Source organism: Pseudophryne corroboree, chromosome 1, assembly GCF_028390025.1.
Source record: "Pseudophryne corroboree isolate aPseCor3 chromosome 1, aPseCor3.hap2, whole genome shotgun sequence".
Classification (NCBI taxonomy): domain Eukaryota; kingdom Metazoa; phylum Chordata; class Amphibia; order Anura; family Myobatrachidae; genus Pseudophryne; species Pseudophryne corroboree.
Genome location: NC_086444.1, coordinates 681191260 through 681263348, shown reverse-complemented (window position 1 = coordinate 681263348; position 72089 = coordinate 681191260). Strand labels below are relative to the sequence as shown.

Here is a 72089-nt window from a genome sequence, read left to right as displayed (position 1 = left end):
ATTGTGCATGCGTAAAAGCGGTCTGTCTCCACACAGTGTTAGCCGAGCTGCCAGTTAAAATAAAGAAACATATATATTGTTGTATATTTTATGCTGTATCACAGTACGACTTTGTTCACTTTGTTCAAAGACAATTCCATCTTGCATCACTTTTAATTTCTGCCACTGTTGTATGTTAATGTTTCTTGGATGTGCTATAAACTGTTGTGTGTTTGTGCCGCTGCTCTGTTGCTTAGTGGCCAGCCAGCTTGCTGCGACCTTTGACCTAATGCGGATGAAAACAATATTGTGAGTTGTGAGGTGGTTTCAAATTGACCGGATTGTAGTGGAAATTAATGTACTGAAGTATATAATACTGTACTATAAAAAAAAAAAAGCACAAATACTATATGTAATTTTTAGCTTTTTTGACAAGTTTTGGTAAAAAAAATACAAAACCAAAACCAGTCATGGCCAATATCCAAAACTGAATCCAGACCTAAAACTGTACGATGAATTAGAACCAAAACCAGCAAAAGTGGTTCAGTGCGCATCTGTAATATTTATAAATCTATAGTCATTTGAGCCCGCACATTACACACGCTGACTGTGAAATATTTGGTTTTTCCTCTATTGCTCCTCTCCCTGACGTCACATACCTCACTTTCTTTCTTGGTCATTAGCATCTATGGCCCTCCTTCCGAGTTGTTCGCTCGCTAGCTGCTTTTAGCAGCTTTGCACACGCTAAGCCGCCGCCCTCTGGGAGTGAATCTTAGCTTTGCAGAATTGCAAACGAAAGATTTGCAGAATTGCGAAAATAAATTTCTTTGCAGTTTCTGAGTAGCTCGAGACTTACTCTGCCACTGCGATCAGTTCAGTCAGTTTCGTTCCTGGTTTGACGTCACAAACACACCCAGCGTTCGCCCAGACACTCCCCCGTTTCTCCAGCCACTCCCGCGTTTTTCCCAGAAACTGCAGCGTTTTTTCACACACACCCATAAAACAGCCAGTTTCCGCCCAGAAACACCCACTTCCTGTCAATCACACTACGATCCCCAGAACGAAGAAATTTCTTCGTTAAGCCGTGAGTAAAATACCAAACTTTTTTGCAAATTTACTTGGCGCAGGCACACTGCGAACATTGCGCATGCGCAGTTTGCGACAAATCGCTCCGTTACGAAAAACACTAACGAGCGAACAACTCGGAATGAGGGCCAATAATAAATGCAGTGTGTGCTGTGCACGTGGGTCTCTGGGTACATGTTTAATAACTGACCTTCTGTGTTGCAGCTGCGGAAAAAATCGCTGGCAAAGTGGCTGTTGCTCGAGCACAGTAGTGATTAGTCACCAGAATATGACGGGCAGTGCTGTAACTAGACATTTTAGCACTGTGTGCAAGAAACAGCAACGGCACCCCCCCTACCCATTCAAAATAGGGCCAGTGTGTGCCATAGGTGTGTGGCAAAAATATAGAGGCTTGACCAAAAATATAGAGGCTTGACTTTACGGGAAAGGGGTGTGGCCACAAAATAATACCAATTCATATTATGCTGCACAGTAGTCTCCATTATTCAAATTACGACAGACAGTAGCGCCACTTACATAGATTACACCAGGTAGAGCCCATCACACATTACGCCAGGTAGAGCCTCTGTTACACATTATGCCAGGTAGAGTCCCATTTTACACATTACAACAGGCAGAGCTCCCTTTTACACATTACGGCAATTAAAGTCCCCATTTTACACATTACTGCAGGTAGAGTCCCCATTTTACACATTACGGCAGGTAGAGTCCCATTTTACATATTATGGCAGGGAAAGTCCACTTTTACACATTTTGGCGGGTAGAGTCCCCTTTTACACATTACGGCAGGCAGAGCCCCATTTTACACAGTACAGCAGGTAGAGTCTCCTTTTACACAGTATGGCAGGTAGGGTCCCCTTTTACACATTACAACAAGCAGAGCTCCCATTTACACATTATGGCAGGTAGAGTACCCATTTTTCTCATTACTGCAAATAGAGTCCCCTTTTACATATTATGACAGGTAAAGTCCCCTTTAACACATTACGGCAGATAGAGTCCCCTTTTACACAGTATGGAAGGTAGAGTCCCATTTTACACAGTACGGCAGGTAGAGTCCCCTTTTACACAGTACGGCAGGCACAGCCCCCTTTTACACAGTACGGCAGGTAGAGTCCGCTTTTACACAGTAGAGCAGATCAGAGATGGCACAACCGGCTCAGCAGATCCTGCACAGCAGGGAGGTTCCAGGCTGAAGAGGTGCTCTTGCTGCTCTGTAGCATTCTCTGATGTTGCTCCCTCCCTCCTCTCTCCTAAGTCTTCTTCTCCTCCCTTGCACTTTTACCAGTGGCGCCGGCAGCTTGAAGTGCGCTGCCTCCATAGAGGAAATCTCATCTGCCACTGCGCTGATCGGATCTGCCTCCCCTGGACGTACTATTGCTGCGCCCACACACCATGGCCCTCATTCCGAGTTGTTCGCTCGCTAGCTGCTTTTAGCAGCCATGCAAACGCTAAGCCGCCGCCCTCTGGGAGTGTATCTTAGCTTAGCAGAAGTGCGAACGAAAGGATCGCACAGCGGCTACAAAACCTACTCCTAGCTTGCGATCACTGCAGACTATTTAGTTCCTGTTTTGACGTCATAAACACGCCCTGCGTTCGCCCAGCCACGCCTACGTTTCCCCAGCCAGTCCTGTGTTTTTATCTGACACGCCCACGTTTTTACACACACTCCCCGAAAACGGTCAGTTACCTCCCAGAAACACCCACTTCCTGTCAATCACTCTGCAGCCAGCAGTGCGATTGAAAAGCGTCGCTAGACCTTGTGTGAAACTGAAACGGCTGTTGTGAAAGTACGTCGCGTGTGCGTTTTGCACAGCATATGCATGCGCAGAAATGCCGTTTTTTTTGCCTGATTGCTGCACAGCGACCAAAAACAGCTACCGAACAACTCGTAAATGACCACCCATGTGCATACAAGCAGCAGTGGGAAGTGGAAGAATCGGTCTGCAGTGACCTTCAGTCCTGGTGCACTGCGGGCCAGGTAGAGTCCCCATTTACACAGTATGGCAGGTAGAGTCCCATTGTACACAGTACGCAGGTAGCGTCCCCTTTTACACATTATGGCAGGTAGAGTCCCCTTTTACACATTATAGCAGGCAGAGCCCCATTTTACACAGTATGGCAGGTAGAGTCCCCTTTTACACAGTACGGCAGGTAGGGTCCCCTTTTACACATTACGACAGACAGAGCTCCCTTTTACACATTACGGCAGGTAGAGTCCCCTTTTACACATTACAGCAGGCAGAGCCCCATTTTACACAGTATGGCAGGTAGAGTCCCCTTTTACACAGTACGCAAGGTAGGGTCCCCTTTTACACATTATGACAGAGCTCCCTTTTAAACACATTACGGCAGGTAGAGTCCCCTTTTACATATTATGACAGGTAAAGTCCTCTTTTACACATTACGGCGGGTAGAGTCCCCTTTTACACAGTATGGAAGGTAGAATCCCCTTTTATACAGTACGGCAGGTAGAGTCCCCTATTACAAATTACGGCAGGCACAGCCCCCTTTTACACAGTACGGCAGGTAGCGTCCCCTTTTACACATTATGGCAGATCAGAGCCGGCGCAACCTGCACAGCAGATCCTGCACAGCAGGGAGGTGCCGGGCTGAAGAGGCACTCTTCCTGCTCTGTAGCATTCTCTGCTGATGCTGGTGGCAGCGAGAAGAGTGGCTCCTGTGTGTTCAGATATCCCCCTCCCTCCTCTATCCTAAGTCTACCAGCGGCACCGGCAGCTTGAAGTGCGCTGCCTCCATAGAGGAAATCTCATCCGCCGCTGCGCTAATAGGATCTGCCTCCCCTGTACGTCCTATTGCTGTGCCCACAAACCATGTGCATACAAGCAGCAGTGGAAAGTGGAAGGATCGGTCTGCAGTGACCTTTAGTCCTGATGCACTGTGGGCCAGGCACACACATAGGGGAGCTCAGTTTCATTGAAAGGTCTGTACTTCTATAGTTAGTCTATTGCCCGTACTGTACTCCACTACTGTAGATAGACCATCTATTGCTGCATACTGTGTTGTACTGCTAAAGAGAGACCCTCTGTTACCTATACTGTTCTCTACCACTCCATACTCTGTGCTGGTTCCCACCTCAGGATCATACCAGCTGTTCCCAGACACATTCTCCCTCCATTCTGCTCCCAGCCATACACTGCCTTCTGCAGACACCTATACTACTCTCACACCATCCCTTACAGACCTGTGTAGTAGTCCTTTCACCTAATGTAGTCCCTTACTCAGCCTCCCGCAGCCTACCCCCATATAGTACCCTTCCATGCTGCAGCAGCCTCTCTCACCCCCCTTTTCCCTGAACATCCACTTGGCAGAGCTGTGCTGCTATTACCAGCTCCTTGACTCTGCCCCCTCTCCTGCTGCACCGCCCTGGGCTGGCCTAGCTGCAGGGACCCTCATGATTGCTAAGTACAGCTGACATGGAGTGCATTCTGGCTACCACCCTGTGCTCAACTGCAGCGTACTCATTGCTCCACAGCTAGGAGTCTGAGGATTAAAATGAGAGAGAGCTGAATAGGCATGAAAGCATATAATAAGATTTTACTTACCGGTAAATCTATTTCTCGTAGTCCGTAGTGGATGCTGGGGACTCCGTAAGGACCATGGGGAATAGACGGGCTCCGCAGGAGACAGGCACTTTAAGAAAGAATTTGGATACTGGTGTGCTCTGGCTCCTCCCTCTATGTCCCTCCTCCAGACCTCAGTTAGAGAAACTGTGCCCGGAAGAGCTGACAGTACAAGGAAAGGATTTTGGAATCCAGGGCAAGATACATACCAGCCACACCAATCACACCGTATAACTTGTGATAAACTTACCCAGGCAACAGTATGAACAACAACGGAGCACCAGATCAACCCTGATGCAACCAAACATAACCCTTATTTAAGCAATAACTATATACAAGTATTGCAGAAGAAGTCCGCACTTGGGACGGGCGCCCAGCATCCACTACGGACTACGAGAAATAGATTTACCGGTAAGTAAAATCTTATTTTCTCTAACGTCCTAGTGGATGCTGGGGACTCCGTAAGGACCATGGGGATTATACCAAAGCTCTGCAGCACCGAATGAGCAAACACAAGGTCCTCCTCAACCAGGGTATCAAACTTGTAGAACTTTGCAAAGGTGTTTGAACCCGACCAAGTAGCCGCTCGGCAAAGCTGTAATGCCGAGACCCCTCGGGCAGCCGCCCAAGAAGAGCCCACCTTCCTTGTGGAATGGGCCTTAACTGATTTTGGCAGCGGCAATCCAGCCGCAGAATGAGCCTGCTGAATCGTGTTACAAATCCAGCGAGCAATAGTGTTTGCTTTGAAGCAGGAGCACCCAGCTTGTTGGGTGCATACAGGATAAACAGCGACTCAGTTTTCCTGACTCTAGCCGTTCTGGCTACATAAACCTTCAAAGCCCTGACCACATCTAGTAACTCGGAATCCTCCAAGTCACGAGTAGCCACAGGCACCACAATAGGTTGGTTCATATGAAAGGATGACACCACTTTTGGCAGAAATTGTGGACGGGTCCGCAATTCTGCCCTGTCCATATGGAAAACCAGATAGGGGCTTTTATGTGAAAAAGCCGCTAATTCTGACACACGCCTAGCTGAAGCCAAGGCTAATAGCATGACCACCTTCCACGTGAGAAATCTTAACTCCACGGTTTTGAGTGGCTCAAACCAGTGTGACTTCAGGAAACTCAACACCACGTTAAGATCCCAAGGTGCCACTGGAGGCACAAAAGGAGGCCGAATATGCAGCACTCCCTTTACAAACGTCTGGACTTCAGGAAGAGAAGCCAGTTCTTTTTGAAAGAAAATGGATAGGGCCGAAATCTGGACCTTAATGGAATCCAATTTCAGGCCCAACGTCACTCCCGACTGTAGGAAGTGAAGGAAACGGCCCAGCTGGAATTCCTCCGTAGGGGCATTCCTGGCCTCACACCAAGCAACATATTTTCGCCATATACGGTGATAATGTTTAGCCGTCATGTCTTTCCTAGCCTTTATCAGCGTAGGAATAACCTCATCCGGAATGCCTTTTTCTGCTAGGATCCGGCGTTCAACCGCCATGTTTCAAACGCAGCCGCGGTAAGTCTTGGAACCGACAGGGCCCCTGTTGCAACAGGTCTTGTCTTAGAGGCAGAGGCCATGGGTCCTCTGTGAGCATTTCTTGCAGCTCCGGATACCAAGTCCTTCTTGGCCAATCCGGAACAATGAGTATTGTTCTCACTCCTCTTTTTCTTATGATTCTCAGCACCTTGGGTATGAGACGAAGAGGAGGAAATACATAAACCGACTGGAACACCCACGGTGTCACTAGTGCGTCTACAGCTATCGCCTGAGGGTCTCTTGACCTGGCGCAATACCTCTGTAGCTTTTTGTTGAGGCGGGATGCCATCATGTCCACCTGTGGCAGTTCCCACCGACTTGCAATCTGCGCGAAGACTTCTTGATGAAGTCCCCACTCTCCCGGGTGGAGGTCGTGCCTGCTGAGGAAGTCTGCTTCCCAGTTGTCCACTCCCGGAATGAACACTGCTGACAGTGCTCTTACGTGATTCTCCGCCCAGCCAAGAATTCTGGTGGCTTCCGCCATCGCCACCCTGCTCCTTGTGCCGCCTTGGCGGTTTACATGAGCCACTGCGGTGATGTTGTCTGACTGAATCAACACCGATTGGTCGCGAGGCAGGGTCTCCGCTTGACTTAGGGCATTGTATATGGCCCTTAGTCCCAGGATATTGATGTGAAGGCAAGTCTCCTGACTTGACCACAGACCTTGGAAATTTCTTCCCTGTGTGACTGCCCCCCACCCTCGGAGGCTTGCATCCGTGGTCACCAGGACCCAGTCCTGAATGCCGAATCTGCGGCCCTCGAGAAGGTGAGCACTCTGCAGCCACCACAGGAGAGACACCCTGGCCCTGGGGGATAGGGTGATCAGCCGATGCATCTGTAGATGTGATCCGGACCACTTGTCCAACAGATCCCATTGAAAGGTCCTCGCATGGAACCTGCCGAAGGGAATGGCCTCGTATGATGCCACCATCTTTCCCAGGACTCGCGTGCAGTGATGCACTGACACCTTTTTTGGTCTTAATAGGTCTCTGACCAGTGTCATGAGCTCCTGAGCCTTCTCCATCGGGAGATAAACCCTCTTCTGGTCTGTGTCCAGAATCATGCCCAGGAAGGGCAGACGAGTCGTAGGAATCAACTGCGACTTTGGAATATTTAGAATCCAGCCGTGCTGTTGTAACACTTCCTGAGAGCATGCTACGCTGATCAGCAACTGCTCTCTGGACCTCGCCTTTATGAGGAGATCGTCCAAGTATGGGATAATTGTGAACCCTTGCTTTCGCAGGAGCACCATAATTTCCGCCATTACCTTGGTAAAAATTCTCGGTGCCGTGGAGAGACCAAATGGCAATGTCTGGAATTGGTAATGACAATACTGTACCACAAATCTGAGGTACGCCTGATGAGGTGGATAAATGGGGACATGAAGGTATGCATCCTTTATGTCCAGAGACACCATAAAATCCCCCCCTTCCAGGCTTGCGATGACCGCTCTGAGCGATTCCATCTTGAACTTGAACCTTTTCAGGTATATGTTCAAGGATTTTAAATTCAATATGGGTCTGACCGAACCGTCCGGTTTCGGAACCACACACATGGTCGAATAATAACCCTTTCCTTGTTGAAGGAGGGGAACCTTGACCACCACCTGCTGAAGATACAATTTGTGAATTGCAGCTAACACAATTTCCCTCTCTAAGGGGGAAGCTGGCAGGGCCGATTTGAGGTATCGGTGAGGGGGCATCTCTTCGAATTCCAGCTTGTATCCCTGAGACACAATCTCTATTACCCAGGGATCCACCTGGGAGTGAACCCACTTGTGGCTGAAATTTCGGAGACACGCCCCCACCGGGCCTTGCTCCACCTGTGGAGCCCCAGCGTCATGCAGTGGATTTAGTAGAAGCCGGGGAGGACTTCTGTTCCTGGGAACTAGCTGTGTTGTGCAGCTTCTTTCCTCTACCCTTGCCTTTGGCAAGAAAGGACGCACCTCGGACTTTCTTGCCTATTTGTGAACGAAAGGACTGCATTTGGTAATACGGTGCTTTCTTAGGTTGTTAGGGAACATATGGCAAAACATTTTACTTTCCAGCAGTAGCTGTGGAGACCAGGTCCGAGAGACCCTCCCCAAACAATTCCTCACCCTTGAAAGGTAAAACCTCCATGTGCCTTTTTGAGTCGGCATCGCCGGTCTATTGCCGAGTCCACAGGACCCTTCTGGCAGAAATCGACATTGCATTTATTCTAGAGATCAGTAGGCTAATGTCTCTTTGAGCATCTCTTATATACAGGACAGCGTCTTTTATATGCCCCAGGGTCATTAATATAGTATCCTTGTCTAAGGTATCCAGATTCTCAGATAAGGAATCCGTCCATGCTGCTACAGCACTACACACCCAGGCCGACGCAATTGCCGGCCTTAGTAAGGTACCTGAATGTGTGTAAATGGACTTCAGGGTACCCTCTTGCTTTCTATCCACAGCATCTTTTAGGGTGGCCGTATCCTGTGACAGCAGGGCTACCCTCTTGGATAAGCGTGTTAGAGCTTTGTCCACCCTAGGGGAGGATTCCCAGCGTAACCTGTCCGTTGGCGGGAAAGGATACGCCATAAGCATCCGATTGGAAATCTGCAGTTTTTTATCTGGAGATTCCCAAGCCTTTTCACATAACTCATTTAGCTCATGTGAAGGGGGAAAGGTCACCTCCTGCCTTTTTTCCCCATACATATGAACCCTCTTGTCAGGGACTGGGGTTTCCTCTGTGATGTGCAACACCTCCTTCATTGCTATAATCATATAACGTATAGCTTTAGCCAATTTAGGCTGTAACTTTGCATCATCATAGCCGACACTGGAGTCAGACTCCGTGTCGGTGTCTGTGTCAACAATTTGGGATAGTTAGCGCTTCTTAGACCCTTGACGGCCTCTGCGACATAGGATCAGGCATGGGCTGAGACCCTGACTGTCCTAAGGTTTCAACTTTATCCAACCTTTTATGCAAGGAATTCCACACACATACAGGGGATGCTCTTTTTGAAGACAGTTCCCCACAAGGCCCTTTGGAGAGACAGAGAGAGAGTATGCCAGCACACACCCCAGCGCTATATGTCCCAGGAATCACACAGTAACTTAGTGTTAACCCAGTAGCTGCTGTATAAAAAGCTTTTTGCGCCTAATTTATGTGCCCCCCCTCTCTTTTTACCCTCTTCTACCGTGTTTCTGCAGGGGAGAGCCTGGGGAGCTTCCTCTCAGCGGAGCTGTGGAGAGAAAATGGAGCTGGTGAGTGCTGAGGAAGAAGCCCCGCCCCCTCAGCGGCGGGCTTCTGTCCCACGTTTGTGTGTAAAATAATGGCGGGGGCTCATGCATATATACAGTGCCCAACTGTCTATATGCTACTTTTTGCCAAGAGGTTCCTAATTGCTGCCCAGGGTGCCCCCCCCCCCCTGCGCCCTGCACCCTACAGTGACCGGAGTGTGTGGGTTTAATGTGGGAGCAATGGCGCACAGCTGCAGTGCTGTGCGCTACCTCAGTTTGAAGACTGGAGTCTTCTGCTGCCGATTTTGAAGTCTTCTTGCTTCTGTCACCGGCTTCTGTCTTCCGGCTCTGCAAGGGGGACGGCGGTGCGGCTCCGGGATCGGACGACAAAGGGTGAGATCCTGTGTACGATCCCTCTGGAGCTAATGGTGTCCAGTAGCCTAAGAAGCAGGACCTATCTTCAGTGAGTAGGGCTGCTTCTCTCCCCTCAGTCCCACGCTTCAGAGAGTCTGTTGCCAGCAGATCTCTCTGAAAATAAAAAAAACCTAACAAAAGACTTTCTTATAGCAAGCTCAGGAGAGCTCACTAAGTAGCACCCAGCACCCAGGGACATAGAGGGAGGAGCCAGAGCACACCAGTATCCAAATTCTTTCTTAAAGTGCCCTGTCTCCTGCGGAGCACGTCTATTCCCCATGGTCCTTACGGAGTCCCCAGCATCCACTAGGACGTTAGAGAAAAGGGTCTTTGATTTTTGTGATTGGTTAGTTTAGGCTATGTTGCCAGGCAGATCAAGGGTATAAGCCGGTTAGTATTGGTTTAGGCTTGGCCTATCAGTAAGTGATGGTAGGAGGGCTTTGGCAGCCTTTATAGTGAGGATTTTAAGTGAAAATCATCCTCTTGTCGGTTTGGAAGCCCACCCGCCCTCCCCAGTTTTTTATTTTATTCACGTTCTACATTCCAATGACTCATTCTTTCTGAAATGTTCAATTTCAGCCGGCGGAAAGATGCTACGGCCAGCGGTCATATGTAGCATAATGTGGGGCACTTACCCTTTGATGGACGGCTGGTGTTTTCCTACCCCTGAAGGGGGACAATGGGCGTTCCCAGTAGGAGGTCCGTACCGTGCCAGTAAGGGGTGGTGAGTCCTTCACAGCGCAGGTTATGATTATATATAATGGGGCGTGTTCAGTCGCCGCCATTACAGTTGGGGCATGTTCAGTCGCCGCTAAGTTATATGATATATATTTGATTGGAGCTGGCCATTGTAGCGTCTTCCTTGCTATCCCTACACTTAGGGTCATCCAATTAATAAATACAATGACCTTTTAAATCTAATGCAGTTGGTGTCCGTGTCGTTATTTTAGTTGATAAGCTAGCTTCAGTATATTGTTAAGTTAAGGGCGATCACAATAAATGATAGTGTTAGGGTCTCCTGCTCTGTGCTGCCACGTCGTCATGGCAACCGGGAGACAAGTGCTAGTGGAGTAACCTGAGCGTAGCTGATACTCCGGTTCGGGTCTTTTGCTGTGCAGTGGTTACAGGCTCTGTGCACGGCAGGGGATCCGGTGCTGGTTTTTGTGCTCACAGTCTGTGAGGTCTGAGTGGGGCGTGGACAGCACCTGCTATATAAACCCTCTTCTCAGGTTAGGCAGATGCTGCTGAATCTTTGTTGGTTAGTCAGTTCCTGAAAGCTAGCTAGTACTGTGTAAACTTTGTATTTGTTTGTTGCTTACTGCAAATAGGCCTTGGGATTTGGTATTACACTCTGCCAATCCAGACCTAGCAGTAAGACTGGAGTCAGTCGTTTAACCTGCTGGGGTTCTTTTGCTACTCTGTGAACCTAGCAAGTTTGCGGCTGTATTCTCAGACTTGCCTGCCAAAATCCTTTCTCACTGTGCAAGGTGTTCAGGTGTCAGTTTAGTGGCAGTAAGCTGAACCAGTGCACTGCAAGTGAGGACTAGGATTGTGGAGACACTCCTTGTGTCTATTATTCCATCTCTGACCAAGGAGTTTACTGCCACACCCGTTGGTAACCCTTTAGGGTTTTGCTGTTGCCCTTAGCAACAGCATTTCAGGTTCTCTACGTATTAAATCACTACATCTTGCTTCTTTCCATCTGAGCATTCCTAATATTAGGGAGACACACAGTTTCTTAGCCTTTGGGCTTCTCTGTGCACTTTGTGTTTATTTTGTTACCCTATCACCTTCTGTGTATGTAATGTCATATTCCCCAGTCTGTCTGTGAGTTCATTTGTTTTGCATCCCTCACCGTTCAGACACCAGTACATTCCTGCTGGCACTGGTGTGCATAACATATTCAGCAGCCTAATACTCCTGTTGAAATTTTGTGGGAATATGGAGCATACCCCTCAAAATACTTTGCAACAGGTGGTCGATCAGGTGCAGGTCCTGACTCGACAATTTAATGATTTGTCCATTAAAATGCACACCTCGCAGGCCGCTGGCGGAGCTCCCGCAGCAGCAGTACCTTCAGGGGTTAAGGAGCCGAAAGTAAATCTCCCGGATCATTTTTCTGGAGATCGCTCGCAGTTCTTTTGTTTCAAGGAGAGCTGCAAGCTATATTTCCAGCTTAGGCCTCAGTCTTCTGGGTCAGAGATTCAGCGGGTGGGCATAGTGATTTCCTTGCTACAAGGAGACCCACAGGTCTGGGCATATGGGTTGCAGCCTGAATGTCCATCGCTTAAAAGTGTTGATGCTTTTTTTACGGCACTGGGCATGTTGTATGATGACCCTGACAAGACGGCCTCAGCCGAGGCTCAGATTTCGATCCTTAAGCAAGGGCGAAGGCCAGTTGAGGTTTATTGTACGGAGTTTCGGTGGTTGGCCCATGATACCCAGTGGAATGACCCAGCCCTGAGACACCAGTACCGAAGAGGTCTTTCTAACCAGTTAAAAGACCAACTGGTACAATATCCCTTGCCTGATAGCTTGGATCAGCTCATGCAGTTATCCATTCGGGTGGATAGACAGCTGAGAGAGCGCAGGCTTGAAAGGGAGACCGAGGTTTCCTTCTTTCCCAAGGGAACCTCAGACTCTGAGGAATTTTCCGAGGAGCCTATGCAGATTGGGGCTACCCGCCTCTCCTCGCGTGAGAAGACGCGGAGGAGACAGCAGGGGTTATGTTTGTACTGTGGGAATAAAGGTCATGTGGTAGTATCATGCCCAGAAAAGCCGGAAAACTTCAGGGCCTGAGGGTGATGGGAAATATCCTGTCAGGCCAGAAGTCAGAATTTCCCAAGAAGACTTTTATCATTCCGGTGACCTTGAAGATCCTCGGTCAAACTGTCAAGACTGAGGCCTTTGTGGACAGTGGGGCCGACAGGGTTTTTATGGACCGCCAATTCGCCCTGAAACACTCTGTTCCCTTAGTACCCTTGGCATCGGAAATTGAGATTTGTGGGTTAAACGGGGAACCATTATCCCAGGGTAAAATTACCTCTTGCACTAGCCAGATTTCTTTGTCTATTGGAGCCACACACTCTGAAAAATTGTCCTTTTATGTGACTGTCTGTACTTTTGCGCCATTGGTGTTGGGGTTACCCTGGTTAAGGGCCCACAATCCTCAATTTGACTGGGTCTCTGGGGAGATTCTTAGTCGGGGTACTGATTGTTTCAGGAGTTGCTTGAGCCTTCCAGTCAGGCTTTCGCAGCTAAGTTTGCCAGGATTGCCAGGATGTTATGCAGATTTTGCGGACGTGTTCTCCAAAAGAGTTGCAGAGGTACTACCTCCCCATCGCCCCTATGACTGTGCCATTGATTTGTTGCCGAATGCTAAGCTTCCCAAGAGCAGGTTGTACTCCCTGTCACGTCCTGAGACTCAGGCTATGGCAGAGTACATTCAGGAGAACTTGGCTAAGGGATTTATCAGACCTTCACAGTCTCCAGTTGTTCTTCTTCATGGGTAAAAAGGACGGTTCGTTGCGACCCTGCATCGACTTCAGGGAATTGAACCGTATCACGATTAAAAACTCATACCCACTGCCTCTCATTTCGGTCTTGTTTGACCAGCTTCGTACTGCCACCATTTTTTCTAAGATTGACCTACGCGGTGTGTACAATCTTATCCGAATAAGAGAGGGGGATGAATGGAAGACTGCCTTTAATACCCACTCAGGGCATTATGAATATTTGGTGATGTCTTTTGGGCTCTGTAATGCCCCCGGCAGTCTTCCAGGACTTCATGAACGATGTGCTCAGGGAATATTTGGATAGATTCTTAGTTGTATACTTAGATGACATCCTAATCTTCTCCCATTCCCTGGAGGAACATCGGAAGCATGTACGCTTAGTCCTCCAGAAACTCAGAGACCACCGGCTTGGGGCGAAGCTGGAGAAGTGCGAATTTGAAGTTCAGCAAATCGCATTTCTAGGATATATTATCTCCCAAGAAGGTTTCCAAATGGAGGGTTCCAAGGTACAGGCAGTCCTGGATTGGGTGCAGCCCACTAGTTTGAAGGCGCTTCAGCGTTTTCTGGGCTTTGCAAATTTTTATAGACGATTTATCGCTGGATTTTCGTCTATAGTGGCGCCCTTGGTGGCACTCACTAAGAAAGGGGCGGATGTTGCTCACTGGTCTTGTGAGGCCAAAGCGGCTTTTGCCCGTCTCAAAAGGGCATTTGTCTCAGCCAAGGTGCTGCGACACCCAGATCCAGAGCGTCCTTTTGTGGTGGAGGTGGATGCCTCTGAGATGGGTATTGGGGCAGTACTCTCTCAGATGGGGGTGTCTGATAATCGCCTTCATCCCTGTGCTTACTTTTCCCGTAAATTTACGCCTGCCGAGATGAATTATGACGTTGGTAACCGGGAATTGTTGGCTATTAATTATGCACTCGAGGAGTGGAGACACTGGCTTGAGGGGGCTAAGTTTGTGGTCTCAATTCTCACCGACCATAAGAATTTGGCATATTTAGAGTCAGCGAAGCGCCTCAATGCCAGGCAGGCACGATGGGCTTTGTTTTTTGCTCGCTTTAATTTTTTGATAACATATCGCCCTGGGTCAAAAAACATCAAGGCTGATGCGCTCTCGCTGAGTTTTGCTCCAATCCAAGAGACCACCGAGGAGCCATTGCCCATTGTGTCCCCATCATGTATTAAAGTGGGCATTACCCAGGACCTCTTGTCATTAGTCCTTAGAGCACAGGAGCAGGCTCCTCCAGACCTTCCGGTAGGTTTTTTGTTTGTGCCTCCTAGGTTAAGACAGCGAGTGTTCCTGGAATTCCATGCCAAGAAGTCGGCAGGTCACCCGGGTATTGCCAGAACTCGGGAGATGCTATCTAGGGCGGTGTGGTGGCCCTCGGTGGCTAGGGATGTGGATCAGTGAGTTCGGGCATGTGACATCTGTGCCCGAAATAAGACTCCTAGAGGGGTTCCTGTTGGCCCATTACATCCACTCTCTATTCCATCTAAGCCATGGACCCACATTTCAATGGATTTTGTGGTGGACTTGCCCAAATCCTCGGGGATGACAGCCATCTGGGTTGTCGTTGACAGGTTTTCGAAGATTGCGCACTTCGTTCCATTGGTTGGGCTGCCATCGGCCAGACGCCTGTCTGAATTATTTATGCTGCATGTTGTGCACCTCCACGGGTTGCCACTTGATGTGGTCTCTGACCGCGGATCCCAGTTTGTGGCCAAATTCTGGAGGGCATTTTGTTCCGATCTCCAGATCTCTGTCAGCTTGTCGTCAGGCTACCATCCGCAGTCTAATGGGCAGACCTAAAGGGTGAACCAGTCCTTGGAGCAGTTCCTCAGGTGTTATGTCTCCAAGTGTCAGACTGACTGGGTTGCTCATCTGTCCATGGCGGAGTTTGCCTAGAACAACGCGGCTCACTCTGCTACAGGGATCTCTCCCTTCCTTTGTGTGTATGGGCATCATCCTAAGGCCAATTCTTTTGACCCCCTGGACTCCACGCCTGGTGGTTCCTCTGTGGTTTCGGTCCTTAGAGGTATTTGGAGGAAAGTGAAGAAAGCCCTTGTGTCTGTGTCATTAGTGACCAAAAGGGTTTTTGATAAGCGGAAAAGACCCTGCAGCTTCAAATTAGGGGACTTCGTCTGGTTGTCTACCAAGAATTTGAAGTTGAGACAGCCATCTCATAAGTTAGGCCCCCGGTTCATCGGTCCTTATAAGATCACTAGGGTTATCAATCCGGTGGCATTTCAGTTAGATCTACCCCGTTCTTTGGGTATCAATAAAACATTTCATTGTTCCCTTTTAAAACGGGCGATTAGTAATCCTTCTTCCAGTGGAAGACCTTCCCCTCTTCTGATACGTGGCCAGAGGGAGTTTGTTGTTGAAAGGATTCTTGACTCCAAGATGGTTCGGGGTCGGCTGTCATTTTTGGTGCACTGGAAGGGGTATGGCCCGGAGGAGCGGTCGTGGGTGCGCAGTTGTGATCTTCATGCCCCCAGACTGTTACGCTCTTTCTTCTCGCAGTTCCCCAATAAACCCGGTGGTAGGGGTTCTTTGACCCCTCGTCAGAGGGGGGGTACTGTTAGGGTCTCCTGCTCTGTGCTGCCACGTCGTCATGGCAACCGGGAGACAAGTGCTAGCGGAGTAACCTGAGCGTAGCTGATACTCCGGTTCGGGTCTTTTGCTGTGCAGTGGTTACAGGCTCTGTGCACGGCAGGGGATCCGGTGCTGGTTTTTGTGCTCACAGTCTGTGAGGTCTGAGTGGGGCGTGGAAAGCACCTGCTATATAAACCCTCTTCTCAGGTTAGGCAGATGCTGCTGAATCTTTGTTGGTTAGTCAGTTCCTGAAAGCTAGCTAGTACTGTGTAAACTTTGTATTTGTTTGTTGCTTACTGCAAATAGGCCTTGGGATTTGGTATTACACTCTGCCAATCCAGACCTAGCAGTAAGACTGGAGTCAGTCGTTTAACCTGCTGGGGTTCTTTTGCTACTCTGTGAACCTAGCAAGTTTGCGGCTGTATTCTCAGACTTGCCTACCAAAATCCTTTCTCACTGTGCAAGGTGTTCAGGTGTCAGTTTAGTGGCAGTAAGCTGAACCAGTGCACTGCAAGTGAGGACTAGGATTGTGGAGACCCTCCTTGTGTCTATTATTCCATCTCTGACCAAGGAGTTTACTGCCACACCCGTTGGTAACCCTTTAGGGTTTTGCTGTTGCCCTTAGCAACAGCATTTCGGGTTCTCTATGTATTAAATCACTACATCTTGCTTCTTTCCATCTGAGCATTCCTAATATTAGGGAGACACCCAGTTTCTTAGCCTTTGGGCTTCTCTGTTCACTTTGTGTTTATTTTGTTACCCTATCACCTTCTGTGTATGTAATGTCATATTCCCCAGTCTGTCTGTGAGTTCATTTGTTTTGCATCCCTCACCGTTCAGACACCAGTACATTCCTGCTGGCACTGGTGTGCATAACAGATAGGTGACTTAGAGCTCTGTACCTGAAAGTCAGTGACAAGTATGATGTAAGTTGGGGTCTGCGGTATCTTTGCACTGGGAGGCTGCGTACCCCAGTAGGTGTCTCTATTGCTGTCCATCTGTCTGCACTGTTTGCTCATACAGTACCTCATTTATATATTGGCAGCACAGGGTTAAACTAGTGATGAGCGGGTTCGGTTTCTCGGAAACAGAACCCCCCTGAACTTCACCCTTTTTACACGGGTCCGAGCCATACTCGGATTCTCCCGTATGGCTCGGGTAACCCGAGAGCGCCCGAACGTCATCATCCCGCTGTCGGATTCCCGCGAGATTTGGATTCTATATAAGCAGCCGCGCGTCGCCGCCATTTTCACTCGTGCATTGGAAATGTTAGGGAGAGGACGTGGCTGGCGTCCTCTCCGTTATTGTTGAACTTGATTGTGCACTATTGCTTAATTGTGGGGAGGGCCGGGGAGCAGCTGTATACTATAGGAGGAGTACAGTGCAGACTTTTGCTGATCAGTGACCACCAGTTATCCGTTCTCTGCCTGAAAAAAACGCTCCATATCTGTGCTCAGTGTGCTGCATATATCTGTGCTCACACTGCTTAATTGTGGGGACTGGGTAGCAGCTGTATTATATAGCAGGAGTACAGTGCAGAGTTTTGCTGACAGTGACCACCAGTATACGTTGTCTGCCTGAAAAACACTCCATATCTGTGCCAGACTTGCCTACTCTCCCGGAATAGCCGGGAGGCTCCCGAAAATCGGGTGACCCTCCCGGACCCCCGGAAGAGCAGGCAAGTCTCCCGATTACAGGGGTCCCCCCCTGCCCGGCCGCCCACTTAGCGAGTAAAGTGGGCGGTCCGGGCAGGCGATGACGTGATTCTTGTTGAATCGCGTCATCATAGCCACGCCCCATGCTGTATAATGCCGGTAATAGGCTTAGCGGCATTACACGACGGGGGCGGGGCTTACACGGGACGAGCCCGTAGTCACGCCCACGGCCCGCCTCCGCCACGCCTCTGGTCCACCCCCTCTGCACTCACATCGCAGCCCGCCCCCCTGCCGAACCGACCTGGCTGCTCTCTCCCGGAGAGAGCAGCCAAAAAGTCGGTAAGTATGATCTGTGCTCAGTGTGCTGCTTTATTGTGGGGACTGGGGACAACCAGTATAATATTATATAGGAGGAGTACAGTGCAGAGTTTTGCTGACCAGTGACCACCAGTATATAATATATAGCATTACGGTACAGTAGGCCACTGCTGTACCTACCTCTGTGTCGTCATTAAGTATACTATCCATCTAGATTCTATACCTGTGGCGCATTTCAGTTGTGCAGTTTGCTGACACAGTGACCACCAGTATATATAGCAGTACGGTACGGAAGGCCACTGCTGTACCTACCTCTGTGTCGTCATTAAGTATACTATCCATCTACATTCTATACCTGTGGTGCATTTTAGTTTTGCAGTTTGCTGACACAGTGACCACCAGTATACTATATATAGCAGTACGGTACGGAAGGCCACTGCTGTACCTACCTCTGTGTCGTCATTAAGTATACTATCCATCTACATTCTATACCTGTGGTGCATTTTAGTTTTGCAGTTTGCTGACACAGTGACCACCAGTATACTATATATAGCAGTACGGTACGGAAGGCCACTGCTATACCTACCTCTGTGTCGTCATTAAGTATACTATCCATCTACATTCTATACCTGTGGTGCATTTTAGTTTTGCAGTTTGCTGACACAGTGACCACCAGTATACTATATATAGCAGTACGGTATGGAAGGCCACTGCTGTACCTACCTCTGTGTCGTCATTAAGTATACTATCCATCTACATTCTATACCTGTGGTGCATTTTAGTTTTGCAGTTTGCTGACAGTGACCACCAGTATATATAGCAGTACGGTACGGAAGGCCACTGCTCTACCTACCTCTGTGTCGTCAAGTATACTTTCCATCCATACCTGTGGTGCATTTCAGTTGTGCGCAGTATATATAGTAGTAGGCCATTGCTATTGATAGTTACTGGCATATAATTCCACACATTAAAAAATGGAGAACAAAAATGTTGAGGTTAAAATAGGGAAAGATCAAGATCCACTTCCACCTCGTGCTGAAGCTGCTGCCACTAGTCATGGCCGAGACGATGAAATGCCATCAACGTCGTCTGCCAAGGCCGATGCCCAATGTCATAGTAGAGAGCATGTAAAATCCAAAAAACAAAAGTTCAGTAAAATGACCCAAAAATCAAAATTAAAAGCGTCTGAGGAGAAGCGTAAACTTGCCAATATGCCATTTACAACACGGAGTGGCAAGGAACGGCTGAGGCCCTGGCCTATGTTCATGGCTAGTGGTTCAGTTTCACATGAGGATGGAAGCACTCACCCTCTCGCTAGAAAAATGAAAAGACTTAAGCTGGCAAAAGCACAGCAAAGAACTGTGTGTTCTTCTAAATCACAAATACCCAAGGAGAGTCCAATTGTGTTGGTTGCGATGCCTGACCTTCCCAACACTGGACGGGAAGAGCTTGCGCCTTCCACCATTTGCACGCCCCCTGCAAGTGCTAGAAGGAGCACCCGCAGTACAGTTCCTAATAGTCAAATTGAAGATGTCACTGTTGAAGTACACCAGGATGAGGATATGGGTGTTGCTGGCGCTGGGGAGGAAATTGACAAGGAGGATTCTGATGGTGAGGTGGTTTGTTTAAGTCAGGCACCCGGGGAGACACCTGTTGTCCGTGGGACGAATATGGCCATTGACATGCCTGGTCAAAATACAAAAAAAATCAGCTCTTCGGTGTGGAATTATTTCAACACAAATGCGGACAACAGGTGTCAAGCCGTGTGTTGCCTTTGTCAAGCTGTAATAAGTAGGAGTAAGGACGTTAACCACCTCGGAACATCCTCCCTTATACGTCACCTGCAGCGCATTCATCATAAGTCAGTGACAAGTTCAAAAACTTTGGGTGACAGCGGAAGCAGTCCACTGACCACTAAAATCCCTTCCTCTTGTAACCAAGCTCCTACAAACCACACCACCAACTCCCTCAATGTCAATTTCCTCCTTACCCAGGAAAGCCAATAGTCGTGCAGGCCATGTCACTGTCAAGTCTGACGAGTCCTCTCCTGCCTGGGATTCCTCCGATGCATCCTTGAGTGTAACGCCTACTGCTGCTGGCGCTGCTGTTGTAGCTGCTGGGAGTCGATCGTCATCCCAGAGGGGAACTTGTACTACTTCCAGTAAGCAATTGACTGTCCAACAGTCCTTTGCGAGGAAGATGAAATATCACAGCAGTCATCCTGCTGCAAAGCAGATAACTCAGGCCTTGGCAGCCTGGGCGGTGAGAAACGTGGTTCCGGTATCCACCGTTAATTCAGAGGCAACTAGAGACTTGATTGAGGTACTGTGTCCCCGGTACAAAATACCATCTATGTTCCATTTCTCTAGGCAGGCGATACCGAAAATGTACACAGACCTCAGAAAAAGACTCACCAGTGTCCTAAAAAATGCAGTTGTACCCAATGTCCACTTAACCACGGACATGTGGACAAATGGAGCAGGGCAGACTCAGGACTATATGACTGTGACAGCCCACTGGGTAGATGTATTGCCTCCCGCAGCAAGAACAGCAGCCGCGGCACCAGTAGCAGCATCTCGCAAACGCCAACTCATTCCTAGGCAGGCTACGCTTTGTATCACCGCTTTCCAGAAGAGGCACACAGCTGACAACCTCTTACGGAAACTGAGGAAGATCATCGCAGAATGGCTTACCCCAATTGGACTCTCCTGGGGATTTGTGACATCGGACAACGCCAGCAATATTGTGCGTGCATTACATCTGGGCAAATTCCAGCACGTCCCATGTTTTGCACATACATTGAATTTGGTGGTGCAGAATTATAAAAAAAATGACAGGGGCGTGCAAGAGATGCTGTTGGTGGCCCGAAGAATTGCGGGCCACTTTCGGCATTCAGCCACCGCGTACAGAAGACTGGAGCACCACCAAACAGTCCGGAACCTGCCCTGCCATCATCTGAAGCAAGAGGTGGTAACGAGGTGGAATTCAACCCTCTATATGCTTCAGAGGATGGAGGAGCAGCAAAAGGCCATTCAAGCCTATACATCTGCCCACGATATAGGCAAATGAGGGGGAATGCACCTGACTCAAGCGCAGTGGAGAATGATTTCAACGTTGTGCAAGGTTCTGCAACCCTTTGAACTTGCCACATGTGAAGTCAGTTCAGACACTGCCAGCCTGAGTCAGGTCATTCCCCTCATCAGGCTTTTGCAGAAGAAGCTGGAGACATTGAAGGAGGAGCTAAAACAGAGCGATTCCGCTAGGCATGTGGGACTTGTGGATGGAGCCCTTAATTCGCTTAACCAGGATTCACGGGTGGTCAATCTGTTGAAATCAGAGCACTACATTTTGGCCACCGTGCTCGATCCTAGATTTAAAACCTACGTTGTATCTCTCTTTCCGGCAGACACAAGTCTGCAGTGGTTCAAAGACCTGCTGGTGAGAAAATTGTCAAGTCAAGCAGAACGTGACCCGTCAACATCTCCTCCTTCACATTCTCCCGCAACTGGGGGTGCGAGGAAAAGGCTAAGAATTCCGAGCCCACCCACTGGCGGTGATGCAGGGCAGTCTGGAGCGAGTGCTGACATCTGGTCCGGACTGAAGGACCTGCCAACGATTACTGACATGTCGTCTACTGTCACTTCATATGATTCTCTCACCATTGAAAGAATGGTGGAGGATTATATGAGTGACCGCATCCAAGTAGGCACGTCAGACAGTCCGTACGTATACTGGCAGGAAAAAGAGGCAATTTGGAGGCCCTTGCACAAACTGGCTTTATTCTACCTAAGTTGCCCTCCCTCCAGTGTGTACTCCGAAAGAGTGTTTAGTGCAGCCGCTCACCTTGTCAGCAATCGGCGTACGAGGTTACTTCCAGAAAATGTGGAGAAGATGATGTTCATCAAAATGAATTATAATCAATTCCTCCGTGGAGACATTCACCAGCAGCAATTGCCTCCACAAAGTACACAGGGACCTGAGATGGTGGATTCCAGTGGGGACGAATTAATAATCTGTGAGGAGGGGGATGTACACAGTGAAAGGGGTGAGGAATTGGAGGATGATGTAGAGCCAGTTTGTGCAAGGAGAGATTGATTGCTTCTTTATTTGGTGGGGGCCCAAACCAACCAGTCATTTCAGTCACAGTCGTGTGGCAGACCCTGTCGTTGAAATGATGGGTTCGTTAAAGTGTGCATGTCCTGTTTATACAACATAAGGGTGGGTGGGAGGGCCCAAGGACAATTCCATCTTGCACCTCTTTTTTCTTTCATTTTTCTTTGCATCATGTGCTGTTTGGGGGCTATTTTTTTGAAGTGCCATCCTGTCTGACACTGCAGTGCCACTCCTAGATGGGCCAGGTGTTTGTGTCGGCCACTTGTGTCGCTTAGCTTAGTCACACAGCGACCTTGGTGCACCTCTTTTTTTCTTTGCATCATGTGCTGTTTGGCGACAATTTTTTTGAAGTGCCATCCTGCCTGACACTGCAGTGCCACTCCTAGATGGGCCAGGTGTTTGTGTCGGCCACTTGTGTCGCTTAGCTTAGTCACACAGCGATCTTGGTGCGCCTCTTTTTTTCTTTGCATCATGTGCTGTTTGGGGACCATTTTTTTGAAGTGCCATCCTGCCTGACACTGCAGTGCCACTCCTAGATGGGCCAGGTGTTTGTGTCGGCCACTTGTGTCGCTTAGCTTAGCCATCCAGCGACCTCGGTGTAAATTTTAGGACTTTAAATAATATTGTGAGGTGTGAGGTGTTCAGAATAGACTGGAAATGAGTGGAAATTATGGTTATTGAGGTTAATAATACTATGGGATCAAAATGACCCCCAAATTCTATGATTTAAGCTGTATTTTAGGGTTTTTTGTAAAAAACACCCGAATCCAAAACACACCCGAATCCGACAAAAAAATTTCGGTGAGGTTTTGCCAAATACGCGTCCGAATCCAAAACACGGCCGCGGAACCAAATCCAAAACCAAAACACAAAACCCGAAAAATGATGCACATCACTAGGTTAAACATGTCATGTTTGAGGTCACTAACAAGTGAGTTGGGCACCTGCGCACAAGTTCTTGTATCGAATTGATCACCTAGTGCAAGACATGTGTGTAATAATGCACTGCAAAATGCAGTAACCAGCACTGCACATCCTGTCCCAGGTGACCGCTGGGTGAGGCAGGGGCAGATGAATGCAGTGAGAGCTGCACAATGGGAAGCGGCAAGGGATAGTGTAGCTGAGGGTTTATCTGTATAGCTTAGTGTGGGGCATGGTATACCCCATCCCCCTGCTGTGGTGCCCTGTATGTGCGGTGTTATACTCTGTTACTGCAGCTCAGTGACATGCTCATGGACAGCAGACAGGATATAGTGCTATTAGCTGCTGCTGTACCTCCTGACTAATACACGGGTTCAGTATGTGTGTTACGATACTGATGCCGGCGTCCTGATATTTAAAATCTCGACAGGGGGAGGTAGGTATGCTATCCCCTCTACCATAACCCTCCAGTCCTGCAGCCTAACCCTAACCTCCCCCTATAGTGCCTAACCCTAATCACCCCCCCCCCCTCCACACACACACACACACACACACACACACACACACACACACACACACTCACTCACAGTGGTGCATTTTGTTTTATGCATTTGCAACACATTCAACTACCCCCCCCCCCCTCCCCCCTACCTCCCGAACATCACTGCCACTGCCGATACAAGACTTACTGAAGATACAGGACTTTAACAGCAATGATAATGGAAAAATTTGTATGAAATTGTAAATCTAGGATTTACAATTTTAGAATTTGATTTGTTATTTAGATTTATTAGCAGTAACTTTGCATACCTCCCAACATGACCCTCTCCAGGAGGGACAGAATGCTCTGCTCCTGGACTTCCCTCTTACTCTATGATTGCCATTGCCTGTGCTGAAAAACTGTTCTTATCCAGTGCGGTACAGTGGACCCACTTAGCAGGAAAGATCCAGCACATGTGCTCCTATCCGACCGCCCACACATATGCGGAGAGGCCGCATCCACCGGACCCAAACACAGCATGCTGCAGTTGAGGCGGATGACAGGACGATCGGATTTCAAGGACAACACATACATTTGAATGTCCGGCTGTGTTCTACTTGAAATTCAGTCATGGCAGTGGCTGGATACCTTTCTGCGGCATCCGGCAAAAAGGCATAGTTTGAATCCACATAGCGTTTTTGATGGACCAGGGTCCTGCTAAACTGGTCCGATGAAAATGTTAAGATGAAAGTCCAGGAGCAGAGATTTTGGCCCTCCTGAAGAGGGTCATGTTGGGAGGTACTGTATAAGGAGAAACAAATGTTGTTAGAAATAGAAGCATCATGTTACCCTCAATCCTCAATATAATAAATACTAATAATCTCTTTGCACGTCTATAATCATGTCCCATGCTACAATTTGCAGCAGACATATAAATGCGTATTATAAGATCTTTTCTGGGTTCCTGCACCTTTAAGGCATCAGAAAAGAAATGAATAAATCTTGCTGTGGCAAGTGTTTCGTTGGCATTTGCAATGTTTACTTCCACAAAGCAGTGAGTGTGTGTGTGTCAGAGGGGCGTGCAGTTCAGAAAGCTATAAAGGACAGCAGTTGGGAATTTCATTCATTCAGACAGCTCACAGGCTGTGTGCTGAACAAGCCCTGCACTATAACACTGTGCTACAAGTGCACAATGCAGAGCTCTGCCTGGAAGATCAGGTGTGCTGCTCTGTGCTTCACTCTCTTATCCATCACTGGAGTCCAGCTCAGGCCCATGGGTGAGCAAGAGAAAATGATTCAGCTGGAAGCACTGAAGAAGAGCATATTGGATCGCTTGGGCTTGCACAAACCTCCGGTTATTAGAGAGAAAATGGACAGAGATGAAATCCGCAAGATGCACTGGTTATTATACCAGGAGAAGTTAATGGAGCTCAGGCAAAACCTTAGCAAGGAGGAGACTCCAGAAAGAAGAGTACATCTGCTAACACCGAAATGTAAGTGAGGACACTAAAACTTGCCATAGGAGTTATTGTAAGGTGTAAGCTCTTTAGGAGTAGCCATCTTTTTGTGCTCTATTCTAATATATTTACATTTTGAGAATGCAGATGCTGTACAAAAATTGATTAGAGTACTTATATTTATAGTCTGAATACAGTACTTTGATGGATAGATTATTACATAGATCCCTAGGGGGGAAAAATAATTTGGTAGAGATAGATAGATAGATAGATAGATAGATAGATAGATAGATAGATAGATAGATAGATAGATAGATAGATAGATAGATAGATACTGTCACATTTAAATGTATGCATTTAGTGTTTGTAACAATTCTACATACATAAGTCAATAACGTCACCTATGGCAGGTAGTCTTACTTTTGCCATGCCAGAATATTGCTGCTGTGATTGCCCTTCAGATCAGTGCATATTTATATTCTCTGTGTCTGACTTTCTTGGATCAAACTCTTGGGAACATGACCTGTAAAATGATGAGCAAAGAAGGGATAAAATTCTATAATCAAATTCATTCGGTTATGCAATTTTTTACTGTTCTAGTTCTACCTTTGGGTAAATAAGAGACCATAGGCAATACAGGTTGAGTATCCCATATCCAAATATTCCGAAATACGGAATTTTTTGAGTGAGACTGAGATAGTGAAACCTTTGTTTTCTGATGGCTCACTGTACACAAGCTTTGTTTAATACACAAAGATATTAAAAATATTGTATTAAATGACCTTAAGGCTGTGTATATAAGGTGTATATGAAACATAAATGAATTGTGTGAATGTAGACACACTTTGCTTAATGCACAAAGTTATTAAAATATTGGCTAAAATGACCTTCAGGCTGTGTGCATAAGGTGTATATGAAACATAAATGCATTCTGTGCTTAGACTTGGGTCCCATCCCCATGATATCACATTATGGTATGCAATTATTCCTAAATACGGAATAATCCGATATCCAAAATACTTCTGGTCCCAAGCATTTTGGATAAGGGATACTCAACCTGTCTGTCTGTCTATCTATCTATCTATCTATCTATCTATCTATCTATCTATCTATCTATCTCTGATTAAAGTAGTTTTAAAAAAAGGCATTTTTGAAAAATGACTTTTATATGACTTTGTAATCAGCAAAGACCACTGCACTATAATTAGGAGACAACAGACAAAAATAACATTAATAATGTTGACTACTACAATGTATTTGAACATTAACACAATAAGGTATATGGTAGTTCAACTGAGCATCTGAAGGCCGCATAGTAATTTGCACAGGTTGATACTGACAAGTTACTTCTGAACTGAAGGTGAGCCCTTTAAACTACACCCACTTCACCATGCATCTATAGAACACCATTGTAATTTAACAACTTGGCTTAGTGTAGCTAACATAATGCATACTGCATATACTGTAAGACTATAACAGACATATAAAAGGAGCATGAGACAAGTGGCACCCACTACAACATCCAAAATTACGGAGTGCAAGGTTTTATAAATGTTGACAGAAAAATGGAGCAAAAACCAGCAACATCCAAAAGATAACTTTTATAAAGCTTTCATAATTCCAAAAAAGATTCCATAAAGTGCATTGTGCATGAAAAACAGGAGATCAGTCATAACAATATAGTTGGCAAAGGGCATATTAGCATACTGTTACTTAGCCAAGAAGTGTTTGGATCCTCCTGCATGGTGTGCATCCGGCTCGATGGCCGTTTCGGTGTGCAATCCACACCTTATTCATGAGCAAGTAAAACACTGTGAATGGCCCAAATATATACCTGAGGTAAAACAGATAAACAGACTCACCTGTAACATAATCACAAACAGCTGTTGTGATTATGTTACAGGTGAGTCTGTTTGTCTGTTGTACCTCAGGTATATATTTGGGCCATTCACAGTGTATCACTTGCTCATGAATAAGGTGTGGATTGCACACCGAAACGGCCGTCGAGCCGGATGCACACCATGCAGGAGGATCCAAACACTTCTTGGCTAAGTAACAGTATGCTAATATGCCCTTTGCCAACTATATTGTTATGACTGATCTCCTGTTTTTCATGCACAATGCACTTTATGGAATCTTTTTTGGAATTATGAAAGACATAAAAGGGATATCTATCTTTGACTTTCTAACACTAATGGTACAATTTATGTTTCCTAACTGTCCTCTGCATTACAATAAGTCATGACCTATAAGCATGAATATTACTAAAAGTGATTTGCGATATATTGATATACAAAGTACACTCAACAAGACTAAAAAACGTCATAAAATGTGTTCTTTATTACAGTAGAACGAAGCACAAAGACACGTGAGATGCAAGGAAGTAACAGTCATCACTACAACCTGGTGTTCTCTCGGACTCAGACATTCCATCTTCAGCTGAACGTCATGCGAGCACAGCTCAAACTATGTAAAGATATATTGGCTGCATGGAGACCAGAAGCAGCAAACTCATCATCTAAGGCTGTCGTGAACGTTTATAAAGTGATAGATTCAGAAAATAACAATGAGGTGCAAGAACATAACTTACTAGATTCTAAACCTGTAGATACGGACACGCTGACATTAAATGTTGGTAGTGCAGTACAGCAGTGGCTTGCAAGTTCTGAGACATCTCTCCGACTTGAGTTAGTCATTACATTGGACAACCCTGTGAGTGATGGCAGCACAGAAATGGGAGCAGATGATGCCCTTGTATTAGAGGTAGAAACTCAGGAAAACACATACTTCAAAACGAGAAAAGCCCGGTCACTTGCTGCAGATGAGGACTGTAAGAAGAGCGAGAAAAAGTGTTGTCGGAAGTCATTACTGGTGTCTTTTGAGGAGATTGGTTGGAGTGATTGGATTGTTCAGCCGTCCACCTATGAGATGCGATTTTGTGATGGGTCTTGTCCACACAACTACAAACCAGCCAGCATGCATGCTCAAATTAAATACAGAATGCATCACATAAATGGGAATACTCCAGCCCCTTGCTGTGTTCCTGGGAGCTATGATCCCATGGTACTCATGCATTATAATTCTGACCGCAAACTAGTTTTTACGGTCTTCGAGGACATGATTGTTAGAAAGTGCCACTGTGCCTAAAGAGCAATTGATTTTTTTTCAGCTTTTGACATTCCAAACCTATGATTTAACCTGTGCCACGGAGATAGTATCTTTAGGAGCTGCTTCAGATACGGAACATCTCTTGTTTACAAACTATATTAAGCCACATGTAGAAAATTGTGGAGAAATAACATAAACAACAACAACAACAAAAAATCCTGCTCAGCTCAATTCAGTTTTTACCCGGGCTTCAAGTACGAGCTGACTTTGGTCTGTAACAACTTATTAATTCTAATTCAGAAAGAAACCATTGGAAGATACCCTGACAAAATCAACACTCACATGGAGTATCAATAAAATGTGGCTCCAACGGATATGAATATAAAACAGATGTACGATATCTTATTTATAGCACTGTGGCACCTTTACACAGCAGATCTGGATTGTAAAATACAGTGATCCATGGAAACGATTTACTATACATTGCTTTTCATTGCTCTCCATTTGGACATAATTGCTGACTGAGCTGATGTTTTATAAAAAAAAAAAAAAAAACCTTATAACAACCAGAAGATTAGGACTTTTTTTGACAACAGTGCAAAACAGAATAATGATTTTCAGAAATAATGCATTTTCATGAATTCAGTTCAAGAGGTATCAGGATTGTTATGTTCAACACAGTCTTTTAAAAGAACATATTATGCAGTTTATTAAATACTGTATACCATATTGTTTACATTGAAAAGTAAGGTAAAAAGACATGATAACATTTATTTATCGCATTATTGATCAAAATCTGGTAATTTGGGAATCAAATCGGATTTCTCAGGACTGATATGGTTAAAAGACAAGTTTTAGACTAAATTTAGGGTGAGAGATAAATTTGTAAGTGATAACCACTAGCTAATCAGCTTCTACCTTAAGCCCCGTACACACGCGGAGAGATATGTGCTGAGCGATCTGTCACAGACCGCTCAGCACACCTCTCCTCCCACTCAGCACAGCGCAATGTGTGCTGAGCGAGGGAGGGGGGGGGGGGGCGCTCATTTCACCCAGCGGTGAAATGAGTGACCTGCTAGATTGAGCCTGCATGCAGGCCAATCTAGTACCAGTGATAGCGACGCGGGTGGCGCCTTGCATCACTATCACTGTGGGCATGGCCGCAACTGGGGGGGATAAGGGGGCATGCGCCCCGGGTGCAGAATCTGAGAGGGCGCAGAGATGGGCGCTCTGCCTCTCCTCCTTCCTTTCAGACCTAAGAGCTGCCCCCTTTAATTTCCCAAGCGCTGGTCCATGGTCACTCACACACTCCTGTGCCTGTGTAAACTATGTCTGCCCTCGGCCATGTTCCTCAGGGCTTCCCCCTTCCTGCACGACAGCTCCACCAGAGGAGGACAGGGCTAGAGGAAACTGCAGCAGCTGATAATTAGTATGGGCACTGAGGTGAGGTCTCTTTTCGCCAGGACAGCTGTTGCCTCCCAAAGAGTGGTCCTAGGTCGGTCCCTACTGGCATGCAGGGCTTTGTAGTCCTATAGCAGTTGGTGCCCCCTCCCCTCCCCCCCAGTGTGTGTGATACAGTGATTGCATGGCTTATATCGGGTATATTACACCAGCCAGTCCTAGGGGCTCCTCTCTGCAGCCAGGATAACCCACATTGTGTGTGTGTCCTCCCCAGAGAGTTGGTACCCTTCCTCTTGAATTGGCCCTAGGTCCTGACTGGCATGCTGTGCTTTGTAGTCCTACAGCAGTTGGCCAGTCAGAGTCCTCCACAATACTGTATCTGAGATTAGTTTTTTTTTGTGTTCCTATTCATTTTCCTAGGGAATGTGTGCTGGATGCACCCTGACGGTGCTGGTTGTCACTTTGCCAACAGTTTATTACTGTGTTTTTGACATGGCTTCAAAGTGTGTGTGTGTGTGTGTGTGTGTGTGTGTGTGTGTGTGTGTGTGTGTGTGTGTGTGTGTGTGTGTGTGTGTGTGTGTGTGTGTGTGTGTGTGTGTGTGTGTGTGTGTGTGTGTGCGTGCATGGGGGGGAGGGGGGCCGCCAAATTACTGCCTTGCCCTGGGTGCCAAAAATCCTAGTTTTGGCCCAGCTGTGGGGCATACACACGGAGTCAGATTGCTTAGAATTTAAGCACAGATCTCTCCGTGTGTACCACCTTTACACTTTATAGGATGTGTTTAAAAAATAACAGAAGCTAAATGGTTAGTACTTTATCTCTCACAATTTTATATCTTTCTAAGCTTTGATAAATATCCCCCTTGGTCTTAGAGCCTTCTCTAGATATGCATTTGTCCCTCTTCTTGCTAAGAGTTTTTTTTCCGCTGACATAATTAGCACACAGCACAGTCATGGAAAAAGGGAGTATAACTGTGTATTTTGTTTACAATGAACGATTTGATTGCACTATTACAAATGTATACTGAAAATCTATGTAAAGAAAGGGCTTCATCAGCGTTTTACCTTGAGATGCACATTTATTTACAGTATGTCAAAGCATACTGTGCAGAAAAAGACATGTTTTGTGCATGTTTACTTTGCTGATTTGGGGAAATAATGTGTGATTCACTTCTATTTTCACATATAATGTAGCTTAACATTTACAAATTTGAGTTTTTCATTATATTTAAAAAAATCTATTCTAGATAAGGGTGTGGTATAACAGATAGACAGTGTCTTGTTAGACAGTCAATAGATAGACACCACATGTTAGACAGTCAAAAGGTCGACAGGGTCAAAAGGCAGACATGAAAATAGTCGACATAAAAAAAGGTAGACAACATTTTTGTTGCATTTTTGAGCTTTGTGTGTATAGTTTTGTCATCTGGGACCCCCAATTGTAGAAAGGTATCCCCTCGCCGGGCTCGCCACGCTTCGGGCTCGGTGGCTCGCTGTGCTCGCCACAAGGTTTATAACCAAATCTATGCCGACATGGATAGAGAAGGTATGAAAAAGTCCAAGTACATGTAAAATTTTAAAAATCCCCGTGTCTGCTATTTTTATGTCGACCATTTTCATGTCGACCTTTTGACCCTGTATACATTTTGCACTTGTCGACATTTTGTACTGTCTACATTTTTCATGTAGATCTTTTGACCCTGACGACCTAATGTCTCATACCCTCCAACATTTTACACATAAAAATCTGTACAAATTAGGAAAGGGGGCATTGTCATGGGTAAAGGGGATGTGGTCACGCCCCTTTTCCTATTCTTTCAATGGAAGAATGGAGAACAATAAATCGGTACAGACCATAAAAAAAAGGTACTGTACCTGGTAAAGAGGTACAGTTGGAGGGTATGATGTCTGTCTAACATATGGTGTCTATATATTGACTGTCTAACTAGACACTGTCTATCTATCATCCGGATACCTCTAGATCATAGGTTCTCAAACTCGGTCCTCAGGACCCCACACAGTGCATGTTTTGCAGGTCTCATCACAAAATCACAAGTGAAATAATTAGCTCCACCTGTGGACCTTTTAAAAAGTGTCAGTGAGTAATTAATACACCTGTGCACCTACTGGGTTACCTGCAAAACATGCACTGTGTGGGGTCCTGAGGACCGAGTTTGAGAACCCCTGCTCTAGATCATAGGTTCTCAAACTCATAACTCATAACTTCATGAACCAGGTGAATCAACTGATTTAATATTGATGTAAAAAAGATCTTTACATCATGGGTGTAACCAAAACAAGTGCAATGACCAGAGATAATTAGACATATTGTAAAACATGCAAAACTGCTTTATTTGTCAGGGATCAGCCAGGAATAAATTAACTATGGTATCCCCGCATATCAAAATAAGGAACCAGTAACTACATTTGTTACACATGCCCTGACGTATGTTTAGTTCGTGCTGAATAAGCAGATTTATGAGTTTCACATTATCTCTGATTGTCTGATGTCATTGTTCCTGGAGAATGTACTATACTGGAAGATCATATGCCACTAGGATCATAAACATTACATATACAGTAGTAAATACAACATGTGAGGATAAAACAAATATGTGTCTTCACAGCTTTTGTGCTATCATAGTCAATTAACTACTGTAGGAGTTCATGGGGGCCGGATCTGTTATAACTATATACTGTCAGTAAAAGGGCTTCATACAGTAGTATATACTGTATATATTCTGTCTTGCAGTGTGTGTCCTGCACCTGGCATATTTGCTTGAAGTGAATGGAACACACAATTAAAGTAATGGCACTTTATGTGAGAGGTGCTAGGACAGTTATGCTGTTATATACTACTGCCCATTGCTACTAGCCAATATTACAGTATCTCTTTATTTCTGCCGTTCTGGGAATTTTTGGGGGGAATGTTAACTCTTGCAATTGCATTCTTTTGAGAATGAATTGTCTCCCTTATTCCTGCACTGACCACAATCAGAGCAAGATATCTGCACCCTGGTCACATAAACCTGCTGATTATAAAGGGGATTAAGATCATTTGAAATCATATCTCATATTTCTCATCTATGTGGAACAAGTCCATCATAACTACTACCACTACTAATTCCCATTACTGCAGATTACGTTCCAGTAAAATATGTTTGCGAGTTTAATTGAAATGTACACACAAAACCGACTAATCAGTTCCAGCTCAGCTAGAAGTCTGATTGAACCACATACAGTAGCTCAGGTGGGTTCAAATTGTAAGACTTCTGCCTGTTTTACAGGTATATTTGTAGATGCCACTGACATACTATATAACATGATATGCTGTTAAACCTTTCCCTAGGTATTAAGAAATTTAAAGGTCTATTTACTAAGCCTTGGATGGAGATAAAGTCGCTGGAGATAAAGTACCAGCCAATCAGCTACTAACTGTAATTTTTCAAAAACAGCCTGTGGCATAGCAGTTTGGAGCTGATAGGCTTGTACATTACCTCAATCCACTTTATCTCCATCCAAGGCTTAGTAAATAGACCTCTAAGTTACAAAAAGGAGGTTATTTAAGAATATATTATATTATTATTATTATTATTATTATTATTATTATTATTATTATTGTTATTATTGTTTTAAGTGCAACAACATATTTATGTGTTTTTATTTATTGATAATTTATTGTCTCTGAATTTATTATAAATGTTGTTTGTATTTTTTTAAATGAAGCATTTGCGGAGTATATTTTTTCATATATTTAAGAAAAGATAAAATGTGTCTGGATTTATTAGAATAATGCCTATCTCAAATAAACTATTTTTAGAATGAAAACATTAGTTTCCTTTGTCCACCACCTGCGCACACTGAAAAGGTCACGGCTGCAAGTTGCTTGGTGTTGTATAAAGCAGGCCTACCCTTATCTAATGATAACATGTTTATAACGACGTCACAAGAGTTTTTCTTCACCAATTCTACATCATAGCATATTGCTCATTTACACCCTTCACAATATTGTGGGTAGGAAGTATCATACGCTATACAACCCACCCCGTTTCTGCATGCATCCCAGCATTTATTAACACAGTTGCATGAATATTTACACTAGTGACAGTTCTGTCTCTTGAGGTGTGAGGAATTCTTGGTTTATGACCCGGCAGTCCAACTGCGCATGCACAACTATCAGTCAGTACATGGACAGCCACCAGGGGGGCAGAGTGGGATACCGTTGGATACTTCTCTGGGTATATTTGTGGAAAGAATACCACAGGCTTCTTTCAGACACAAGCCATACAGATACCTCCCAACTTACGTCTCTTCGGAATAGGGACATGCCGTGCCAGAGGCGCGATCGTGGCTGGAAAGGGGATGGGACCTCGGGTGGAGGGCAGAGGCCTCTGTGGAGGGGGTGGGCTTAGTGCTACAACCCCCATTTTAGTCATTTTGGGGACGTGTCCAGTGGCTGGACAGCCCCCGGCTCCCGTCCTTGCACTGATAGATGCCATGCTCATGCGCTCAGCATCTATTGCGCTCAGCATCTATTCAGTTATCACCAGCTGCTTAGCAGAGCAGCGGTGATCACTGTCTTTCCCAACTGTTTCCCCACCACCCGTGGGACACTGCGGCCTGCGAGTGAGACAGTGTCCAATTAGCAGGACTGTCCCGCTAAATGCGGGACAGTTGGGAGGTATGCATACATCCCAACTGTCCAGATTCTAGTGGGAAAGTCCCGCTATTTGGATACTGTCCCACCCACGGGCTGCAGTGTCCCACAGGTGTGGGGGGAAATTGGGGGTGCCCTGATCACCTGCTGCTCTGCAAAGCAGCAAGTGACCCCTGAATAGATGCCGTGCACTAATCAGTGCAGGGAGGTGAGCCGGGGGGTGCCCAGTTGCTCAGGGTTCCCAAAATTACAGAAACAGGTCCGTGGTACAAGGCCACACCCACTATATCTAATCGTGTAGATCACACGTCTGCTGTGTGGTGTTCTGTGGGAAATGAATGCCCGAGAATAAAACTGAGTGAGTATTACAAAATAAATGCTGCATTAATAAGGTCATGAAGATGCGGTGGCTGATATCATTTAGTCAAATACTGATAATAAGAACCTCAATTTATTTTCAGTCATTATTCAAGTAGCAGTTCATTTAATTTAGCTAGTATGTCGTATTCGACTTGGTATTGTTAGGTGTGCTTCTGCCTTCTGAATTGTTGTTTCTACAATAGTCCTAAATCTGAGGCTTTTTGCATATACAAAAATTTATTTTCAGCTAACCCCAGAGGGAATATGGTTTAGTGCACCCAGATGTATATAAAACAAAGCAGAGTCTCCTGAATAAATAGTACTGAAGTCCTATTTTCATTCTTGGGGAGAGATGTATCAAAGCTTGGAGAGTGATAAAGTGGAAGGAGATAAAGTACCAGGCAATCAGCCACATTACAGGCTGTGTTTGAAAAATAACAGCTAGGAGCTGATTGGTTTGTACTCTCTCCACTTTACCACTCTCCAATCTCCCCCTATATTACATCCCTCAGTTTCATAAAAAAAAACCTTTATCCAAATCAACCCTAATAAATCATCACCCACCCCTATATCTTACTATGATGTTCCATAAACTTAGCTGTCAGGCAGGTCTTGCCAAGGCTGCTGCTGTTAGTGAGGAGGAGGTGGGCGCAGGGACGTGCAGTCAGGGGAGGCAGGAGAGGCAGTGCCTCCCCTGTGATTAATTATTAAAATAATATAAAGAAGATACTTATGACACATATTCTGTGTCATAAGTATCTTCTTTAATTAATTCTAATAATTTTTGCCGTTTAATGTGCTTGCGAGGCACTGACAGCAGGTGCCTCTCATACAGAATTGAAACGGGACTGAGCGGGTGGCGGGGCCAAGCACTGGGCTGTAAAAGCCCATTCAAAACAGATGGGGAAGCGGCACTTATACAAGTGCCTCGCTGACAGGGACACCACCCCCATGTCAGCGAGGCACCTGTGATTGGACAGCGGATCCAGTGCTGGATCTGCTGTCCAATCCCACACATGCGACGCTGGAGGCGGCGGGTCCCGGCGGTGAGTGTTGCGGGAGTGCGGCTCTCCCCCGACCTCCTCCGTCTTCCTGCTGACCAAAGCGCCGTGATGTGCGGCTCTCCCCCTCCTCCACCCTCCCGCTGACCGGAGCGGCTCTCCCCAGCAGCAGCAGAGGTACTGTTTGTGTGTGTTGTGTGTGTGTGTGTGTCCAGCAGCAGCAGCAGGTAGGGAGGGGAGGGGTGGGGGGGGGACGTTCAGCAGCAGCAGCAGAGGTAGTGTGTGTGTGTGTGTGTGTGTGTGTGTGTGTGTGTGTGTCAAGCAGCAGCAGGTGTGTGTGTGTGTGTGTGTGTGTGGGGGGGGGGGGGGGGGGGTGTCCAGCAGCAGCAGAGGTAGTGTTTGTGTGTGTTGTGTGTGTGTGTGTCCAGCAGCAGCAGGTAGGGGGGTGGGGGTGGGGGTGGGGATCGTCCAGCAGCAGCAGCAGAGGTAGTGTGTGTGTGTGTGTGTGTGTGTGTGTGTGTCCAGCAGCAGCAGATGTGTGTGTGTGTGTGTGTGTGTGTGTGTGTGTGTGTGTGTGTGTGTGTGTGTGTGTGTGTGTGGGGGGGGGATGTCCAGCAGCAGCAGAGGTAGTGTTTGTGTGTGTTGTGTGTGTGTGTGTGTCCAGCAGCAGCTGGTAGGGGTGGGGGGGGGGGGTCGTCCAGCAGCAGCAGCAGAGTGTGTGTGTGTGTGTGTGTCCGTCCAGCAGCAGCAGGTGTGTGTGGGGGGGGGAGGGGGTCCAGCAGCAGCAGGTAGGGGGGAGGGGGGGGGTGTGCAGCAGCAGGTAGGGGTGTGTGTGTGTGTGTGTGTGTGTGTGTGTCGGTCTCGTGCGGCTCTACCCAGCAGCAGGTAGGGGGGGGGGGGGGTGTCCTACCAGCTCAATATCTTTTCCCCGTATTTAATTAACCCCCAGCCTGCCACGCTGTCACTTGCACCTGTTACACGTGACTTCTGCACGATACCTGCTCTCATAGGTAGCCTATTGGTCCACCGCGGGCACCGTATATACGAACGTACGGGACCCATCACCTCCGATCATTAAACGATGGCACATATGCCTGGAGGTGACGGGTCCTGTACGTTCGTACATACGGTGCCCGTGGTGGAACAATAGGCTACCTATGACAGCAGGTACCGTGCCGAAGAAGTCACGTGTAACAGGAGATGCAGAAGCAACTGACAGCGCAGTAGGCTGAGGATTAATAGAACATACGGAGAAAAGACATCGGGCCAGTAACAGGTTTTACCGCTATATTACTGCTTAGTACATCCCGCCCTCACTCTCTCTCTCTCTCTCTCTCTCTCTCTCTCTCTCTCTCTCAGTTTGTAAGTATAATGTTCATTTTTACAGGTACCCCTACCCTATTGGATTCTACTGGACAAGTGGACATGATCGGCGTGGGATGTAGGTAAGTAATCTGTCTCTCATTTTTACAGGTACCCCTATTGGATTCTACTGGACAAGGTGACGTGACCGGCGTGGGATGTAGGTAAGTATGTGTGAGTGTGTAAGTGTGTTTTAATAAATTTTTACTTTCACGGTGTGTGAGTTGTGTTTTTATTTGGGTATTTTTTTGTTGTTGTAGAACTACAGGTACCAGCGGGCCCATTATTTCCCCGCATGCTGGTACTTGAGGTTCTCCAAGTACCAGCAAGCGGGGGAGGCTTGCTGGGCCTTCTAGTTCCACAACAAAAAAACAATATTCTTTTTTTTACACACATGACTATCAGCCCGGCATCCACCGCCCAGGGGTGCTGGGGACAGCCTCGGGCTTCACCCCTGGCCCTTGGGTGCCTGGAGGGGGGGTGACCCCTTGATTTAAGGGGTCCCCACTCCTCCAGGGAACCCCGGCCAGGGGTGACTAGTTGGGGGGGTAATGCCACGGCCGCAGGGACCTACATAAATGTGTCCCCCGGCTGTGGCATTATGTCCCTGGCTAGTGGAGCCCGGTGCTGGTTTTAAAAATACGGGGGACCCCTACATCTTTTGTTCCCCGTATTTTTGGAACCAGGACCGGACTAAGAGCCCGGTGCTGGTTGTCTAAATACAGGGAACCCCTGTCCAATTTTTCCCCCAGTATTTAAACAACCAGGACCGGCTCAAAGAGCCCGAGGCTGGTTATACTTAGGAGGGGGGACCTCACGCATTTTTTTTTTACATTTTTTTAACCCATTCAGACCCTTCTCCATTAAGTTAATGGAAGCCCTGGACAAAAAAATTGCATTCATGCCCTTCTCCCACTCCCTTCCCAGTCCCAAACACTATTTTTATTTTTTTTTCTATAAAAATGTACAATATACAACAAGTATGATGAGCAGGCAGGCAGCGGGCATTGGCGGCATCGGACTGAGATGCAAATTAGTGTCGGAGGGCTGGGTCAGTTGATGGTGGGCGAGTTTGTAAGCCATTGGTGGTGGCAGCGGGCATTGGCTCGGAGGCGGTAGGGGTCATCGGCAGGATGCAGCGTACATTATGGCTGTAGTGCCTCACCAGCCACTGACCTCACCGCACGCCACTGAGGTGGGGCCATGCACAGACAGGCAGAGATGGGAAACAGAGGTTATGCAGCCTATTACCCTGCAGTAGTACCAAAGTAGGACTGCAGCAAAGAAGGCTAATAAGATATTATCATGCATAAAACGGGGAATTGATGCTAGGGACGAGAGTATTATACTCCCGTTATATAAATCACTTGTGAGGACACACCTTGAATACTGTGTACAATTCTGGGCACCTTACTACAAAAACGATATCCTGGAGCTAGAAAAGGTTCAGAGGTGGGCGACCAAACTAATTAAGGGTATGGAGACCCTGGAATACGAGGAAAGGCTTGCAAGACTAGGCATGTTTACACTGGAAAAGAGGAGATTAAGAGGGTTCATGGTCAACATTTACAAATATATAAGGGGACTATACAGATCTTGCGCAGGACCTGTTTTTGGTTAGATCAACACAGAGAACTCGTGGACACTCGCTCAGGTTAGAGGAGATTCCGCACAATACGGCGTAAAGGCTTTTTTACGGTAAGGACGATACGTGTTTGGAATTCCCTGCCTGAAGGAGTTGTAATTGCCGACTCAGTCAACACCTTTAAGAATGGGTTAGATAAATTCCTAATGGATAAGGATATCCAGGGTTTCGGGTCATAGTCACGCACTATGGTTATTATAAAAAAGAGGGGTAAAACGTAATGGCAGTCATCAACTTCAGTCAAAATTTTATACAAAATAATCATGCATAGGAGACCACAAATAGGTTGAACTCGATGGACAATTGTCTTTTTTCAACCTTAGAAACTATGTTACTATGTTATTGCTGCAGAGTACGGCCCTTGGGAGGGGATAACTGTAGGCTGCCATCAGCTTCCCGCTCTCCGATATCTGTGGATGCAGTTGGCACCCCGCCGCCCCCCCTTCCCCCCATCGCCCAGGACACAAGCAACTTAGACGCTCCATCACAGGTAGCAATTAGTACTTTTTCCTGAATATTTGTCTGACTTGTATGATAGCTATATACAAAGGGTGGATGTGCTAACATTGAAACTGTGGCTAGAATCTGAAAACTGCTATTTTTATTTTTTATTTTTTTTGCTGTGTCCTATATGTACCAAACTCTAGAATGCAATACTTTCTGGAGCTTGGACCCAGTGGGTAATGTCACCTTTAGAGCACAAAAGAAGCCTACGGACTTCTTTTCTAATTTCTAACTGAGAGTAATCTAATCGGATACCTCACATCGCATCCCCCCCCCCCCTCCCTGTGGTGCGTGTGTCATATGGGGCATGTGCAGAAGGACTCCCAGGTCATAAATCCAGAAGTACTATCTTCACAAAGGATATGTCTTGTTGGGAGAGCTGTCCTTTGTGATTTTATCCCAATTCTGGGTACATACCTGCATTATTAATGCCGCTAATTACCCGATAAGGGGCGGGATGTATCACATCCAAAAAGTGATACCTAGTACATCCTACCCATAGGTGGTCATTCCGAGTTGTTCGCTCTGTAATTTTCTTCGCATCGCAGCGACTTTCCGCTTATTGCGCATGCGCAATGTTCGCACTGCGACTGCGCCAAGTAAATTTGCTATGAAGTTTGGTATTTTACTCACGGCATTACGAGGTTTTTTCTTCGTTCTGGTGATCGTAATGTGATTGACAGGAAGTGGGTGCTTCTGGGCGGAAACTGGCCGTTTTATGGAAGTGTTTGAAAAAACGCTATCGTTTCTGGGGAAAACGCGGGAGTGGCTGGAGAAACGGAGGAGTGTCTGGGCGAACGCTGGGTGTGTTTGTGACGTCAAACCAGGAACGACAAGCACTGAACTGATCGCAGATGCCGAGTAAGTCTCGAGCTACTCAGAAACTGCACAGAGAAGTCTTTTCGCAATATTGCGAATCTTTCGGTCGCAATTTTGATAAGCTAAGATTCACTCCCAGTAGGCGGCGGCTTAGCGTGTGCAAAGCTGCTAAAAGCAGCTTGCGAGCGAACAACTCGGAATGAGGGCCATAGTTACTAAAAGTGTACAACAAATTACTTATTTTGCAAAGGAATTGGTATAAAGTCACATATTAATGTGGCACAGGTTGCTCGTACCAGAATTCGGTCATTTGCCTTTTCAACCATATTAGCGACTGGGGGAATGATTCAGATATGTACACTAAGGGCCTAATTCAGAGTTGATCACAGCATGAAAGACAGAGTTAGATTTGGGTGAGGTGTGTTCAAACTGAAATCTAAATTGCAGTGTAAAAATAAAGCAGCCAGTATTTACCCTGCACAGAAACAAAAAAAACCCCACCCAAATCTAACTCTTTCTGCACATGTTATATCTTCCTCCCCTGCAGTGCACATGGTTTTGCTCAACTGCTAAAAATTTGCTGCTGTGATCAACTCTGAATTACCCCCTAAGATCTGCACATGCCTAGTAGCCACATTTTGCATGTTCCAATCTACAGTAGGTCTGCGATGTCGCTTGCAGTGCCCCAAAATCCGCAGCATGATTGACATGCTGCTGGCGTTTGGGGTGACGGCGACGGGCAGTGTTCCAGGAAAAGGCACATGTCGGCCCCATTTTCTGTGTGTGCCAAAGTCAGTGGCTGCGTCCTTGGATGCAGTTTCACTAGCTTAGCAGCGTGATTTCACCGGATATCCTGAGTAGAGATGAGCGGGTTTGGTTCTCAGAGAACTGAACCCTACTGGACTTCACGCTCTTAGCCCGGATCCAAGTCAGGCTCGGGATTTCCCGCCTGACTCGGAAACTAGAATGAGGCAAAACGTCATCATCCCGCTGTCGGATTCTCGCGGGGTTTGGATTCCATATAAGGAGCCGCGTGTTGCCGCCATTTTCACTCCGGCATTGGAGAGTGTAGAGAGAGGACGTGTCTCCATTCTCTCAGTTTCCTCAGTATCCGTGTCTTGTGCTGCATCTATTCAGTCACAGTGATTGTGTCCTCTGCTGCCATATGTCAAGTACTGTTGTATAGGGTGCTGTGTTGTGCTGCATCAGTTCAGTCACAGTGGTGGTGTCCTCTGCTGCCAGATGTCCAGTGCTGCTGTATAATAAGTCCCTTACAGTGTTGCCGTGTTGTCCTGCATCAGACCAGTGGTAGTGTCCAGTGCATCAGTCAGTCCAGTGACCAGTCACAGTGGTGTCCTCTGCTGCCATATGTCCAGTGCTGCTGTATAATAAGACCCTTACAGTGTTGCTGTGTTGTCCTGCATCAGACCAGTGGTAGTGTCCTGTGCATCAGTCAGTCCAATGACCAGTCACAGTGGTGTTCTTTGCTGCCATATGTCCAGTGCTGCTGTATAATAAGACCCTTACAGTGTTGCTGTGTTGTCCTGCATCAGACCAGTGGTAGTGTCCTGTGCATCAGTCAGTCCAGTGACCAGTCACAGTGGTGTCCTCTGCTGCCATATGTCCAGTGCTGCTGTATAAGTCCAGTCCATTGCAGTGGTGCTGTGTTGTCCTGCATCAGTCCAGTGGTGGTGTCCCTGTGCTGCCGTATATGTCCAGTGGTACTGCCGTATATGTTCAGTGGTACTGCCGTATATGTCCAGTGATCCTGCCGTATATATGTCCAGCGGTACTGCCGTATATGTCCAGCGGTACTGCCGTATATGTCCAGTGGTACTGCCGTATAAATTCAGTGATCCTGCCGTATAATTCCAGTGATCCTGCCGTACATGTCCATTGATACTGCCGTACATGTCCAGTGATCCTGCCGTATAAGTCCAGTCATCCTGCCGTATATGTCCATTGATCCTGCCGTATACTGTATGTCCAGTGATACAGCCGTATATGTCCATTGATCCTGCCGTATACGTCCAGTGATCCTGCTGTATATGTCCATTGATCCTGCCGTATATGTCCAGTGATACTGCCGTATATGTCCAGTGGTACTACCTTATAAATCCAGTGATCTTGCCTTATAATTCCAGTGATCCTGCCGTATAATTGCAGTTGTACTGCCGTATAAGTCCAGTGATCCTGCCGTATAATTATAGTGGTACTGGCGTATAAGTCCAGTGATTCTGCCGTATAATTCCAGTGATCCTGCCGTATAATTCCATATACAGTAGGTCCATATAATTCCGTATAAGACCAGTCCAGTGGTGCTGCCATATAATTTCAGTGGTGCTGTCCTGTATATTATTTACTCCAAATAAAAGGGTTATATACATTACTTATATTATTATCCAAATAATTTTTACAGTGTTTGCCCTGTGTGGTGTAGGGGTACGCTCACCTGTGCTGCATGTTATTATAATAGCTTAAAATAAAAGAGTTATAATAACTTATTTTTAGCCAAATTAATTTTACAGGCCTTGCTGTGTGTGTGTTTGGTTTAGGGGTATGCTATCCTGTGCCACCAATATTGTGCATGTATTACATCTGGGCAAATTCCAGCACGTCCCATGTTGTTTGTGCCGCACACTTGTGTCGCTTAGCTTAGTCCTACAGCTACCTCATTGCATCTCTTTTTCATCTTTGCATGATGTGTTGCTTGGGGTCTTTTTTTATATCTGCCCTCCTGTCTGACACTGCAGTGCCACTCCTAGATGGGCCAAGTGTTTGTGTTGCTTAGCTTAGCCATACAGCTACCTCATTGCACCTCTTTTACTTCTATGCATGATGTGCTGTTTGGGGCCTAGTTTTTTTTATGTGCCATCCTATCTGCAACTGCAGTTCCACTCCTAGATGGGCCAGGTGTTTGTGCCGCACACTTGTGTCGCTTGGTTTAGTCATACAGCAGCCTTGGTGCACCTCTTTTTCTTCTTTGCGTCATGTGCTGTTTCGGGCCTATTTTTTAAATCTGCCATCCTGTCTGCCACTGCAGTGCCACTCCTAGATGGGCCAGGTGTTTGTGCCGCTTAGCTTAGTCATACAGCAACCTTGGTGCAACCTTTTGGCCTAAAAACAATATTGTGAGGTGTGAGGCATTCAGAATAGACTGGAAATGAGTTGAAATTAATGTTATTGAGGTTAATAATACAGTAGGATCAAAATTACCCTCAAATTATGTGATTTTAGCTGTTTTAATGTTTTTTTCAAAAATCATCCAGATCCAAAACCAAAACCAAAACACGAAAGGGTTGTTTTGGCAAAACTAAGCCAAACTAGTTAAAGGGCTGCAGAACTGGACAATTGTCACAGATCTGCTGAACCGGCGCTAGTTCTAAAAATCAAAAAATTATATATATAAAAATAAATACATATATATCAAACTTTTATTTAAAAGTGAATAAAAAAATTTTGTGAGTAGGCAGCTCAGTAGAAGCAACTTGCTTTGTCGCTTAAGATTATATGAAACAAACAAAGAAAAGGTTTACTCTGCGCCAAAAAACACTATGTAATATCAGTGTGCAGTCTGTCATGTATAATGATTGACTCAGTACAACTTCAATTATAAATATCCACTTTTATATGTGAACTTAAAAATTAGCAGCATAAGACACATACATACATAAACTTTGTAGCAATATTGCTCTCTATACAGACAATTTAAACAATATGTTACATATTCTAAAAATAACTTGTTGGCTCTGTTTGGTAGAAATTGGATTATTAAGCACTGGCGTCCCAGTGTCAAAAACTAGATAATAATAAAAACTCCCGCAAATATGATAATGCAGTCTCTCTATGAATAATATATATTAGTTGTAATAGATAATTACCAGTGTGCTGATTCCTGGATTGTTTGGATACAGGGTTCGTTTTATAGTAAAATGCACATGTGGATAATTGATAGAATAGAGTTACCGTTCCATTCGCAAAACAGCTTCACTGATTGATGGCCTTGTCAGGCAGTTACTGTGATTACTTCCACACCACGGGTAATTGACCCCACTGCGGAGGACATAGGCAGACACCCGGTGAAATCAAATGGAGAAACGGATGAGATTGAAGCCGCTGCAGACAGCCGTATGCGGTAATTAGCTGGCACTCGCCGGCTTTTGTGATGGTAAGAAACTGACGTGAAGTACTGCAGGACACCGCCAACTTCGAACTCTGGACTGCTGCCTTTCGGATTGTGATCTGCGGCTGGCAGTCAGCTGGAGCACCCGGTGTACAGCGTGCGGCTAAATGCTGTGGCTGTGTGCAGCGGTAGGTCCGTTCCACGGACGGATGAGACCAAACAGAGACCGATATGGAGTGGGCGTCACGTCAGTTTCTTACCATCACAAAAGCCGGCGAGTACCAGCTAATTACCGCATACGGCTGTCTGCAGCGGCTTCAATCTCATCCGTTTCTCCATTTGATTTCACCGGGTGTCTGCCTCTGTCCTCCGCAGTGGGGTCAATTACCCGTGGTGTGGAAGTAATCACAGTAACTGCCTGACAAGGCCATCATTTGATTTCACCGGGTGTCTGCCTATGTCCTCCGCAGTGGGGTCAATTACCCGTGGTGTGGAAGTAATCACAGTAACTGCCTGACAAGGCCATCAATCAGTGAAGCTGTTTTGCGAATGGAACGGTAACTCTATTCTATCAATTATCCACATGTGCATTTTACTATAAAACGAACCCTGTATCCAAACAATCCAGGAATCAGCACATTGGTAATTATCTATTACAACTAATATATATTATTCATAGAGAGACTGCATTATCATATTTGCGGGACTTTTTATTATTATCTAGTTTTTGACACTGGGACGCCAGTGCTTAATAATCCAATTTCTACCAAACAGAGCCAACAAGTTATTTTTAGAATATATAACATATTGTTTATATTGTCTATATAGAGAGCAATATTGCTACAAAGTTTATGTATGTATGTGTCTTATGCTGCTAATTTTTAAGATCAAATATAAAAGTGGATATTTATAATTGAAGTTGTACTGAGTCAATCATTATACATGACAGACTGCACACTGATATTACATAGTGTTTTTTGGCGCAGAGTAAACCTTTTCTTTGTTTGTTTCATAAAAACTAAGCCAAAACCAAAACACAAGCGGGGAATTAGAACCAAAACCAAAACACAAAACATGAAAAGTGCCCGCCACACATCTCTAATCTAGAGTAACCTCAGGGTTACTTAGATGCCCAATGCCATGTGATCCTATACTGCATCTTCCGACACAGCAGCTGGACACAGAAGCCAGCAATGGGCATCTTTTTACTTACTCCTGTGGCTTTTGCATAATTTTGCACAGCAGCTGTGTACAAAGATGCAGTGGTTGTATAAATAGAGTCCACCTCTAAATTAGAGTCACATACCGAAGTTGCATACAGAAGTACATGAAATGCCAGCTCAATGTCCTGTGTACCCTTGCATTGTACTTTTGTCACATTTGTGATTCGAATAAGACACATGTTTAGCATGGCTAAGTGGCAACATTTGTGGGGCATCAAATGGGGCGATTTGCCACAATTTCAGCAAAGGTGTATGTGTCATCGTAGCCCCGTCCTCCACTTTACAATGCCGGTAGAGTGGGCATTGTAAAACGGTGGGTGGGGCTACAATTACGTAATCGTGTCTCCATACCCCCGGACCGCCTTCTTCATGCTGCCTTTACACCCCCTTCCGTGCGACTTGGCTGCTCCCTCCCGGAAATGCTAACTATACGAGGGGTGTGCAATAAGTTTCTGGTTGAACAAAAGTACTATATTTACAAACAAAGTGAACATTACAATTTTTGTAAGTATTCGCCACATGGTGAAATTTCTTGGTGAAGCAGCTGGACCAGTCCGAAGCAGGTACAGATGTGTCCTCTTATATCCTTGCTGCAGTCACGCTAAACAGACCTTCAAGTTGCACCATGACGCGATGGGTCTCGATAGCGCCTAGCATCTGTGTTTGCTTTTTTTAACGTGAAAATGCGTCTTAGTTGTAAAATAATGCTTCAGGATGCACAAGCAGATCCTGCTGATTATATGCAGCATGCCTATATTCTGTGTGTAATTGCGGCTGAAGCTGCATCCGAAATGCCACTTTACACTGTTTACCAGGAAAACACTGCTGCATAGCGTTTTGTATGCAAATATAGTCAGTTACACACAGAATATAGGCATGCTGCATTTCATTTTAATCAGCAGAAGTTGTTTGTGTGTCCTATTGCATTACATTGTGACTGAGACGCATTTTTGCTGAAAAAAAATCGCAAAAAAAGATGCTTGAACTACTGAGTCACACTGCAGTTAAGCGCTGTGTGTAATGTGACTTATGGAGCATGGAGCAAAGATGTAAAAGGACACATCTGTATGTCTTCTACATGCTGGATGAAGGTCTCTACTGCAGTTTTCGGTGACTCAAAACTAGTGATGAGCGGGTTCGGTTTCTCGGAAACCGAACCCCCCCGAACTTCACCTTGTTTACACGGGTCCGAGGCAGGTTCGAACCTTCCCGCCTTGCTCGGCTAACCCGAGCGCGCCCGAACGTCATCATCCCGCTGTCGGATTCTCGCGAGATTCGGATTCTATATAAGCAGCCGCGCATCGCCGCCATTTTCACTCGTGCATTGGAGATGATAGGGAGAGGACGTGGCTGGCGTCCTCTCCGTTTATTGTAGAAGACAGTTGATTGGTTGTTTATTGCTTAATTGTGGGGAGGATTGGGGAGCAGCTGTTAGGAGTACAGTGCAGAGTTTTGCTGATAAGTGACCACCAGTTTTTATCCGTTCTCTGCCTGAAAAAAACGCTCCATACCATATCTGTGCTCAGTGTGCTGCATAATATATCTGTGCTGAGTGCTCACACTGCTTAATTGTGGGGACTGGGGAGCAGCTATAGCAGGAGTACAGTGCAGAGTTTTGCTGACAGTGACCACTAGTATACATTGTCTGCCTGAAAAACACTCCATATCTGTGCTCAGTGTGCTGCTTTATTGTGGGGACTGGGGACCACCAGTATAATTAATATTATATAGGAGGAGTACAGTGCAGAGTGCACTGCTGTACCTACCTCTGTGTAGTCATCCATTAAGTATACTATCCATCTACATTCTATAAATGTGGTGCATTTTAGTTTTGCAGTTTGCTGACAGTGTCCACCAGTATACTATATATAGCAGTACGGTAGGCCACTGCTGTACCTACCTCTGTGTCGTCACTCGTCATCCATTAAGTATACTATCCATCTACATTCTATACCTGTGGTGCATTTTAGTTTTGCAGTTTGCTGACAGTGTCCACCAGTATACTATATATAGCAGTACGGTAGGCCACTGCTGTACCTACCTCTGTGTCATCACTCGTCATCCATTAAGTATACTATCCATCTACATTCTATACCTGTGGTGCATTTTAGTTTTGCAGTTTGCTGACAGTGTCCACCAGTATACTATATATAGCAGTACGGTAGGCCACTGCTGTGTACCTACCTCTGTGTCGTCACTCATCATCCATTAAGTATACTATCCATCTACATTCTATACCTGTGGTGCATTTTAGTTTTGCAGTTTGCTGACAGTATCCACCAGTATACTATATATAGCAGTACGGTAGGCCACTGCTGTACCTACCTCTGTGTCGTCACTCGTCATCCTTTAAGTATACTATCCATCTACATTCTATACCTGTGGTGCATTTTAGTTTTGCAGTTTGCTGACAGTGTCCACCAGTATACTATATATAGCAGTACGGTAGGCCATTGCTGTACCTACCTCTGTGTCGTCACTCGTCATCCATTAAGTATACTATCCATCTACATTCTATACCTGTGGTGCATTTTAGTTTTGCAGTTTGCTGACAGTGTCCACCAGTATACTATATATAGCAGTACGGTAGGCCACTGCTGTACCTACCTCTGTGTCGTCACTCGTCATCCATTAAGTATACTATCCATCTACATTCTATACCTGTGGTGCATTTTAGTTTTGCAGTTTGCTGACAGCGTCCACCAGTATACTATATATAGCAGTACGGTAGGCCACTGCTGTACCTACCTCTGTGTCGTCACTCGTCATCCATTAAGTATACTATCCATCTACATTCTATACCTGTGGTGCATTTTAGTTTTGCAGTTTGCTGACAGTGTCCACCAGTATACTATATATAGCAGTACGGTAGGCCACTGCTGTACCTACCTCTGTGTCGTCACTCGTCATCCATTAAGTATACTATCCATCTACATTCTATACCTGTGGTGCATTTTAGTTTTGCAGTTTGCTGACAGTGTCCACCAGTATACTATATATAGCAGTACGGTAGGCCATTGCTGTACCTACCTCTGTGTCGTCACTCGTCATCCATTAAGTATACTATCCATCTACATTCTATACCTGTGGTGCATTTTAGTTTTGCAGTTTGCTGACAGTGTCCACCAGTATACTATATATAGCAGTACGGTAGGCCACTGCTGTACCTACCTCTGTGTCGTCACTCGTCATCCATTAAGTATACTATCCATCTACATTCTATACCTGTGGTGCATTTTAGTTTTGCAGTTTGCTGACAGCGTCCACCAGTATACTATATATAGCAGTACGGTAGGCCACTGCTGTACCTACCTCTGTGTCGTCACTCGTCATCCATTAAGTATACTATCCATCTACATTCTATACCTGTGGTGCATTTTAGTTTTGCAGTTTGCTGACAGTGTCCACCAGTATACTATATATAGCAGTACGGTAGGCCACTGCTGTACCTACCTCTGTGTCGTCACTCGTCATCCATTAAGTATACTATCCATCTACATTCTATACCTGTGGTGCATTTTAGTTTTGCAGTTTGCTGACAGTGTCCACCAGTATACTATATATAGCAGTACGGTAGGCCACTGCTGTACCTACCTCTGTGTCGTCACTCGTCATCCATTAAGTATACTATCCATCTACATTCTATACCTGTGGTGCATTTTAGTTTTGCAGTTTGCTGACAGTGTCCACCAGTATACTATATATAGCAGTACGCTAGGCCACTACTGTGTACCTACCTCTGTGTCGTCACTCGTCATCCATTAAGTATACTATCCATCTACATTCTATACCTGTGGTGCATTTTAGTTTTGCAGTTTGCTGACAGTGTCCACCAGTATACTATATATAGCAGTACGGTAGGCCACTGCTGTACCTACCTCTGTGTCGTCACTCGTCATCCATTAAGTATACTATCCATCTACATTCTATACCTGTGGTGCATTTTAGTTTTGCAGTTTGCTGACAGTGTCCACCAGTATACTATATATAGCAGTACGGTAGGCCACTGCTGTACCTACCTCTGTGTCGTCACTCGTCATCCATTAAGTATACTATCCATCTACATTCTATACCTGTGGTGCATTTTAGTTTTGCAGTTTGCTGACAGTGTCCACCAGTATACTATATATAGCAGTACGGTAGGCCACTGCTGTACCTACCTCTGTGACGTCACTCGTCATTCATTAAGTATACTATCCATCTACATTCTATACCTGTGGTGCATTTTAGTTTTGCAGTTTGCTGACACAGTGACCACCAGTATACTATATATAGCAGTACGGTAGGCCACTGCTGTGTACCTACCTCTGTGTCGTCACTCGTCATCCATTAAGTATACTATCCATCTACATTCTATACCTGTGGTGCATTTTAGTTTTGCAGTTTGCTGACAGTGTCCACCAGTATACTATATATAGCAGTACGGTAGGCCACTGCTGTACCTACCTCTGTGTCGTCACTCATCATCCATTAAGTATACTATCCATCTACATTCTATACCTGTGGTGCATTTTAGTTTTGCAGTTTGCGGACAGTGTCCACCAGTATACTATATATAGCAGTACGGTAGGCCACTGCTGTACCTACCTGTGTGTCGTCACTCGTCATCCATTAAGTATACTATCCATCTACATTCTATACCTGTGGTGCATTTTAGTTTTGCAGTTTGCTGACAGTGTCCACCAGTATACTATATATAGCAGTACGCTAGGCCACTGCTGTGTACCTACCTCTGTGTCGTCACTCGTCATCCATTAAGTATACTATCCATCTACATTCTATACCTGTGGTGCATTTTAGTTTTGCAGTTTGCTGACAGTGTCCACCAGTATACTATATATAGCAGTACGGTAGGCCACTGCTGTACCTACCTCTGTGTCGTCACTCGTCATCCATTAAGTATACTATCCATCTACATTCTATACCTGTGGTGCATTTTAGTTTTGCAGTTTGCTGACAGTGTCCACCAGTATACTATATATAGCAGTACGGTAGGCCACTGCTGTACCTACCTCTGTGTCGTCACTCGTCATCCATTAAGTATACTATCCATCTACATTCTATATCTGTGGTGCATTTTAGTTTTGCAGTTTGCTGACAGTGTCCACCAGTATACTATATATAGCAGTACGGTAGGCCACTGCTGTACCTACCTCTGTGACGTCACTCGTCATTCATTAAGTATACTATCCATCTACATTCTATACCTGTGGTGCATTTTAGTTTTGCAGTTTGCTGACACAGTGACCACCAGTATACTATATATAGCAGTACGGTAGGCCACTGCTGTGTACCTACCTCTGTGTCGTCACTCGTCATCCATTAAGTATACTATCCATCTACATTCTATACCTGTGGTGCATTTTAGTTTTGCAGTTTGCTGACAGTGTCCACCAGTATACTATATATAGCAGTACGGTAGGCCACTGCTGTACCTACCTCTGTGTCGTCACTCATCATCCATTAAGTATACTATCCATCTACATTCTATACCTGTGGTGCATTTTAGTTTTGCAGTTTGCGGACAGTGTCCACCAGTATACTATATATAGCAGTACGGTAGGCCACTGCTGTGTACCTACCTCTGTGTCATCACTCGTCATCCATTAAGTATACTATCCATCAACATTCTATACCTGTGGTGCATTTTAGTTTTGCAGTTTGCTGACAGTGTCCACCAGTATACTATATATAGCAGTACGGTAGGCCACTGCTGTACCTACCTCTGTGTCGTCACTCGTCATCCATTAAGTATACTATCCATCTACATTCTATACCTGTGGTGCATTTTAGTTTTGCAGTTTGCTGACAGTGTCCACCAGTATACTATATATAGCAGTACGGTAGGCCACTGCTGTACCTACCTCTGTGTCGTCACTCGTCATCCATTAAGTATACTATCCATCTACATTCTATACCTGTGGTGCATTTTAGTTTTGCAGTTTGCTGACAGTGTCCACCAGTATACTATATATAGCAGTACGGTAGGCCACTGCTGTACCTACCTCTGTGTCGTCACTCGTCATCCATTAAGTATACTATCCATCTACATTCTATACCTGTGGTGCATTTTAGTTTTGCGCAGTAAATATAGTAGTAGGCCATTGCTATTGATACTGGCATATAATTCCACACATTAAAAAATGGAGAACAAAAATGTGGAGGTTAAAATAGGGAAAGATCAAGATCCACTTCCACCTCGTGCTGAAGCTGCTGCCACTAGTCATGGCCGAGACAATGAAATGCCATCAACGTCGTCTGCCAAGGCCGATGCCCAATGTCATAGTAGAGAGCATGTAAAATCCAAAACACAAAAGTTCAGTAAAATGACCCAAAAATCTAAATTAAAAGCGTCTGAGGAGAAGCGTAAACTTGCCAATATGCCATTTACGACACGGAGTGGCAAGGAACGGCTGAGCACTGGCCTATGTTCATGGCTAGTGGTTCAGCTTCACATGAGGATGGAAGCACTCATCCTCTCGCTAGAAAAAAGAAAAGACTTAAGCTGGCAAAAGCACAGCAAAGAACTGTGCGTTCTTCTAAATCACAAATCCCCAAGGAGAGTCCAATTGTGTCGGTTGCGATGCCTGACCTTCCCAACACTGGACGGGAAGAGCTTGCGCCTTCCACCATTTGCACGCCCCCTGCAAGTGCTGGAAGGAGCACCCGCAGTCCAGTTCCTGATAGTCAAATTGAAGATGTCACTGTTGAAGTACACCAGGATGAGGATATGGGTGTTGCTGGCGCTGGGGAGGAAATTGACAAGGAGGATTCTGATGGTGAGGTGGTTTGTTTAAGTCAGGCACCCGGGGAGACACCTGTTGTCCGTGGGAGGAATATGGCCATTGACATGCCTGGTCAAAATACAAAAAAAATCAGCTCTTCGGTGTGGAATTATTTCAACACAAATGCGGACAACAGGTGTCAAGCCGTGTGTTGCCTTTGTCAAGCTGTAATAAGTAGGGGTAAGGACAATAACCACCTCGGAACATCCTCCCTTATACGTCACCTGCAGCGCATTCATCATAAGTCAGTGACAAGTTCAAAAACTTTGGGTGACAGCGGAAGCAGTCCACTGACCACTAAATCCCTTCCTCTTGTAACCAAGCTCCTGCAAACCACACCACCAACTCCCTCAGTGTCAATTTCCTCCTTACCTAGGAAAGCCAATAGTCCTGCAGGCCATGTCACTGTCAAGTCTGACGAGTTCTCTCCTGCCTGTGATTCCTCCGATGCATCCTTGAGTGTAACGCCTACTGCTGCTGCGCTGCTGTTGTTGCTGCTGGGAGTCGATCGTCATCCCAGAGGGGAAGTCGGAAGACCACTTGTACTACTTCCAGTAAGCAATTGACTGTCCAACAGTCCTTTGCGAGGAAGATGAAATATCACAGCAGTCATCCTGCTGCAAAGCAGATAACTCAGGTCATGGCAGCCTGGGCGGTGAGAAACGTGGATCCGGTATCCATAGTTAATTCAGAGGCAACTATAGACTTGATTGAGGTACTGTGTCCCCGGTACCAAATACCATCTAGGTTCCATTTCTCTAGGCAGGCGATACCGAAAATGTACACAGACCTCAGAAAAAGACTCACCAGTGTCCTAAAAAATGCAGTTGTACCCAATGTCCACTTAACCACGGACATGTGGACAAGTGAAACAGGGCAGACTCAGGACTATATGACTGTGACAGCCAACTGGGTAGATGTATTGCCTCCCGCAGCAAGAACAGCAGCGGCGGCACCAGTAGCAGCATCTCGCTAACGCCAACTCGTTCCTAGGCAGGCTACGCTTTGTATCACCGCTTTCCAGAATAGGCACACAGCTGAAAACCTCTTACGGCAACTGAGGAAGATCATCGCAGAATGGCTTACCTCAATTGGACTCTCCTGGGGATTTGTGACATCGGACAACGCCAGCAATATTGTGCGTGCATTACATCTGGGCAAATTCCATCACGTCCCATGTTTTGCACATACCTTGAATTTGGTGGTGCAGAATTATTTAAAAAACGACAGGGGCGTGCAAGAGATGCTGTCGGTGGCCCGAAGAATTGCGGGCCACTTTCGGCATTCAGGCACCACGTACAGAAGACTGGAGCACCACCAAACATTCCTGAACCTGCCCTGCCATCATCTGAAGCAAGAGTTGGTAACGAGGTGGAATTCAACCCTCTATATGCTTCAGAGGATGGAGGAGCTGCAAAAGGCCATTCAAGCCTATACATCTGGCCACGATATAGGCAAAGGAGGTGGAATGCACCTGACTCAAGCGCAGTGGAGAATGATTTCAACGTTGTGCAAGGTTCTGCAACCCTTTGAACTTGCCACACGTGAAGTCAGTTCAGACACTGCCAGCCTGAGTCAGGTCATTCCCCTCATCAGGCTTTTGCAGAAGAAGCTGGAGACATTGAAGGAGGAGCTAAAACAGAGCGATTCCGCTAGGCATGTGGGACTTGTGGATGGAGCCCTTCATTCGCTTAACCAGGATTCACGGGTGGTCAATCTGTTGAAATCAGAGCACTACATTTTGGCCACCGTGCTCGATCCTAGATTTAAAACCTACGTTGTATCTCTCTTTCCGGCAGACACAAGTCTGCAGAGGTTCAAAGACCTGCTGGTGAGAAAATTGTCAAGTCAAGCGGAACGTGACCGGTCACCATCTCCTCCTTCACATTGTCCCGAAACTGGGGGTGCGAGGAAAAGGCTAAGAATTCCGAGCCCACCCGCTGACCGTGATGCAGAGCAGTCTGGAGCGAGTGCCGACATCTGGTCCGGACTGAAGGACCTGCCAACGATTACTGACATGTCGTCTACTGTCACTGCATATGATTCTGTCACCATTGAAAGAATGGTGGAGGATTATATGAGTGACCGCATCCAAGTAGGCATGTCAGACAGTCCGTACGTATACTGGCAGGAAAAAGAGACAATTTGGAGGCCCTTGCACAAACTGGCTTTATTCTACCTAAGTTGCCCTCCCTCCAGTGTGTACTCCGAAAGAGTGTTTAGTGCAGCCGCTCACCTTGTCAGCAATCGGCGTACGAGGTTACTTCCAGAAAATGTGGAGAAGATGATGTTCTTTAAAATGAATTATAATCAATTCCTCCGTGGAGACATTCACCAGCAGCAATTGCCTCCACAAAGTACACGGGGACCTGAGATGGTGGATTCCAGTGGGGACGAATTAATAATCTGTGAGGAGGGGGATGTACACAGTGAAAGGGGTGAGGAATCGGAGGATGATGATGAGGTGGACATCTTGCATCTGCAGAGCCAATTTGTGCAAGGAGAGATTGATTGCTTCTTTTTTGGTGGGGGCCCAAACCAACCAGTCATTTCAGTCACAGTCGTGTGGCAGACCCTGTCACTGAAATGATGGCTTCATTAAAGTGTGCATGTGCTGTTTATACAACATAAGGCTGGGTGGGAGGGCCCAAGGACAATTCCATCTTGCACCTCTTTTTTCTTTCTTTTTTCTTTGCATCATGTGCTGTTTGGGGACTATTTTTTTGAAGTGCCATCCTGCCTGACACTGCAGTGCCACTCCTAGATGGGCCAGGTGTTTGTGTCGGCCACTTGTGTCGCTTAGCTTAGTCACACAGCGACCTTGGTGCGCCTCTTTTTTTCTTTGCATCATGTGCTGTTTGGGGACAATTTTTTTGAAGGGCCATCCTGCCTGACACTGCAGTGCCACTCCTAGATGGGCCAGGTGTTTGTGTCGGCCACTTGTGTCGCTTAGCTTAGTCACACAGCGACCTTGGTGCGCCTCTTTTTTTCTTTGCATCATGTGCTGTTTGGGGACAATTTTTTTGAAAGGCCATCCTGCCTGACACTGCAGTGCCACTCCTAGATGGGCCAGGTGTTTGTGTCGGCCACTTGTGTCGCTTAGCTTAGTCACACAGCGACCTTGGTGCGCCTCTTTTTTTCTTTGCATCATGTGCTGTTTGGGGACAATTTTTTTGAAGGGCCATCCTGCCTGACACTGCAGTGCCACTCCTAGATGGGCCAGGTGTTTGTGTCGGCCACTTGTGTCGCTTAGCTTAGTCACACAGCGACCTTGGTGTGCCTCTTTTTTTCTTTGCATCATGTGCTGTTTGGGGACAATTTTTTTGAAGGGCCATCCTGCCTGACACTGCAGTGCCACTCCTAGATGGGCCAGGTGTTTGTGTCGGCCACTTGTGTCGCTTAGCTTAGTCACACAGCGACCTTGGTGTGCCTCTTTTTTTCTTTGCATCATGTGCTGTTTGGGGACAATTTTTTTGAAGGGCCATCCTGCCTGACACTGCAGTGCCACTCCTAGATGGGCCAGGTGTTTGTGTCGGCCACTTGTGTCGCTTAGCTTAGCCATCCAGCGACCTCGGTGCAAATTTTAGGACTAAAAATAATATTGTGAGGTGTGAGGTGTTCAGAATAGACTGAAAATTAGTGGATATTATTGTTATAGAGGTTAATAATACTATGGGATCAAAATGACCCCCAAATTCTATGATTTAAGCTGTTTTTTAGGGTTTTTTGAAAAAAAACACCCGAATCCAAAACACACCCGAATCCGACAAAAAAATTTCGGTGAGGTTTTGCCAAAACGCGTCCGAATCCAAAACACGGCCGCGGAACCGAACCCAAAACCAAAACACAAAACCCGAAAAATTTCCGGTGCACATCACTACTCAAAACGAATCCCACGCATCTTGCGCTTGATTTGTGGGAACACGTAGAAGTCGCAGGGGGCCAGAACTTGACTGTAATAATCAAACCCCATACATAGCATTAATTTCTTCAAACCAGACTAGTATAAAGTATGCTCTTCTGAAAACTTGTCTTTTGATCCTCCTTGATAGTGATCTGTCCCTTACCAGTCCCCAAATGTAAATGATATGTGAAATAAATACTAGAGATGTGCGCAGATCCCCATTTTTGGTTCTAAATTATCATTGTGTTTTGGTTTTGCAAAGCTACTATCAAGTGTTTTGGGTTTGTTTTTTTGATCTGGATTTCTTCAAAAATTGATAACACTTTATAAAAACAGCTAAGATCATGTAACTTGGACCTGTTTGTCCCTATAGTATTATTAACATCAATAACTTTCATTTGCTGTCAATTTGCCACCCTCACCATACACTCTCCTGAGTGAAATGGCACCTGAAATCACGTGGGAGGGACTTACATGCAATCCAAAACCTGAGATTTGGTTTTTTAATCCGAGTTCCGAACTCAAGGGAAGACCCAACTCAGAACTTGGTGAACTCGGATCCCCGAAATTGATCCAAGTCGGGACTGCACCAAAGTTCAGGTGTGTTCGGTTTTCAACAAAAGTATACTGCTCATCACTAATAACTACAAGTACATAGTGTGAAACATTCAAGGTCACAACATACACTGAAGTTACAAAACTTATGGGATAGCAGTATGTAACGGTAGGTGGCACCACCATACATCTTGGAAATGGCCCGACCTACATTATTTGTAATTCAACATCTCGTGAGACAATCTGAACACTGGCTAGGCTGCTCATGGCAAGGCGATCTGAATTCTCAATGAGACATAAAGGGGGTGCCCTTCAGATTAGAGATGAGCGGGTTCGGTTCCTCTGAATCCGAACCCGCCCGAACTTCAGGTTTTTTACACGGGTCCGAGCAGGCTCGGATCTTCCCGCCTTGCTCGGCTAACCCGAGCGCGCCCGAACGTCATCATCACGCTGTCGGATTCTCGCGAGGCTCGGATTCTATCGCGAGACTCGGATTCTATATAAGGAGCCGCGCGTCGCCGCCATTTTCACACGTGCATTGAGAGTCATAGGGAGAGGACGTGGCTGGCATCCTCTCCGTTTAGAGAAGAGAGAGTCACAGTATTTTGGGGAGCATTATTAGGAGGAGTACTACTATACTGTATACTACTATACTACTTGCTGAAGTGATATTTATAGATTAGATAGTGTGACTGTAAGTGTATTATCTGACTTGTGGGGGAGACACTGACAGTGGGGAGCAGTTAGAGTCTGAGAGCAGGACTCAGGAGTACATATAACGTACAGTGCACACTTTTGCTGCCAGAGTCAGTGCCACACTGCCATTGTTGTGACCACACTGACCACCAGTATAATAATATATTTTGTGATTGTCTGCTTAGGCCTCGGAGTACTAGTTGCAAGTTGCAACGTGACCTGAAGTGACCACCAGTTTAATAATCAATCACCACCAGTTTAATATATATATATATATATATATAATTGTATATAATATATATATATATATATATATATATATAATATTGTATACCACCTACCCGTGGTTTTTTTTTTTTTCATTCTTCTTTATGCATACTACTATAGTAGCTTACTGTAGCAGTCTGCGGTGCTGTGCTGACCTGACAGTGTCCAGAAGGCCCGTCATCAGTCATTACATAATAAATATATATAGTACCTGTCCGGCTGCAGTACTAGTGATATTATATTGATTTCATCTCATTATCAATAATTTATCATCCAGTCTAGACTCTATATTAGCAGCAGACACAGTACGTTAGTCCACGGCTGTAGCTACCTCTGTGTCGGCACTCGGCAGTCCATCCATAATTGTATACCACCTACCCGTGGTTTTTTTTTTCCTTTCTCCTTTGTACATACTACTATAGAGTATAGTAGCTTACTGTAGCAGTCTGCGGTGCTGCTGAGCTGACAGTGTCCAGCAGGTCCGTCATCAGTCATCATTACCTAATAAATATATTATCTACCTGTCCGGCTGCAGTACTAGTGATATTATATATACATACATATATATATTGATTTCATCTCATTATCAATCATCCAGTCTATATTAGCAGCAGACACAGTACGTTAGTCCACGGCTGTAGCTACCTCTGTGTCGGCACTCGGCAGTCCATCCATAATTGTATACCACCTACCCGTGGTTTTTTTTTTCTTTCTTCTTTGTACATACTACTATAGAGTATAGTAGCTTACTGTAGCAGTCTGTGGTGCTGCTGAGCTGACAGTGTCCAGCAGGTCCGTCATCAGTCTTCATTACCTAATTAATAAATATATTATCTACCTGTCCGGCTGCAGTACTAGTGATATTATATATACATACATATATATATTGATTTCATCTCATTATCAATCATCCAGTCTATATTAGCAGCAGACACAGTACGTTAGTCCACGGCTGTAGCTACCTCTGTGTCGGCACTCGGCAGTCCATCCATAATTGTATACCACCTACCCGTGGTTTTTTTTTTTCTTTCTCCTTTGTACATACTACTATAGAGTATAGTAGCTTACTGTAGCAGTCTGCGGTGCTGCTGAGCTGACAGTGTCCAGCAGGTCCGTCATCAGTCATCATTACCTAATAAATATATTATCTACCTGTCCGGCTGCAGTACTAGTGATATTATATATACATACATATATATATTGATTTCATCTCATTATCAATCATCCAGTCTATATTAGCAGCAGACACAGTACGTTAGTCCACGGCTGTAGCTACCTCTGTGTCGGCACTCGGCAGTCCATCCATAATTGTATACCACCTACCCGTGGTTTTTTTTTTCTTTCTTCTTTGTACATACTACTATAGAGTATAGTAGCTTACTGTAGCAGTCTGTGGTGCTGCTGAGCTGACAGTGTCCAGCAGGTCCGTCATCAGTCTTCATTACCTAATAAATATATTATCTACCTGTCCGGCTGCAGTACTAGTGATATTATATATACATACATATATATATTGATTTCATCTCATTATCAATCATCCAGTCTATATTAGCAGCAGACACAGTACGTTAGTCCACGGCTGTAGCTACCTCTGTGTCGGCACTCGGCAGTCCATCCATAATTGTATACCACCTACCCGTGGTTTTTTTTTTTTCTTTCTTCTTTGTACATACTACTATAGTATAGTAGCTTACTGTAGCAGTCTGCGGTGCTGCTGAGCTGACAGTGTCCAGCAGGTCCGTCATCAGTCATCATTACCTAATAAATATATTATCTACCTGTCCGGCTGCAGTACTAGTGATATTATATATACATACATATATATATTGATTTCATCTCATTATCAATCATCCAGTCTATATTAGCAGCAGACACAGTACGTTAGTCCACGGCTGTAGCTACCTCTGTGTCGGCACTCGGCAGTCCATCCATAATTGTATACCACCTACCCGTGGTTTTTTTTTTCTTTCTTCTTTGTACATACTACTATAGAGTATAGTAGCTTACTGTAGCAGTCTGTGGTGCTGCTGAGCTGACAGTGTCCAGCAGGTCCGTCATCAGTCTTCATTACCTAATTAATAAATATATTATCTACCTGTCCGGCTGCAGTACTAGTGATATTATATATACATACATATATATATTGATTTCATCTCATTATCAATCATCCAGTCTATATTAGCAGCAGACACAGTACGTTAGTCCACGGCTGTAGCTACCTCTGTGTCGGCACTCGGCAGTCCATCCATAATTGTATACCACCTACCCGTGGTTTTTTTTTTTCTTTCTCCTTTGTACATACTACTATAGAGTATAGTAGCTTACTGTAGCAGTCTGCGGTGCTGCTGAGCTGACAGTGTCCAGCAGGTCCGTCATCAGTCATCATTACCTAATAAATATATTATCTACCTGTCCGGCTGCAGTACTAGTGATATTATATATACATACATATATATATTGATTTCATCTCATTATCAATCATCCAGTCTATATTAGCAGCAGACACAGTACGTTAGTCCACGGCTGTAGCTACCTCTGTGTCGGCACTCGGCAGTCCATCCATAATTGTATACCACCTACCCGTGGTTTTTTTTTTCTTTCTTCTTTGTACATACTACTATAGAGTATAGTAGCTTACTGTAGCAGTCTGTGGTGCTGCTGAGCTGACAGTGTCCAGCAGGTCCGTCATCAGTCTTCATTACCTAATAAATATATTATCTACCTGTCCGGCTGCAGTACTAGTGATATTATATATACATACATATATATATTGATTTCATCTCATTATCAATCATCCAGTCTATATTAGCAGCAGACACAGTACGTTAGTCCACGGCTGTAGCTACCTCTGTGTCGGCACTCGGCAGTCCATCCATAATTGTATACCACCTACCCGTGGTTTTTTTTTTTTCTTTCTTCTTTGTACATACTACTATAGTATAGTAGCTTACTGTAGCAGTCTGCGGTGCTGCTGAGCTGACAGTGTCCAGCAGGTCCGTCATCAGTCATCATTACCTAATAAATATATTATCTACCTGTCCGGCTGCAGTACTAGTGATATTATATATACATACATATATATATTGATTTCATCTCATTATCAATCATCCAGTCTATATTAGCAGCAGACACAGTACGTTAGTCCACGGCTGTAGCTACCTCTGTGTCGGCACTCGGCAGTCCATCCATAATTGTATACCACCTACCCGTGGTTTTTTTTTTTTTCTTTCTTCTTTGTACATACTACTATAGAGTATAGTAGCTTACTGTAGCAGTCTGCGGTGCTGCTGAGCTGACAGTGTCCAGCAGGTCCGTCATCAGTCATCATTACCTAATAAATATATTATCTACCTGTCCGGCTGCAGTACTAGTGATATTATATATACATACATATATATATTGATTTCATCTCATTATCAATCATCCAGTCTATATTAGCAGCAGACACAGTACGTTAGTCCAAGGCTGTAGCTACCTCTGTGTCGGCACTCAGCAGTCCATCCATAATTGTATACCACCTACCCGTGGTTTTTTTTTTTTCTTTCTTCTTTGTACATACTACTATAGTATAGTAGCTTACTGTAGCAGTCTGCGGTGCTGCTGAGCTGACAGTGTCCAGCAGGTCCGTCATCAGTCATCATTACCTAATAAATATATTATCTACCTGTCCGGCTGCAGTACTAGTGATATTATATAGACATACATATATATATTGATTTCATCTCATTATCAATCATCCAGTCTATATTAGCAGTATACACAGTACGTTAGTCCACGGCTGTAGCTACCTCTGTGTCGGCACTCGGCAGTCCATCCATAATTGTATACCACCTACCCGTGTTTTTTTTTTTCTTTCTTCTTTGTACATACTACTATAGTATAGTAGCTTACTGTAGCAGTCTGCGGTGCTGCTGAGCTGACAGTGTCCAGCAGGTCCGTCATCAGTCATCATTACCTAATAAATATATTATCTACCTGTCCGGCTGCAGTACTAGTGATATTATATATACATACATATATATATATTGATTTCATCTCATTATCAATCATCCAGTCTATATTAGCAGCAGACACAGTACGGTAGTCCACGGCTGTAGCTACCTCTGTGTCGGCACTCGGCAGTCCATCCATAAGTATACTAGTATCCATCCATCTCCATTGTTTACCTGAGGTGCCTTTTAGTTGTGCCTATTAAAATATGGAGAACAAAAATGTTGAGGTTCCAAAATTAGGGAAAGATCAAGATCCACTTCCACCTCGTGCTGAAGCTGCTGCCACTAGTCATGTCCGAGACGATGAAATGCCAGCAACGTCGTCTGCCAAGGCCGATGCCCAATGTCATAGTACAGAGCATGTCAAATCCAAAACACCAAATATCAGTAAAAAAAGGACTCCAAAACCTAAAATAAAATTGTCGGAGGAGAAGCGTAAACTTGCCAATATGCCATTTACCACACGGAGTGGCAAGGAACGGCTGAGGCCCTGGCCTATGTTCATGGCTAGTGGTTCAGCTTCACATGAGGATGGAAGCACTCAGCCTCTCGCTAGAAAACTGAAAAGACTCAAGCTGGCAAAAGCACCGCAAAGAACTGTGCGTTCTTCGAAATCCCAAATCCACAAGGAGAGTCCAATTGTGTCGGTTGCGATGCCTGACCTTCCCAACACTGGACGTGAAGAGCATGCGCCTTCCACCATTTGCACGCCCCCTGTAAGTGCTGGAAGGAGCACCCGCAGTCCAGTTCCTGATAGTCAGATTGAAGATGTCAGTGTTGAAGTACACCAGGATGAGGAGGATATGGGTGTTGCTGGCGCTGGGGAGGAAATTGACCAGGAGGATTCTGATGGTGAGGTGGTTTGTTTAAGTCAGGCACCCGGGGAGACACCTGTTGTCCGTGGGAGGAATATGGCCGTTGACATGCCTGGTGAAAATACCATAAAAATCAGCTCTTCAGTGTGGAGGTATTTCAACAGAAAAGCGAACAACAGGTGTCAAGCCGTGTGTTGCCTTTGTCAAGCTGTAATAAGTAGGGGTAAGGACGTTAACCACCTCGGAACATCCTCCCTTATACGTCACCTGCAGCGCATTCATAATAAGTCAGTGACAAGTTCAAAAACTTTGGGTGACAGCGGAAGCAGTCCACTGACCAGTAAATCCCTTCCTCTTGTAACCAAGCTCACGCAAACCACCCCACCAACTCCCTCAGTGTCAATTTCCTCCTTCCCCAGGAATGCCAATAGTCCTGCAGGCCATGTCACTGGCAATTCTGACGATTCCTCTCCTGCCTGGGATTCCTCCGATGCATCCTTGCGTGTAACGCCTACTGCTGCTGGCGCTGCTGTTGTTGCTGCTGGGAGTCGATGGTCATCCCAGAGGGGAAGTCGGAAGACCACTTTTACTACTTCCAGTAAGCAATTGACTGTCCAACAGTCCTTTGCGAGGAAGATGAAATATCACAGCAGTCATCCTGCTGCAAAGCGGATAACTGAGGCCTTGACAACTATGTTGGTGTTAGACGTGCGTCCGGTATCCGCCGTTAGTTCACAGGGAACTACACAATTTCTTGAGGTAGTGTGCCCCCGTTACCAAATACCATCTAGGTTCCACTTCTCTAGGCAGGCGATACCGAAAATGTACACAGACCTCAGAAAAAGACTCACCAGTGTCCTAAAAAATGCAGCTGTACCCAATGTCCACTTAACCACGGACATGTGGACAAGTGGAGCAGGGCAGGGTCAGGACTATATGACTGTGACAGCCCACTGGGTAGATGTATGGACTCCCGCCGCAAGAACAGCAGCAGCGGCACCAGTAGCAGCATCTCGCAAACGCCAACTCTTTCCTAGGCAGGCTATGCTTTGTATCACCGCTTTCCAGAATACGCACACAGCTGAAAACCTCTTACGGCAACTGAGGAAGATCATCGCGGAATGGCTTACCCCAATTGGACTCTCCTGTGGATTTGTGGCATCGGACAACGCCAGCAATATTGTGTGTGCATTAAATATGGGCAAATTCCAGCACGTCCCATGTTTTGCACATACCTTGAATTTGGTGGTGCAGAATGTTTTAAAAAACGACAGGGGCGTGCAAGAGATGCTGTCGGTGGCCAGAAGAATTGCGGGACACTTTCGGCGTACAGGCACCACGTACAGAAGACTGGAGCACCACCAAAAACTACTGAACCTGCCCTGCCATCATCTGAAGCAAGAAGTGGTAACGAGGTGGAATTCAACCCTCTATATGCTTCAGAGGTTGGAGGAGCAGCAAAAGGCCATTCAAGCCTATACAATTGAGCACGATATAGGAGGTGGAATGCACCTGTCTCAAGCGCAGTGGAGAATGATTTCAACGTTGTGCAAGGTTCTGATGCCCTTTGAACTTGCCACACGTGAAGTCAGTTCAGACACTGCCAGCCTGAGTCAGGTCATTCCCCTCATCAGGCTTTTGCAGAAGAAGCTGGAGACATTGAAGGAGGAGCTAACACGGAGCGATTCCGCTAGGCATGTGGGACTTGTGGATGGAGCCCTTAATTCGCTTAACAAGGATTCACGGGTGGTCAATCTGTTGAAATCAGAGCACTACATTTTGGCCACCGTGCTCGATCCTAGATTTAAAGCCTACCTTGGATCTCTCTTTCCGGCAGACACAAGTCTGCTGGGGTTGAAAGACCTGCTGGTGAGAAAATTGTCAAGTCAAGCGGAACGCGACCTGTCAACATCTCCTCCTTCACATTCTCCCGCAACTGGGGGTGCGAGGAAAAGGCTCAGAATTCCGAGCCCACCCGCTGGCGGTGATGCAGGGCAGTCTGGAGCGACTGCTGATGCTGACATCTGGACCGGACTGAAGGACCTGACAACGATTACGGACATGTCGTCTACTGTCACTGAATATGATTCTCTCACCATTGAAAGAATGGTGGAGGATTATATGAGTGACCGCATCCAAGTAGGCACGTCACACAGTCCGTACTTATACTTGCAGGAAAAAGAGGCAATTTGGAGGCCCTTGCACAAACTGGCTTTATTCTACCTAAGTTGCCCTCCCACAAGTGTGTACTCCGAAAGAGTGTTTAGTGCCGCCGCTCACCTTGTCAGCAATCGGCGTACGAGGTTACATCCAGAAAATGTGGAGAAGATGATGTTCATTAAAATGAATTATAATCAATTCCTCCGTGGAGACATTGACCAGCAGCAATTGCCTCCACAAAGTACACAGGGAGCTGAGATGGTGGATTCCAGTGGGGACGAATTGATAATCTGTGAGGAGGGGGATGTACACGGTGATATATCGGAGGATGATGATGAGGTGGACATCTTGCCTCTGTAGAGCAAGTTTGTGCAAGGAGAGATTAATTGCTTCTTTTTTGGTGGGGGTCCAAACCAACCCGTCATTTCAGTCACAGTCGTGTGGCAGACCCTGTCACTGAAATGATGGGTTGGTTAAAGTGTGCATGTCCTGTTTATACAACATAAGGGTGGGTGGGAGGGCCCAAGGACAATTCCATCTTGCACCTCTTTTTTCTTTAATTTTTCTTTGCGTCATGTGCTGTTTGGGGAGGGTTTTTTGGAAGGGACATCCTGCGTGACACTGCAGTGCCACTCCTAGATGGGCCCGGTGTTTGTGTCGGCCACTAGGGTCGCTTATCTTACTCACACAGCTACCTCATTGCACCTCTTTTTTTCTTTGCGTCATGTGCTGTTTGGGGAGGGTTTTTTGGAAGGGACATCCTGCGTGACACTGCAGTGACACTCCTAGATGGGCCCGGTGTTTGTGTCGGCCACTAGGGTCGCTTATCTTACTCACACAGCTACCTCATTGCGCCTCTTTTTTTCTTTGCGTCATGTGCTGTTTGGGGAGGGTTTTTTGGAAGGGACATCCTGCGTGACACTGCAGTGACACTCCTAGATGGGGCCGGTGTTTGTGTCGGCCACTAGGGTCGCTTATCTTACTCACACAGCTACCTCATTGCGCCTCTTTTTTTCTTTGCGTCATGTGCTGTTTGGGGAGGGTTTTTTGGAAGGGACATCCTGCGTGACACTGCAGTGACACTCCTAGATGGGCCCGGTGTTTGTGTCGGCCACTAGGGTCGCTTATCTTACTCACACAGCTACCTCATTGCGCCTCTTTTTTTCTTTGCGTCATGTGCTGTTTGGGGAGGGTTTTTTGGAAGGGACATCCTGCGTGACACTGCAGTGACACTCCTAGATGGGCCCGGTGTTTGTGTCGGCCACTAGGGTCGCTTATCTTACTCACACAGCTACCTCATTGCGCCTCTTTTTTTCTTTGCGTCATGTGCTGTTTGGGGAGGGTTTTTTGGAAGGGACATCCTGCGTGACACTGCAGTGACACTCCTAGATGGGCCCGGTGTTTGTGTCGGCCACTAGGGTCGCTTATCTTACTCACACAGCTACCTCATTGCGCCTCTTTTTTTCTTTGCGTCATGTGCTGTTTGGGGAGGGTTTTTTGGAAGGGACATCCTGCGTGACACTGCAGTGACACTCCTAGATGGGCCCGGTGTTTGTGTCGGCCACTAGGGTCGCTTATCTTACTCACACAGCTACCTCATTGCGCCTCTTTTTTTCTTTGCGTCATGTGCTGTTTGGGGAGGGTTTTTTGGAAGGGACATCCTGCGTGACACTGCAGTGACACTCCTAGATGGGCCCGGTGTTTGTGTCGGCCACTAGGGTCGCTTATCTTACTCACACAGCTACCTCATTGCGCCTCTTTTTTTCTTTGCGTCATGTGCTGTTTGGGGAGGGTTTTTTGGAAGGGACATCCTGCGTGACACTGCAGTGACACTCCTAGATGGGCCCGGTGTTTGTGTCGGCCACTAGGGTCGCTTAGCTTAGTCATCCAGCGACCTAGGTGCAAATTTTAGGACTAAAAATAATATTGTGAGGTGTGAGGTATTCAGAATAGACTGAAAATGAGTGTAAATTATGGTTTTTGAGGTTAATAATACTTTGGGATCAAAATGACCCCCAAATTCTATGATTTAAGCTGTTTTTTAGTGTTTTTTGAAAAAAACACCGAATCCAAAACACACCCGAATCCGACAAAAAAAATTCGGTGAGGTTTTGCCAAAACGCGGTCGAACCCAAAACACGGCCGCGGAACCGAACCCAAAACCAAAACACAAAACCCGAAACATTTCCGGCGCTCATCTCTACTTCAGATGGGACATTCCATTTTCTGAAATTGCGCAGACATTTAACATTCCTTGATCTATGGTGTCACCTGTGTACCTGAAATACCTCATGGAAGGTATTACCACCCATCATGGACATCGCAGTGGCTAACCACAGGTGCCCAGACTTGTCCATGGTAACACACAAGCGGCATTGGCTCAAATCACATTCACATTTAATGCAGGAGCTATCAGACCCATATCCAGCAGTTCAGTGCAGTATTCTTTAGCGTCCATGGAATATGGGAGCAGAAGATCCACCAGAGTGCCCCAGTTAACACCATGACCCTGGACACCTAGCACCTCACCTGGGCTTGCAATGTCACTATTTGGATCTTGGAGGACTGGCAACATGAGGTGCGGTCCGATGAGTCCCAGTTCTAGTTGTTATGAGCGGAGGTATGGTTTGGGTGTGGTGCAGACCCCATGAGTCAACAAGGCACTGCGCTGGCTGGTGGTGGTTCCATAATGGTGTTGGGTTTGTGCATGTGGCATGGGTTGCGTCCCCTGGTCCACCTGAAAACCTAATTGACTGGTAAAGGCAATGTTGCAAAGCTTGGTGACCACTTGCAGCCATTCGCGGAATTAATGTACTCCCACAACAATGGAATATTCCAGGCAGGCTCGAACTGGCCCACCGGGGTACAGGGGAAACCAGCGGTAGGCCCCACTGCCTGAGAGGCCCTCCTCCTCTAGGGATTAGGTTCTAGACTGTGCACTTGAATTATATATTATACATGTTACCTTATACTGCACAGGATTATGATGTATTCTCTACAGTACATTGCTGTCATTAATCTGGCACATTATCATGCATGCATTAGCATTAATTACTATACAAATTATCAAGGCGTCCAGACCAGGTACTCCATAATAGTTAGCCAAACCTCTGTGGTGGCTAGCCACACCTCTAATCATGGGCCCCTACCACTGCATACCCCCGGTGGGCCCTTCATGCTCCAGTCCAACACTGATTCCAGGGGGGTAATGCACCATGTCATCAGTTCCAAGTTGTCCAGAATTGTTTTGAGGAGCATTCTGGAGAGTTCTGATGAATGGTGTGGCCGCCACGTTCATCTGAAATAAACCCAAATGAGCATTTATGGGACGTGATGGGGAGGTCAATTCGCAACACAGAAGCCAACACAGAAGCAAGCAATGCTGGTGTGACAGCAAGTGTGCCCATCACTGCTGGTGTCATCAAACAGGGATCGGTGTGTTGAACTGATGTTTCTAAGGTGGCTGTATACCATAGCAAAGGGATGTTTTCCTCCATACATCCTGAGAAACTGGGACACCCAGTAATAACAAGGCCAGTGCTACCATTAAGGCAAACAACTAAAAATCCAATATTTTGGGTGCACCTAAAACACTTTAATTATTGAAATGTTTCTGACTGTTTAATGTTTATTAAGGTATATCAGGCTATTCCACTCTGAAAACAAGTTTTAATCAAGTGCCATATATTGCTTATTTTATGGTTACCAAATTTTACAGGTTTCATGGGTATATCTGATTTTGAGGGAGATGTATAAATCCTTTGAGATAGATTAAATAGAGTAGTTCCCCATGGCAACCATTTAGTAACTTACTGTAATTTCATAAACTGTGCTAGATAAGTGACAGAAGCTGATTGGTTACATGGCATATACATCACAAGCTCAGAGACACTGTGTTTCAAGTAGTGATGTGCACCAGACATTTTTCGGGTTTTGTGTTTTGGTTTTGGATTCGGTTCCGTGGCCGTGTTTTGGATTCCGACGCGTTTTGGCAAAACCTCACCGAAAATTTTTTGTCGGATTCGGATGTGTTTTGGATTCGGGTGATTTTTTTTTACAAAAAAACCTAAAAAACAGCTTAAATCATAGAATTTGGGGGTCATTTTGATTCCATAGTATTATTAACCTCAATTACCATAATTTCCACTAATTTCCAGTCTATTCTGAACACCTCACACCTCACAATATTATTTTTAGTCCTACAATTTGCACCGAGGTCGCTGGATGGCTAAGCTAAGCGACACAAGTGGCCGACACAAACACCTGGCCCATCTAGGAGTGGCACTGCAGTGTCAGGCAGGATGGTACTTCCAAAAAATTGTCCCCAAATAGCACATGAAGCAAAGAAAAAAAGAGGCGCACCAAGGTCGCTGTGTGACTAAGCTAAGCGACACAAGTGGCCGACACAAACACCTGGCCCATCTAGGAGTGGCACTGCAGTGTCAGGCAGGATGGCACTTCCAAAAAATTGTCCCCAAACAGCACATGATGCAAAGAAAAAAAGAGGCGCACCAAGGTCGCTGTGTGACTAAGCTAAGCGACACAAGTGGCCGACACAAACACCTGGCCCATCTAGGAGTGGCACTGCAGTGTCAATCAACACAGGATGGCCCTTCAAAAAAATTGTCCCCAAACAGCACAAGATGCAAAGAAAAAAAGAGGCGCACCAAGGTCGCTGTGTGACTAAGCTAAGCGACACAAGTGGCCGACACAAACACCTGGCCCATCTAGGAGTGGCACTGCAGTGTCAGGCAGGATGGCACTTCCAAAAAATTGTCCCCAAACAGCACATGATGCAAAGAAAAATGAAAGAAAAAAGAGGTGCAAGATGGAATTGTCCTATGGTCCTCCCACCCACCCTTATGTTGTATAAACAGGACATGCACACTTTAACGAACCCATCATTTCAGCGACAGGGTCTGCCACACAACTGTGACTGAAATGACTGGTTGGTTTGGGCCCCCACCAAAAAAGAAGCAATCAATCTCTCCTTGCACAAACTGAGGCAAGATGTCCACCTCATCATCATCCTCCGATTCCTCACCCCTTTCACTGTGTACATCCCCCTCCTCACAGATTATTAATTCGTCCCCACTGGAATCCACCATCTCAGGTCCCCGTGTACTTTGTGGAGGCAATTGCTGCTGGTGAATGTCTCCACGGAGGAATTGATTATAATTCATTTTGATGAACATCATCTTCTCCACATTTTCTGGAAGTAACCTCGTACGCCGATTGCTGACAAGGTGAGCGGCTGCACTAAACACTCTTTCGGAGTACACACTGGAGGGAGGGCAACTTAGGTAGAATAAAGCCAGTTTGTGCAAGGGCCTCCAAATTGCCTCTTTTTCCTGCCAGTATACGTACGGACTGTCTGACGTGCCTACTTGGATGCGGTCACTCATATAATCCTCCACCATTCTTTCAATAGTGAGAGAATCATATGAAGTGACAGTAGACGACATGTCAGTAATCGTTGGCAGGTCCTTCAGTCCGGACCAGATGTCGGCACTCGCTCCAGACTGCCCTGCATCACCGCCAGCGGGTGGGCTCAGAATTCTTAGCCTTTTCCTCGCACCCCCAGTTGCAGGAGAATGTGAAGGAGGAGATGGTGACGGGTCACGTTCCGCTTGACTTGACAATTTTCTCACCAGCAGGTCTTTGAACCTCTGCAGACTTGTGTCTGCCGGAAAGAGAGATACAATGTAGGTTTTAAATCTAAAATCGAGCACGGTGGCCAAAATGTAGTGCTCTGATTTCAACAGATTGACCACCCGTGAATCCTGGTTAAGCGAATTAAGGGCTCCATCCACAAGTCCCACATGCCTAGCGGAATCGGTCTGTTTTAGCTCCTCCTTCAATGTCTCCAGCTTCTTCTGCAAAAGCCTGATGAGGGGAATGACCTGACTCTGGCTGGCAATGTCTGAACTGACTTCACGTGTGGCAAGTTCAAAGGGTTGCAGAACCTTGCATAACGTTGAAATCATTCTCCACTGCACTTGAGTCAGGTGCATTCCCCCTCCTTTGCCTATATCGTGGGCAGATGTATAGGCTTGAATGGCCTTTTGCTGCTCCTCCATCCTCTGAAGCATATAGAGGGTTGAATTCCACCTCGTTACCACCTCTTGCTTCAGATGATGGCAGGGCAGGTTCAGGAATGTTTGGTGGTGCTCCAGTCTTCTGTACGCGGTGCCTGAATGCCGAAAGTGGCCCGCAATTCTTCGGGCCACCGACAGCATCTCTTGCACGCCCCTGTCGTTTTTTAAATAATTCTGCACCACCAAATTCAATGTATGTGCAAAACATGGGACGTGTTGGAATTTGCCCAGATGTAATGCACGCACAATATTGCTGGCGTTGTCCGATGTCACAAATCCCCAGGAGAGTCCAATTGGGGTAAGCCATTCTGCGATGATCTTCCTCAGTTCCCGTAAGAGGTTGTCAGCTGTGTGCCTCTTATGGAAAGCGGTGATACAAAGCATAGCCTGCCTAGGAACGACTTGGCGTTTGCGAGATGCTGCTACTGGTGCCGCCACTGCTGTTCTTGCTGCGGGAGGCAATACATCTACCCAGTGGGCTGTCACAGTCATATAGTTCTGAGTCTGCCCTGCTCAACTTGTCCACATGTCCGTGGTTAAGTGGACATTGGGTACAACTGCATTTTTTAGGACACTGGTGAGTCTTTTTCTGAGGTCTGTGTACATTTTCGGTATCGCCTGCCTAGAGAAATGGAACCTAGATGGTATTTGGTACCGGGGACACAGTACCTCAATCAAGTCTATAGTTGCCTCTAAATTAACGATGGATACCGGAACCACGTTTCTCACCGCCCAGGCTGCCAAGGCCTGAGTTATCTGCTTTGCAGCAGGATGACTGCTGTGATATTTCATCTTCCTCGCAAAGGACTGTTGGACAGTCAATTGCTTACTGGAAGTAGCACAAGTGGTCTTCCGACTTCCCCTCTGGGATGACGATCGACTCCCAGCAGCAACAACAGCAGCGTCAGCAGCAGTAACACTCAAGGATGCACCGGAGGAATCCCAGGCAGGAGATGACTCGTCAGACTTGACAGTGACATGGCCTGCAGGACTATTGGCTTTCCTGGGTAAGGAGGAAATTGACACTGAGGCAGTTGGTGGTGTGGTTTGCAGGAGCTTGGTTACAAGAGGAAGGGATTTAGTGGTCAGTGGACTGCTTCCGCTGTCACCCAAAGTTTTTGAACTTGTCACTGACTTATGATGAATGCGCTGCAGGTGACGTATAAGGGAGGATGTTCCGAGGTGGTTAACGTTCTTACCCCTACTTATTGCAGCTTGACAAAGGCAACACACGGCTTGACACCTGTTGTCCGCATTTGTGTTGAAATAATTGCACACCGAAGAGCTGATTTTTTTTGTATTTTGACCAGGCATGTCAATGGCCATATTCCTCCCACGGACAACAGGTGTCTCCCCGGGTGCCTGACTTAAACAAACCACCTCACCATCAGAATCCTCCTTGTCAATTTCCTCCCCAGCGCCAGCAACACCCATATCCTCATCCTGGTTTACTTCAACTTTGACATCTTCAATTTGACTATCAGGAACTGGACTGCGGGTGCTCCTTCCAGCACTTGCAGGGGGCGTGCAAATGGTGGAAGGTGCAACCTCTTCCCATCCAGTGTTGGGAAGGTCAGGCATCGCAACCGACACAATTGGACTCTCCTTGGGGATTTGTGATTTAGAATAACGCACAGTTCTTTGCTGTGCTTTTGCCAGCTTAAGTCTTTTCTTTTTTCTAGCGAGAGGATGAGTGCTTCCATCCTCATGTGAAGCTGAACTACTAGCCATGAACATAGGCCAGTGCTC

General features: G+C 46.0%; 1 protein-coding gene across 1 annotated transcript; it reads left to right on the top strand.

Moving 5' to 3' along the window:
• The first annotated feature begins 24575 nt into the window (after positions 1-24575).
• Positions 24576-28922, top strand: GDF15 (growth differentiation factor 15). Its single transcript, XM_063929691.1, has 2 exons — positions 24576-24904; positions 27216-28922. The coding sequence occupies exons 1-2, from the start codon at positions 24604-24606 to the stop codon at positions 28013-28015; spliced, it is 1101 nt and encodes a 366-aa protein (XP_063785761.1). The 5' UTR covers positions 24576-24603; the 3' UTR covers positions 28016-28922.
• Positions 28923-72089: the final 43167 nt, after the last annotated feature.

Bases quoted from the DNA above. Each gene is read 5' to 3' on its own strand.
- GDF15 (XM_063929691.1), top strand. From the start codon at position 24,604: ATGCAGAGCTCTGCCTGGAAGATCAGGTGTGCTGCTCTGTGCTTCACT. The intron at 24,905-27,215 runs GTAAGTGAGGAC...TCTTTATTACAG, and splicing joins ACATCTGCTAACACCGAAAT to TAGAACGAAGCACAAAGACA.